The 72,089-nt window shown below is 39.7% G+C and overlaps 1 long non-coding RNA gene across 2 annotated transcripts; it reads left to right on the top strand.

Moving 5' to 3' along the window:
- The first annotated feature begins 23,226 nt into the window (after positions 1 to 23,226).
- On the top strand, positions 23,227 to 38,496 carry LOC144589347 (uncharacterized). Of its 2 annotated transcripts, XR_013545427.1 has the most exons (3): positions 23,227 to 23,315; positions 38,151 to 38,211; positions 38,413 to 38,496. It is a non-coding gene; the product is annotated as an uncharacterized LOC144589347 (long non-coding RNA). The 2 variants fall into 2 exon arrangements; XR_013545426.1 differs by lacking the exon at positions 23,227 to 23,315 and having other exon boundaries at positions 38,098 to 38,211.
- Positions 38,497 to 72,089: the final 33,593 nt, after the last annotated feature.

Here is a 72,089-nt window from a genome sequence, read left to right as displayed (position 1 = left end):
ACAGAAGGAAACTTGGCAATGTTTAATTACTGCTTCCAATTTGAAGGACTCAGCTTCCTTCTGGAAGATAGTAACAAAGGGTACACTTAACCATATTCCCAAACAAGATTTCTATATATTGCCTAGTATATGGGAAGAACATTTCTGAAGTATTTACACAGTCCATTCAGCTAGCACTTTAACTTCTCAGAATGATCTTGATCATATACCCGAATGGCCCCAGTTACTATAAGGGAAATCTTAATGTTAATTAAGCAACTTAAACCAGGCAAGGCTCCTGGAACTGATTATATTCCACCTGACCTTATAATGTCTAACTCTGATTGGTGGGCTCCAGTACTTGCCTCTTTATTCACCTGGATTGACAAAACAGCATGTTTTCCAGAGGACTGGGGCCTAGCCATTGTAGTCCCAATTTACAAAAGAGGAAATAGAGGGGACCCTGCTAACTATCGTCCAATAAGCTTACTAAACACTATTAGCAAACTATATGCAAGGCATTTATTGGGTAAATTACAAGATTGGCTACTTGATGAGAATATACTGGCAGAGGAGCAAGCTGGATTTAGGCTGGGAAGATCCACCATAGACCAGGGTCTTATTTTACACCACCTGGCATCTAAATACTCTGCCCTTAAAGGTGGTGCTCTATATGCAGCCTTCATAGACTTCAAATCTGCTTTTGATCTCATACCAAGGGAACGCCTTTGGACTAAATTTGAGATCACAAGTATTGATAAACGGCTTCTTCTGTTAATGTGGCGACTTCATGAAAATACACATTTGCGGGTTCTTTGTAACTCCGTGGGGATCTTATCCAACCAGGTCCCTGTACTTAATGGGGTGAGACAAGGATGCATACTAGCCCCCACATTGTTCAATTTCTATATCAATGGCTTGGTTGGAAATTTAAGTAACCCCAATTTTCACCAACCAAAACTTGCCTCTCGCCCAATTTCAACTCTACTTTATGTTGATGATGCCGTTCTATTGTCAACTACGTGCGTGGGATTTAGAAGACTTCTGAGATCCTTCTCCACCTACTGTAATGAAGAACAACTAATAATTAACTATGCTAAAACCAAGATTATGGTGGTGAGTAGAAGGAGAATAAAACACAAATGGTCTCTAAATGGTCACCCTGTAGAGCAAGTAGCATGCTATAAATACCTTGGCATAGTTTTTCATTCTTCAGGATCCTGGGTTACTCATGTAAACCACGCTGCAATGAATGCCCAGAAAAATACTGTGGCAATAACAAGATTTTTTCATACTGTTGGGGGTAAACATGTACCTTCGGTATTACAAGTTTTCAAGGCCAGGACTATATCACAAATGCTTTATGGTTCTCAACTGTTCGCCTATGCTAATTTACGACCTCTGGAGATTGTTCAGACCAAATTTGTGAGAGCCATCCTTGGAGTCCCACCTTGTACTTCCAATGTGGCTCTCCGCTTAGAGGTCGGGTTAAAATCCATTAAAGCACAGGCTAAAGTCCTTATGCTGATATACTGGATTAAACTGATTTTTTCATTAGAAGGCTTGGCCCCACTGATCCTACTAGATTCTTTTCAGTCGGAGTGGAAGAAGCACATAACAGAAGAGATATTGAAAATTGGCTTTCCCCCCAGTATACTTATAGCAATGGGTCTTACAGATGCCATTAAAGCGGTGAAGTTAAGGGTATGGGACATTGAATTACAGGACCATGTTGGCCAGTTAGGGAAATATAACTTCCTTAAGAAATCTGCCTTTATCACCTCCTCGTACTTAGCCAGCACTATGTCATCTAAAGCCATAAGGGCTTTTACGCTAGCTAGGCTTAATGTACTACCTTCTAAGCTTCTGGAGGGAAGATTTCGAGGTTTGCCTGCATCAGATTGTCTCTGCCCCTGTAATAGTGATAAAGTTGAAACAGTTGGTCATGTTCTTCTTTTTTGTACCTGTTATCGGGATCTTCGCATGGAGCTTTTATCATCTATTATCTGTAAATCTCCTGGGAGATCAGAGGAGGATTATGTGCAGTGGCTACTCTCTGACAGTACCCCTTATATTACTAGACAAGTGGCCAAATTCTGTGCTGCAGCTATGGTTATTCGTAAACAGATGTTTGGGTAGGTGATTTTAGATCGACAATATAATATTTTTAATACAACACTATCTGTGGTTTTAACTATATCAAGGATATATTATGTTATTAATTGGAAATAAGGGGTTGTTTTATCATGTTTTAATGGAATTTTATTACCCTGCTCAACTTTCCTAAACAATAATTGTATGTATCTATTTTATACTGTTCTGGTTTTACTAGTCTTTGACCGTAATAAAGTATACCTACCTTCTGACATCTGACATCTGAGCTTATATGTAAAATGAATTAATGTGTCTGCTGATGTAGTAATATTATTGATTTTTATTTTTTATTTTTTATTTTACCTTCTCACCAAAACCAACTTTCAAAGTGCTGTATGGGGATAGAAGTAATTACTAGCTAGAAAGTGGTTTTTAGGAATTACTACAGTGGGTTTGATGTAGGAAATCAAGGTCAGTGTAAATCTACTGAAATCAACGGGATTGAAGTTAGGTTAGATCAAAGAAAGACAACTTTGTCACATACGGGAGAGGACATATTTTAGCCCCCAATCCTTGCCATGTGTTGCACTAGGCTTGCGAATGGCCCAGAATAGCCATTTGATTTTTGGAAATGAAATAAACAGAACGTACCTAAATATTCAGATTTTGATTATGTCACAGTTTTAGAAGTAGATGTGGATTTTGGAGACCTCTCCCTACAAGAGTCCAGATAGATAGATAGATAGATAGATAGATAGATAGATAGATAGATAGATAGATAGATAGATAGATAGATAGATAGATAGATAGATAGATAGATAGATAGATAGATAGATAGATAGATAGATAGATAGATAGATAGATAGATAGATAGATAGATAGATAAAAATAAAAATGCCATTCTAGAGGCCTCCAGTAATAAAAATCAGTCTTCACCTTTTTCTTTTTGCCTCCTTTAATGGGCAGCCTGAAGTCTTGGGAGAACTGCAGAAATGATCTTGAGGGAAACACATATAACCTATAAACCTAGCTTTGGCCGCTCCTAGTTTAGACTTATGTTTCTCAATGTAATCAGTCTAATCATGATCAGTGAGCTCTCTCAAGATAGAACGTTTGATATCGGAGGCTCTGTTTTATCTAAAGCCTTGCTGGACTCCTGTTGGCAAAGCAGATCAAATGATAGAGCCTCTTGTCAGTATTCTCCCTCATGATAGTTCTTAAAACTTTAACACAAATTTTTCTCCTGTTACATTAGATGAGAGAAAACCCATTTACACCACCCACAGAATTAGTGTAAATTCCTGCCATGTTGTGGGAACAGTTATGGGTTGAGAGACCTTGTATATCTAGTGGATCCATGTCAAGGCCCTCTCTCCCTGCTTCCATTATTGGACAGCTCCTGTGGGTGCAGGAAAAATTTCTGCCCTCTCCAGACCTCAGAAGACCACATTTCCTCTGGCCTCATAACTACCATGAAAAAAATGTGTCTGTCAAGAAAAAAAAGGCAGCTAGTATCCCAGAAGCTTCAAGGTCTTGGTGCTTCATATCAGAAGCTTCAAGGTCTTGCTCTCCTCCCCTGAGGCCTATTTTAGGACAGAAAAAGCCTATGTGAGAAACAGAGGCAAGAAGGCTATATTGGGTCTGACTATAAATAAATACTATAAATAAATGAAATAAGTACTATAAATAAATGAAATAACAATTTTAGAAGAAACCACTGAAGAAGCTACAGTGGTGGCTGGGAGAAAACAAGACAAATCTGAGAGAAAATTTCATCCTATGAATTCAGAGCTTCATGTAAGATGGGGTGGGTGATGTCTAGGGAGCTGAGGGCCAATTCCCATTTTTTTTTTTTTTTGCCCTGCTAAAATGCCACAAAAATTTAGTAGCAAACTCTGTTAGTGACATTGCTTCTGAGCCACTTGCCTCAGTTTGTGGGTGCTGCTATTGTTTTGTGCTGTCATACTGACCCTAATAGGGTTTTCAAGTTAAGTGAGATATGCAAGTTTATGTTTATTTAAACTTACTTAACTTAGTGATTAAATATTATTGACTGCTTTTCTTTTCATCTAAAACTATTGTTCTGTACCTAACTTGATTTAACTGAATAATATCTTAAGACAGATGTCTTCAATTGATTTTCTTTGGTTTGGATTGGTAACTGTTCATTACTTCCTGTTGTAAGACTCAATGGTTAGAGTTTGTCTAGGCATCACAGAATAACAACTTTATGATTCTCTGGTGTCTAAACAATCTGCACCATAGAATCCTTTAATAAGAAGTAACAGGAAGTTTAAGTAAACAGAATGGGTGCTGCAAAGCCTGGAAAGTGGCTAGAAAGTTATGTCATGAATTGTTGGTAACTTTTAAAAAAATGTATCTAGGGGTCTTGGAGATCATGAAAATGGCTTGTGGGGGCTGCATATGGTCTGTTAGTTGCAAGTAGCCTATCTCAATAGACCTATAGGAAGTTGCATGACCAATTGATCCTTTGCCCCCAAATATGTGTTTCGAGTGCCATAGGACTGCAGTCTGAGTCTGGACCCAGCCCTATAGACACTTTATGAAAATTCGGGTGAAATTTAGGAGGAAATCTGTTATAATGCTGACATGTAGAAAGAAATATTAATATGCATATTTTGTACATACAAGGTACATTTCAAAGCTAAGACTGTCTAAACAATGATGCTTATTAGTCACCTTGAAAAGGTCATTTTTTTTCATCCTATAGAAGAAGATATTTTTCTAGTGATAAAATAATTTAAAAAGTGGGAAAAATGTAGCCTAAATAATCCAGATGTTTCTTGAAGTCTCCCCTAGCCTATATCATCTTTATTTGGTTTCCTTTCCCCTTACTTAGCTATTAATCTCAATTATTTTGATCCCTTTGGTGACATGGATATGATTCTTTTCTTGCTTAAACCATTTGTTACCTGCTTTGACACCAGCTGACATGATGGGCTGGTAATCTGAATAAGGAAAAATGAATGACGGAGCAAAGCTATGTTATAAAGCCAAGAGAATGATCCAGAGTTGTTTGGTGCAGTTATATTGCTGTAGCCAAGCTGGTCTGGCTGTATGAGTTGCTTTGAGGGAGGTGGCAGGTAATTTGGAAAAACCCATGTAAGCGTGCGTACATGCGCGCGGGCGCACACACACACACACAGTTCTTTTGAGAAATGATAGGCTATGTCTCTGAGGAGAGAAACTATTCCTTCCTGCATCTATCAAGCATTCACAGAACATGGGATATGTCCTTTGGAAAAAGAAAATACAATTGTTGTTAGCAACGTTTTCTTTCTTTTGTTCTACCATAAAAACCATCCTTTTTCCTCTCTGTAGAAGTAATTCACCTTGTTTCCAAATATAATACACATTCACTATATAGCAGCTCACATTCCAATGGTCTCCAATCCACTCTACAAATGAAACTAGTGGCCCTATAGAATTGACATGATTATAATACAAAGTAAACACATAGTAATTGATTCCAGTACTTGAAATGCTTATATAATTTATTTACATTTCTATTAATAAGAAATGTAAATGATTGCAAGATTTCAGTTTTAACATATATGTGAGCAAAATTGTGTTCCAATCTCTTAGCTATTGGTACCCATTCTAGTGGTGGAATACAGGAGTAATCCAGGTGAGATGCATGGTTTTCATAACATTGATGGAGAATTCACCTTCCCTCAGTCTCATTCTCCTCCAGTAAGTGCGGTGTATCATTTCCTATTGACCCAACCTGCCATGGATTATTCATCTGTTACCTTTCTGAAAATACTGTAGGAGAAACTCTGAACACTCAGTATTAGAGAAGGGCACAAAATGGCAGTTTGTGCCAGTTTGTTCCTTGGCTGAACAGGTTTTTGGTGTTTCACAGTCCCACCTCCTCTGATGGGCACCCCACTCAAAGGCAATTCCTAGAGGAGGAGGGTCAGGGAAGCCGAGGCACTGTCTCTAAGTGGGTGCCTAGTGGAGGAAGTGGGGCTGGGAGGCACCAAACATCTGTTTAGCTGAAGGACGACCTGGCAAGAACCACTGGTTCGCCAGTTTGTGCTCATTTCTACTCAGTATTTCTGCCCTTCCCATCAACTTACTGGAGCCAGTAAACATAAATAATGAAATACTTGTCAACACATGAAAGTTATTAATTGGAAAGTATTTTGTTGTTGTTGTTGTTTTGGTTTGGTTTTGGTCCTAACAAATTCTTTAATAGTGTGATTGCTGATACGTAAGATATAAAAAGTGGAAAGGCACTGTTATATGTAAGGTAGCTGGTGCAGAACAGGACAGCAAGGCTACTAAATTGGGATTGGCCATTCTGATTATACCATGTCAGTATCTCCTATTCACCCAGACTGCTCGACTATTTCGAGGCCTGGAAATAGTGCTGGTCTTGGACAAAGTTGTCGTCTTTACAGTGTATATGACTTTGGACAAGGAGATGCGAATGACTTTTGTTGTACCATATTTATTGACCCAAACTGTAAGATCCTTGTCATAGGCTGTTTTTAGTGAGGTGTCTGTTCAATGATGGACAGTCCTTCCTCCTGCTTTGACGACACATCCAGAGTTACAGCGAAAAACCCTTCTAACAAATATAACCCATAAGCAGCTCTGCACCTTTCTATGTAACATTGCTATGCCGGGGAGATTACAGAGCACAAGTGGTGCTCCTTCAAAGCCTGATTGCATTAAAATGGCTCCTGTATCAGAATGAATTAGGACAAGGCAAACCTTACACAATCAAACAAGAAAAGGAAGAAAGCAGTGAGGGATGGCTGGCGTGCTGCCCAAAGCTGAAAGATCCGTTTTGACTCCAACAAGTCAGGGAGCAACTGGAATTCTGTTTTTTTTTTTATCAAGAGAAGAGAACGTCCCCAAATCCCCTGACTCCCTTTGACACAGGCTGGGACATCAGGTTCCCTTGCTGCACAAAACCATAAATATCCTCCTGATTTCCTTTCACAAGCATGAGTTGGAGGTTAATGCTGTGGGGATGTTTGATTCCCTGCTGTTTTAAATAATTTCATGGGAAACCTAATGCAGGAGGACACTAGTTTGGAGAGGTTATTACCCTCATCAGATTACAGCACTTTTTCCCTATTATTTTCTTCCAATTTTCTGGCCTCATCGGTCCTCTCCCTTCATTTACCACAAATGATTCTTCAAAACGACATTCCGTGGTTGGGTGGAGACAGTATTGGAGAAAACTTAATCCCTAATCAGTGGCCTGTCAATGCTTGTAGGAGTGTGAATCTTTCTTCTACCTTCTGCTTGCTTGGATGTAGAAATTCATTGTCTTCTGTTGTCATTGGAAGCATATTTCCTGTCCTTTGGCAAGGATATTCAGAGGTGCAGTGCTTAGAACAGTGATGGACAACACCAAGTGGCTTGTGGGAGATACTTGGAGCCTTTCAAGGGCAATGGGCCCCAGAATAAAGCGAAAATAACTCCATGTTTCAAGAGCCAGTTATACAGAACAGAAAGCACATGCTTAGGCTTGTACTATGCCTTCCATTATGGAAGATGGTCCTGCTCTGAAGGGCTGCCAGAGGTCAGCCTCTTTTGGAAGGTATCCTAGATTAGAAAGTCTGTCTAGTCTAAGTCTGGTTTAAAAATAAAGAGCCATAAGGAGGGAGGTCAGGGACCACGAAGTTTCACATTCTGGACTACAGATCCAGCACATGGATCACTTTGTCGTAATCTTCTCCACTCAACTGAGATATACTATAATCTATTTCAAATTGTACAAATAATTGCATATTTTGTAATCTGTACACTTAAATAAGCATATGCAATTTTTTGCAAATTAGTATCTTCTCCTTCTTCTGTTCTCTTATTTTGCTGATATATTAGTGGCCACTCTACTGGCTACCCTCTTACATATGACAAATTCCATGCAGAGATGCTGGACTAACCCTATCATTTGACACAGTGAGGTGTTTGAATCAGTCTGAAGATGGTGCGGGGCAATGGAGACATTCCCTCAGCCGTTCCTTTTTCTGTTGGCCAAAACTAGGTATGTCACATAGCTTATTTGGGGCCCTGTAAACTAGCCTCAGGCACTATGGGTAGTCCAGTCAGGCTTTTTTTAACATCTGGATGCATGAAAAAGCAACGTTGTGAGTTTTGGTCTTTTCCTTGCTGGGGAAATAAACAGCCAGTGTTGTGATTCTCAAAGATGCATGTACATTGACCAAGCCAGTGCATGTGGATACATCTGTGAATTCTAGCAGGGGTTCTTTATTTCCTGGTGAGAAATGAACCAAAACTTATGACTTTGCTTATGCTATGCAACAAGATTTCTGCCAGTGAGTACAACAAACTATTCTGATGAATGAAATATTGTGATATTGTGATGAATAAAGTACTAGATCTGGAATGAGAACACCCAAGTCCAGATCTCTATCTAATCATTAACCCAACTAGGTGACTTTATGCCAGTTATCATCCTTAGGCCACATTTGGTAAGCTGGTTCTTAAGTTAATATGGGAAAATCCATCAGTGCTGTCCTGAGCTCTATGGAGGAAGGGGTAGGATACAGATGTGATCGATAATAATTTCTTTCTATGTTACTTCTGTGCCCCCCCCCCTGTGACTGCATGGAAGCAAATCTTTCCCAGAGTTTCATGGTGTGCAGATGGGGTAATGTATGGCCTTGTTTAGTTGAGCAAATGTGATGTTGGGTAACAGTTGAGTGCTGTATTTACTGTATTTAAAAATAAATTCAATCCCTCATTTGCTTTTTAAAATTATTTTTTTACAGTTTTGTGTAATTGCCCCTGCTTTAATGTGTGGCTATAACATGAGAAGGAAGATAACTAGGAAAAACACCAAAAATCTCTTCAATATAGAAGAAATCTGTGTGAATTCCACAAGGGGGTTGGGAAGCAAATGAAAAGTGGCAGGAGGAAACTCTCTGAAGTGTGATTGCAAAAGCTGGTTACAATTAAATGATGTGAAATTTTTATGAGGTTCTACTTTGAGGGGCAAAGAAGAGGTGGGCCAAGCTAAACAACCACTCCCAAGTGGTATTAGTCAGACAGAAAGTGGGTGAAGATCTCCCAGACTGTTTTGCCTAAAGGCACATTTAACTGGCCGTATTATATAAAAGGCATTCATCAGCAGTTCTTATTGCAATGTTTGGGGCTGATCTAGGGGCAAAAGACTACTTTGAAAAGTGAAGGTTTCTGCTTGTGGGAAGCTGCTGTGTTCCCTAGGATGAACCATATTTTACAATGCATTTTGAGATTTGAACTAATAATGTGAATGACATTCAGTGTGGTTGCCAAATGCTGGTAATTTACTCTCATCTTCACATTAACATCGGCCCACCTGTGATGAATTGGAAACTAAATAAGCACATCAGTTCTAATTAAATATTTTAGAGGCTGGATTTAGTTAAACAGCCCAGTTTGTTCTTACCAAATTCTCAGAGAGACCCATATTTGTCACAATACAATCTTCTTCCTCTTAATTCACTTTTAAACCTGTTTTTATTGTTGCTGTTTTTAAATCCATCATCCACTTTCATTAGGTTAATTTGGAGTGCATATTTGGGATATATGTTAATATGGATTTGTTATTCCTAATATGCTTTAATCATCCCATTCTATTCAAGTTTAGATTCTACTGGGTGTGCTTAGGATGAAGTGTTTGGCAGTGATTTTAGAGTACACATAGCATGAAAAAGTTACTTTTTAAAGCTGCAGCTCACAGAATCTTGTAATGAGCATGTCACTCAGCCAATTTAATTTCAGGCATGTTTTAATCCTACTAATTGGGCAAGTTACCTTTTGGACTACATCTCCCAGAATCCTGTAGTCATCATGACCAGTAGCAATGCTGGTTGGGGCACTTAGATTATTGTAGTTGAAAAAGAAATGTTTCTAAGTGTTGAATTTACCTTTCTAGATTAATTATCAGCCAAGCAGCCACTGATATCAATTGGAGGGGTATCCAGCTAAAAGGGATGATGTTTATGAAAAAAGAATGTAGCCTTCTCATATGTGCAAAATGTAGAATTAGGAAAAAAGGAGTTAAAAAGTTTATGTTGATACTGACACTACAATAACAAAAGCCACTAAAGCTGCTTAATGGTGTGTCTGATACTTCAGCAAGGGAGAGGATACTTAAATGTGGACTCAAAGCTGTCAGGCAACTGCTTTCTGTTCAGACAGAAGATATTCATGATGAAAATCTATCATTTGACCTTCGCAAAGTCATCATACTGAATGGATGTTTGTGCTATCTTTATGTATCTTGTGACCTAATATGGCAATCAAGGACAGGCAAAAGATTTGGAAATAATCCAGCCGAAAACAAAACCTCTAGCATTAACTCATTTCATTCAGCTATATCGGGAGTTCTGTTAAACAGAGAGTAGAAGTCAAATAGGTGCACCAAACTGGTGATAGTGCAGTAGGGGATATTTTAACAAGGGTATTTCCAAACAGTTGCTTTTTCACAGAAAATAGTGCCAAAACAAGAAGTAGAGGAGATGTACTAGTTAGAAGGGTGCTGTGGCACTGTGCAGTGTGGTTTCCCATCCAATTTGTAGTGCTGCTCAGAATGGAATCCCAATCCTGGTGTGAGTTGTGATCTTCAGACCATCTGGCATTCTGGTACAGCACTTAGATTTGTCTGGGATGTGAATCCTCTTCATGTGTAGAGAAACATTAGGTATGTATATGCTTCACGTGCACATGGCAGAGTGCGCAAGATCTTCCCTTAACGCTTGCTATATGTGTGTGGGAGAGAGCAAGAAAGAGAGAGAGAGAGAGAGAGAGAGAGAGAGAACTGTTCTGAAGCATTTTCCCTCCTCTGGCAGGCCCTCCTTCATACAACCAATCACAAACAGTGCAAAACCAGGCACACAAAGAGGAGCTTATAGGATTAAGAGGGATGCCTCTGCAGTTGCATTACCTGCATAGGAAACAGGCCAGAAAGACAGGGCTACACTTGTTTCCCCATTATTCAGCATCTATAGCACAGATAAGTATATGAAACTGTTCTATTGAACACTGATTCTTAGAAGCAGTCAGAAATTCCCTTCCACTCAGTTGCTGTGCACTTTGAACCCTCGTATATCATGCAGTATAAAAGATTACACTATTTCATCCACAAGCTGGAAAAAGCATGAGCTATTCCCTGCAACTTGGCAATCCTATTGAAAGTTTGGTTCCAACTTTGAGGAATATACAGATGATTACTCTTCTGCCCCCAACAGTAAGGTAAGGCCTTGCCTCTTGCTTCAGAGGAGAGTTGTCTTCCAGGTGCTTTGGTTCTCCATTTTGACACCTCATTTGGGGATGAGCCCCAGGAGAGTTTAAGGCAACTAAATGGATTGAGGCTGGGTGCAAATGGCCTAAACATCAATCCTATAAAATGCCAGACAATCTTACTGAATGTTTCTCTTGTACTGGTGGATTCCAGTGTTCAGCATTTCTCACAGAAAGTTATGTCGGGATTACTGGGCTGCTGGGTCAGACAAGGTTCTGTCTAGCGCTGGTTTCTTTTTTCTTTGCGGTTACTGTATGAGGAATATGGGAGTGTTGTTGTTGCCCTTGGCAATGATGGAGCTAATGTTGGTAATGATGATGTTGACAGTGGTGGTGATAGTGATGATGATGCCTGTGAGCCACTTAGGGAGCATTTTCATTGGGTGGCAGCACTATTCTGATGGCTTGCATTCAGGTGTACATGAACATTCATTTGTATGCTTGAGGACCATCTGTACAGAACACTAATGAATGGTTATCGTTGTCTTTATGGCAGCAAATGCTACACGCTTATTATACCTCATACTGTTATTCTCCTGTTCTAAGCCTACTGTCAATCAAAATGTTATTGGCCAACCCCGATTCTTAGATTGAAAATGCAAAGAAAGGCAGAAAGCATCTCCAGTACAGTGGACCCTCGACTTACGGAATTAATCCGTATTGGAACAGTGGCAGCAGGTCGAAAAGTCTGTAGGTTGAGGCTTAATTGACCTACAATGCATTGAAAACCAATTAATCCATAACCGGCTGTTTTTGTTCCTTTTTTTTCTGGTCTGTAGGTCGATTCTCCAGCTGCAAGTTGAACCTAAATTTTGCAGCCAGAGAAGTCTGTAACTCGAAAAGTCTGCAAGTGGATGGTCCACTGTATAACATCTTATAATACAGTATAGTCCTACCTATATTAACTCAGAAATCGCCCTGAACTTTTAGGAAACTTACTCCCAGATGAGTGTTATATATTCAGTCCAACTTGACTGCTTATTGCTGGATAAATTGCATATCTGTTTCAAAAATAGGTATTATTTAAATTGGCATGCTGAAATGCATTTTAGTTAGCCTAGATAACTACAGATTTTAGACACAACTTCAACAATTACTGTTTTTATGCAGTCTTGTTACTGATGTATCCTCCTCAAATATCAACAAAGGTCCATTCTCTGGCATTTGTCTGGCACTTCTCAGAAATGGGCTTTGCCTCCTTTTGGCAGGGGATAATTTTATCATACATTATGAAGCTCAAATGCATACCGAACCTAGTGATATATTTAAAATTTGACTGATAGTGTGCTTTCTGTTCTTCCAGCAGAATTTTATTTTAAATAATCGTATCGCTCAACTAATACCAGTTCTTTAAGCAGAAATACATCATAGTTGATTTAGTATCCAGCACTCTCAGCTTTTCAATTAGAACTTTGAATCACATTCCTTGATTAGGAACAAGCAATCAATCATAATTAATTAGTTAAAATGTTCAACCGTTAAAATCATTACCATTAATTAAAATAATTATCTCTATTTTGGCTGCACTTCATTACCATTTCAGCAAATGCCTTGCTTAACTGTACCTTTTGTGAAGTGAAGGATAGCATAGAAAGAAAGGCATACTGGAGGTGGTGTAGTTACACCCTTTTGAGGGGCTTCATTATCAAATGTCTACCTAGTTGTTATATTTTATTATCAGTTTCATTTTCAGCACAGGGGGAAAAATCAAAGCCCTCCAAAATAAAAGGTGGAAAGAAAATTAATATAAAATTTCCCTTAATTTAAATACGTCAGCATTGTACAGTAATGTTCTTTATAAACCATAAGTATAAACAGAACAGACTCAAGACTTCTAGCTGCCTGAAGCAAGAACAAGATGGTAGCTTCCTCCATTCCAAATACAGAAGAGAGTTGGACTGGCAGTTGAATTTTATTTCAACACGGTCTATGAGATGTTGTCCTCTCCTGCACCAGGAGGCTGTAGGCTACCTTAGCGGGGTGCAAGAAGACCACATAGGAAACCCACATTGCCCTCTGAGACCTTGCTGCTGCCGGCTAGCCTATAGCATTTGTTTCTTGGTGTAGTTGCCTCCTTGTGCCTAATGGTCTAATAAATGCTATAGTTTGCATATTTGTATTTTAACATGATAGAGGATGAGCTGATAAGATATCAAGAGCTGTGAGGATTTTTAAAACTCATTCAAGCTGTTTGGAAGTTGAGTCATGGCAACTGGACTTCTTTCTTGTTAGCTTGAAACGTTTCACTGCTCATCCAAGTAGCTTCAGTCTGAGGAGAGTTGGTAGGAGATCCCTGATATATCCTCCACATTGGTTTCACTTCCCCTTGGTCTGAATAGGCTCCTTAGATAGACAAAGGACTGAGGATGAGTGAAAATCCTACTTCTGCAGTCCTTCTCCACTCATTGTCATTGGTAGTTTACAGTTTTTAACAGTGGTCTTTCTGGTGTGTGTGGTCCTAAACTTTCTGAGGATGGATGAAAGGCAGCATGAGAAATAGGATTACATCTAAGGCCTCCACCCCTGTTGAGTGAGGGATTTTCTATATGCACCTGTATGGCCTCCCCGACCCCTCTCTCAAACCACTTGTCTTCTCAGTCCAAAATGAGTACATTTTGGTCATCAAATGAGTGTCCTTTATCCTTCAAATGAAGGAACACTGCTGATTGTAGTCCTGAGCCATTGCCCCTTCTGTGCTGGGCCATTTTCCTATTTAATGGCTGTTTGGTTTCTCCAATGTAGAGCTCCAAACACTCCTTTTTTGCATTGGACTGCATATACTATATTGCCCCGGTTGTGTTTTGGTATCCAGTCTTTTGGTTGGATGAGTCTCTGCCTTAGTGTGTTTGTGGGTTTGAAGTCAACAGATATGTGGTGTTTGACAAAAATCCTTTTGAGCTTTTCAGACACACCCACCATGCAAGGAATGACCAAGTTCTTCCATCGGCTCTGGGTCTCACATTGTTCCATTGTTAATTGACCCATGACAATGGGTGGAGAAGGACTGCAGGAGTGGGATTATCCCTCACCCCCAGTTCTTTGTCATTTTAAGGAGCCTATTCAGCCCAGGGGGACGTTAAACCATTGTGGAGGATATATCAAGGATCTCCTACCAACTCTCCTCAGAATGAAGAAGCTCCTTGGATGAGTAGCGAAATGTTTCAACCTAACAAGAAAGCAGTCCAGTTGCCATGATAACTCAACTTCCAGATAGCCACACCTGTATGACTGAGAATCTTCACAGATTTAAGTTGTTAGGTGCATCATTAGAGTTAACACCAGAAACCATACACACACAAAATAATATACTATTTCAGATAGTACTGTTGCTCATGAGTGGCATATGTTTTTTTACTGGCTTCTTCAAAACCTGTCTTTGGGAGTTCAAGTTACCTTTCTCAATGTGGCATTTTCCAGTTTCACACAAATCTCAGAAGCTGATTGTTGACAGTGGATGAGGGGATTTATAATCGCATCTGGAAAGTGCTCAATTAGGAAAAATGGTTCTGTAACATGGAGTTGTAGAACAAGGACACAAAAGTTTTACGTGATGTCCTCCTGCCTTTTCCCCATGCTGTTAGGCTATGTTTGGCCCTATATGCAAACAGAAAGTTAACAGTTAATTTACTATTTTGTTTTTATGCAGAAATGAATTACTAGAGCATGATGTGGTAGAAAATATTCTTATGCATGTACTGTTTCTCTGATATTACAGGAACATAGCTGAACTAATTAAATAACAAGCTACTACCTTCAGGTACACTTTGGTCTTTATTTGGACTGAAACAACCATCTGTATAAACTAGCCTCAGTTTTCTTGTACTCACAGTTTGGCTATGACCACAAAACACATCGTAGAGAGGGATTTCAAACTTCATTTCTAGTACAAATGAATTCTGATTGCCTTATCAGCATCAACGTGAATAAGGCTGCCAGACTTTGTGCAGTTCACTCTTCTTTTACAAGTGATCCTCACTCATTCTGACTTTACAAAACACCAAAGAAGAAAGATTATTCAGGACCTGACATATACTTATTGTGACCTCAGAGAAATCCCTGAGCCGCCAGACCCAGAACCTGTTTCAAATATGGGGTTCACTATTTTGAGTACAACTATGTGCAGTTCTTTAGAATGACATTCTATATTACATAGCCACAGAAGATATTTCAGAGTAATTCAGAAGCCATATGTGATTCTACTATGGTTGTATGGGCTACATGACTTGTCTTTCCCCCTTTATACTTAATCTTCAGATCAAAAGAAGCTGGTTTTTGCTTTTCCTCCATCAGTTTCTCATGGACAAGAAAAGATGCTCAGAAATGAACTAGTGATACATCTAGGCTAATCTTCTGTTCCCATAATAGCTGTTCAGAAAGCCTACATGCAGAAGACAAGCACAATGATATCCTCTATAACAAGTGTCAGAGAGGATAATCTTTTATTTCTGTCTCTGGGTGTTGTCTCATTTGCTAAGGGTGGCTACCATCATGGCAGATTTTCTTTTCTGCTGTGTGGGCTAGCTGTTCTCTATTAATAGCCAATCTCTGTTGTTACATGGGAGCTTTGTGTTCATATTATGGGGTGCCATGGAGGTCTGTTCCCTCCCCCAGAACCACCCAGTCCACCTGGAACCATCCCGCCTCCTCACTGCTGACCACTCCAGTGAGGAGACAGGATGACGAGTCACCTCACTCAGCTGCTGAGTGGTCAGCAGCGCAGGGAGGTGGGGGAGCACTAGCCAGGCTACTTCCATGATTGGTGCGATATTACTGATGATGGCCATGCACGCCATGCGAGGTCTGGTGAGTCAGCTAGCAGGTTCTGGGGGGAAGGTTGAAAAGGCCTGGCCATCTGGCAACTACAAATATCCCATCTCATCCAAGAAATCATTCTTCTACCTTCTCATGTTTATCCTAGATATGTTCTTTGATTATATATTACATTATATTATATTTCATTCTACAGAATAATATGTAGCTATCATTATTGGCAGTCCATTCATATAAACCCCTTCTGAGTTAATTCAGTATCTACGAGTGTACTACTAAATTCCATCATTTAACTGAGTGCTATGTGGAGAAATACTTCCTGTTCCCACTTTTTCACATTATCCATCATTCAGTCCCTCCTCATTCAGCTTCTTTGGGTGTAGAAATATATTGAAGAACCTGCTGAGCCCTTTCTCACTTCAAAAGTTTCACCAGATATTACCTGTTTGCTTTCTGTTCCAATCTTTCTTTCTAGCTGTGGTAAGTTATTAATAAAAGCAAACAACGCCCCTCCCCCCGAAACATTTTAAGGATGTTATAGTTGAAGAAGCATTTCTGTGTGTGACTTGAAAGATTTTGGTGGACTTTCTGGCTTTGCCTCAAATGTGCAGAAGGCCTATTTAGTTGAAAGTTAGGTCAAACATGTTTCATGTTTCTATGATGCTGCATTTAAACAACATTGCACTTCCTGTCACTGTCATCATCTCTTCTCTGTTCCTGTCATCATACTCTCTTTGTTCAAATGTTTTGTGAACTATTTCAGTAGACCCCCATATGTTATGGATGCTAACATGAGCCCTACAAATCTCATGATTATAGGCTTACATGTGACATGCTTTATAGTTCTGCTCATAAGGTTTGATTTGTGTCATCTAATGAAAATAGCTCCTTGAAGAATTAAAAGTACTTGCAAGTTAGTCTATTAATTACAGAAAAAGGTAAACTCTCAAGGTGGCAATAGAATAAAAGCTTCATCTGTTGAAGTCTGGATTACCATTGAAAAATCCAAGATCCCTGTGTAGCTTGTTCTTTTCCTGCTGCACCCAGTGACACAAGATTCATCAAAGACGTCCAGTGATGTGTTGGTAATTCTGTGCAACTTCAAGAAGTGATCCTTATATCATTACACAAACACTGTTTTCCAGCAACACGAGGTAACTCTACACTTGGACATCATCAGATGGGCAATACCGAAATCAGATTGATTATATTCTCTGCAGCCAAAGATGGAGATGCTCTATACAGTCAGCAAAAACAAGACCTGGAGCTGATTGTGGCTCTGATCATCAGTTTCTTATAGCAAAACTCAAGCTTAAACTGAAGAAAGTAGGAAAAAAACCACTGGGCTACTCAGGTATAATCTAAACCAAATCCCTTATGAATACACAGTGGAAGTGAAGAACAGATTTAAGGAACTAGATTTGGTGGACAAAGTGCCTGAAGAACTATGGATGGAAGCCCATAACACTGTACAGGAGGCAGCAACAAAAACCATCTCAAAGAAAAGGAAATGCAAGAAAGCAAAGTGGCTGTCCAATGAGGCCTTAGAAATAGCAGAAAAGGGGAGGGAAACAAAATGCAAGGGAGATAGGGAAAGTTACAGAAAATTGAATGCAGACTTCCAAAGAATAGCAAGGAGAGACAAGAGGGTCTTCTTAAATGAAAAGTGCAAAGAAATAGAGGAAAATAATATAAAGGGAAAAACCAGAGATCTGTTCAAGAAAATTGGAGATATTAAAGGAACATTTTGTGCAAAGATGGACATGATAAAGGACAAAAATGGCAGGGACCTGAGAGAAGCAGAAGACATCAAGAAGATGTGGCAAGAATACCCAGAGGAATTATACCAGAAAGATCTGGATGTCCTGGACAACCCAGATAGGGTGGTTGCTGACCTTGAGCCAGACATCCTGGAGAGTGAAGTCAAGTGGGCCTTAGAAAGCATGGCTAACAACAAGGCCAGTGGAGACAATGACATTCCAGTTGAACTATTTAAAATCTTAAAAGATGATGCTGTAAAGGTACTACACTCAGTATGCCAGCAAGTTTGGAAAACTCAGCAGTGGCCGGAGGATTAGAAAAGATCAATCTACATCCCAATCCCAAAGAAGGGAAGTACCAAAGAATGCTCCAAGTGCCATACAACTGCACTCATTTCACATGCTAGCAAGGTTATCCTCAAAATCCTACAAGGTAGGCTTTAGCAGGATGTGGACTGAGAACTGCCATAAGTATAACCTGGATTTCGAAGGGTCAGAGGAACTAGAGACTGAATTGCTAACATGCGCTGGATTATAGAGAAAGCCAGAGAGTTCCAGAGAAACATCTATTTCTGCTTCATTGACTACACAAAAGCCTTTGAGTGTGTGGACCACAAAAAGCTATGGCAAGTTCTTAAAGAAATGGGAGTGCCTGATCACCTTATCTATCTCCTGAGAAACCTATACGTGGGACAGGAAGCAACAGTTAGAACTGGATATGGAACAACTGATTGATTCAAAATTGGGAAAGGAAAACCAGGCTATATATTGTCTCCATGCTTATTTAATTTATATGCAGAATATATCATGCGGAAGGCTGGACTGGAGGAATCCCAAACCGAAATTAAGATTGCTGGAAGAAATATCAACAATCTCAGATATGCAGATGATACCACTCTGATGGCAGAAAGTGAGGAGGAATTAAAGAACCTCTTAATGAGGGTGAAAGAGGAGAGTGCAAAAAACGGTCTGAAGCTCAACATCAAAAAAACTAAGATCATGGCCACTGGTCCCATCACCTCCTGGCAAATAGATGGGGAAGATATGGAGGCAGTGACAGATTTTACTTTCTTGGGCTCCATGATCACTGAGAACGGGACAGCAGCCATGAAATTAAAAGACTCCTACTTCTTGGGAGGAAAGTGATGACAAACCTAGACAGCATCTTAAAAAGCAGAGACATCACCTTGCCAACAAAAGTCCGCATAGTCAAAGCTATGGTTTTTCCAGTTACGATGTATGGAAGTGAGAGCTGGACCATAAAGAAGGCTGACCACTGAAGAATTGATACTTTTGAATTGTGGTGCTGAAGGAGACTCTTGAGAGTCCCCTGGACTGCAAAGAGAACAAACCTATCCATTTTGAAAGGAATCAACCCTGAGTGTTCATTGGAAGGACAGATCCTGAAGCTGAGGCTCCAACATTTTGGCCATCTGATGAGAAGAGAAGCCTCCCTGGAAAAGACCCTGATGTTGGGAAGGTGTGAAGGCAAGTGGAGAAGGGGACGACAGAGGACGAGATGGTTGGACAGTGTCATCGAAGCTGCCAATATGAATTTGACCCAAGTCCGGGAGGCAGTGGAAGACAGGAGGGCCTGGCGTGTTCTGGTCCATGGGATCAGGAAGAGTCGGACACGACTTAATGACTAAACAACAACAGCAACATATAATTACTGATAAGGAAATATTTAAGCAAGAACTGGGTGCAGGGTTTTGATACAGATGAGGCTAAAGACAAAGACATAATGTAAGGGACATGGTTTGAACATATATTATAATGTTCTACAAACAAATGCCTTAGGATGTTTAATCTTCTCCTTGCTACTACTGCCTTCCACATAAGAGCTTTTATAAAAACATAACTTTGTGAAGGTAAAATCCTTCATAAAGTTATGAAGCCACAAATATATGTTGACATATAAAATCACGTCTAGTCAACCATGTCATATTGTGACAATGGCCTGTCTGTTTCACAGACTAAATATCCATTAATTTAAAGATTTTTTTAAAAAAATATTCTAACACAAAGTGACAAAGACCAGTGAGGTCCAAAAGAAGACTGCCAAGTTGCCCTTACCTTTCTGCCACTCCATTAGAAATGTTGCCCCTTTGGGGATGAAGATTGCTGGAGTCTGAAATCACTGTCCACTTGTGGAACTTTGGAGTGCATCAGTGACTACAACATAATGTTTGAAACCCAACAGTTTATATTTATAGGCAACAATAATGTATTAGAACTGTGCCTCAGCTTTGGCTGATTTCTGAATCCTGAATCTAAATGTCTCCATTTGACCAGATTTATACAAGGTCTGGATTGGAGGGAAACGTGAGAGTAAGTTTTGGGGTGAATATGATATTTCCAGGTAAAGAGAAGAATGTGTGTGTGCATATGTATGTGTGTGTGTAAAAGATGCCAAATGAGCAAGACTGAATATTTAGCAGACTTTTAAAGTACTGAATTTTAGGATAAAAGCAAACTTTTAAAGTGCCTAGTACATGGAACCCAGTAGGTAGCTGACAGAAATTTGGCAGGTTTATGTCTTTCTTTAGGGTCCGTGATGTTTTGGGATTTCACATACATTACTGGAAAAAGAAATGAGGCATAGCTGTTTTGGTTTTCCATTGCAAGCCAATGTGAGGCTGGTAATCCAGATGTACACATCAGGTGGAATATGAGGAAATTGAATAGGATGGGACCACAATAATTGTTTTCCTAATTATTTTGGATTGATCTTCTATCCATCTTGAGGCACTGAACTGGCGTCCAGACAAAATTCGGGGACATAGGTACCCATCCCAGTTGAATGTGTAATGATGACAAGGAAAACAGTGCCCAGAAAATAATTCTAATATAGTAACCATATAGCAGATCACTTATGCAATGAGTGAAAAAAGGAGGCTTGCTGAAAACTAGCCTTTCTGAGGATGAGAGCCGTATTGACGGTCACTATTTATTTCATGTGTTGTATCAGTGCTGGATACATTTGAGTATTTTCAGTATTCAGAGAACAACAACAAATGAGGAAGAATATTCAGCCTACTACTAGGCATCCTTCAGTCTCGAAAGACTATGGTAGCATGCTCTGTATGGAGGGCTTAGAACAGCGCCTAGTGTGGCTGAGAAGGGCAATTTGAGAGTGACAGTCCCTTCCACACTGAAGACAAATCCAGTCTGTCCCCTGTCCGGCTCCCTGGTTTTGCTGCTTTTGTGACTTCCTCTTTGCTTCGGCCTGCTGGGCAAGGGTCTCTTCAAATTGGGAGAGGCCGTGATGCACCGCCTGCCTCCAGGCTGAACGCTCAGATGTCAGGTTTTCCCATCTGTTGAGGTCTATTCCTAAGGTCTTCAGATCTCGCTTGCAGATGTCCTTGTATCGCAGTTGTGGTCTCCCTCTGGGGCGCTTTCCCTGCACTAATTCTCCATAGAGGAGATCCTTTGGAATCTGACCATCAGCCATTCTCACGATGTGCCCGAGCCAACGTAGACGTTGCTGTTTCAGTAATGTGTTCATGCTGAAAATTCCAGCTCGTTCTAGGACTGCTCTGTTTGGAACTTTGTCCTGCCAGGTGATGCCAAAAATCCGTCGGAGGCAACGCATATGGAAGGTGTTCAGCTTCCTCTCCTGCCGTGCACAAAGGGTCCATGACTCACTGCAGTACAGGAGTTTGCTTAGAACACAGGCTCTATAAACCTGGATCTTCGTATGTGTCGTCAGCTTCTTATTGAGCCATACTCAATGTATTGAGTTAGTATTCAGCCTACTAACTGAGTATATGAAGCAACTTGAAAAACGGATATTTAAATAATGAGTTAGGTGCTCGAATCCAGTTCTCATTGATGGCTCATCCTTTGCCACTGTTGATTGGTTAGCAGACATCGTTGCTTCCTTTATGGTAGTGACAAATGCTGGCTCATGCAGTTCTTCATACTGCTGTCCTGCATTCTGTTATGGATGTTGATGCAATGGTGAGGTGGATGGGAGAAAAATATGCTATGCCCCACAGGTCAGTCTTTAGCATTCCCATGTTAAAAAGAAAGAGCAGCTAAGTAACGCTTTTAACTAATTTTGAGACATGTGAAAGTAAAGCTTTCTACATGCTAAGTCACTGTAGTCCAAGCCTGGCCTTGATGACTTCCCTTTTCTTTGGGTATTCTGAAACCATAATGCAAATTAACTGTGGAGTGAGGGCTGGAAGTATGACAACAACCTATTAGTTTTATAAGTAAAACATGACTGTCATGGTGCAAGATGGATTGGCCCACGTCATCTATGTTTAGACATAGTATGGTGATTTTGTTTACCAGTTTCTGACACATGAATTTCTTCCTGGACTGCCAAGGAAGTGGTAAAGGGAACATAGATAGATCCTTATTTGTTTTTTTAATAGAAAGAAAACACACCAGGATAGCTCAGTAAGTTAGGTGTCGTGGACCCAGAGGCTGAGAGTTCAATTCTGCACTGTGCTTCCCAACAAAAGAGCCAGGCTGTGTAGCTTAAGACAAGCTGCATAGTCTCAGAGTGACTCAGAAGGAAATGATAAACTGCTTCTGTGTATTGTGTACCTAGAAAACCCTGTAAAGGGTTGTCATAAATCAGAACTGACTTAACAGCATATAATTATTATTACCGCTTCCTAAGATGGACCCGTATTTCCTAATATGGTTGCCTATTTTATTGCACTCAAAATAATGCACTTATATTATGAAACACTGTGAACACAAATTACACATTCTCATAGAATGTTGAAATAAATTTGGCAAAAATTATATATACAGCCAGCTTTCGCAGAAGTAGAACCATATTATTAATGACTTTTAAGGCTACTTGGAAATGTAATAAAAATGTACTGTGACAGACAAGTGGTTTGTAATATTCAAGCAGGAAAAGAGATAAGTGGGTGGGGACATATTGGAGTGAGCAGAACATTTTGTGCTGCAATGTGTTCCTCCTTGCTGAATTCACAATTCGTGAACAAATACCATAATTAACATATTGCCATTATCAATCAGTGTAACTGAACGCAGGATTAGAATAACTGGCAGAGTCACTGCTTACTTGTATAGAGTCCAGCCCCAGCAAGTACAATATGGCAGGGTTGCCAAATGACCGCTTCAGAGGGCAGAACTTGGTATTCTGCATGTGAGCCTTCTTTCTCCTCATAAGCCCATTGGTTTCTATTGATTCTATTGGCCTCCATTCAAGTTAAGTTGGCATGTGCTGTTGCTTAGCAACAGCATGCAGTCTACTTTTGTACTATCCCATGGAAATGCTGCCTGTCTGGAACGTGACATTCAACAGTATGGCTCTATTAAAGACAATCTTTGAAGAGTATTTCCCATTTCCACCACATGAGTGGCAGAACAAGCTCCAGGTAGAGGTTGTTCTGTCACAGTGTCCTGAAATGACCCAGATATACAAAACAGGTAAGGCAGCATCTCTTCTTGAAACCTGCTGATGACTGGAATATAGTGGGTTACAGCTTAATCTTTATACCTCTAGATCACTGGTTCTTAACCTTTGTTACTCAGATGTTTTTGAACTGCAACTCCCAGAAGCCTTCACCATGAGCTCTGCTGGATGAGGTTTCTGGGAGTTGCAGTTCAAAAATACCTGAGTAACAAAGGTTAAGAACCACTGCTCTAGATGAATTCCCTGAGATGTGTTGGTCTATAAATTCAGCATCTCAGTTGGCCATGCTAGCTGGGAGAGATGGGAGTTGCACTCTAACACAGCAGGAAGGTGTTTGCTTTGTCCAGAAGGCATTGAAGAGTAACTTTAAATTGAAGGCTGGATCAGGATTTATACTTGAGAAAAATATGATAGAACCCACTTATGGGCATACCATAACATGTGAAGGATAGTTGCAGCCATCCAATCCCAGGCATAAGAAGCAAGACACTTTGCCCTCATTTCCTTTGGTATAGCAATACCTAAGTAATAATCTTTTCCACCATCAACATCTCACCTTGCCTCAAAAGCATGATGGCAGAAGCACTCACTTGACAAAATGCAATGAAATACTGATAGTGATGTCACTCTAAGGAAAGAGTGGATTCTCACAACAAATACTGGGTCATGGCTGCACCTTTGTTATCCAGAATAGCCTTTAATCAGGCTAGCCTCAAAGGCTAGGTTGGCATAAGTTGGCTGGGTTCCAGTGGGGCTAATGCTCTTCCATTACTCTTGTTAGAAATATTCCATATTCATTAGATGGTAGGCCAGGCATGCCGAAGATTATAAGTACATATTAATTCAGATTTTCAAATATATTTTTTCTGTTTCTTCTTTAAGCAACAACATATTCCTTATTTCCCTGTAAGCTTGTTTTGCATGAGGGTATTGGAAACAATCCATTTTATTTTTATAGTTAGGTTGCTGCTGTGACTTAAATGAATTGAAAAGGCAAAACTGAATACAGTATTCATCTATTTATTTATGAATATATTAGGAAAAACTGTCTCTCTCATCACTGTTCTGCTTTAGCATATTGCAGATATGGTTGTAAAGTTTGTAGGCATCCTTCACTCTTGAAAGACTATGGTAATGTGCTCTGAATAGAGGTCTTGGAGCAATGTCTAGTGTGGCTGAGGAGGCCAATGTGAGAGTGACAATCCATTCCACACTGAAGACAAATACAATCTGTCCCCTGTCCAGCTCCCTGATTTTGCTGGTTCCAGGACTGCCTCTTTGCCTCAGCCTGCTGAACAAGTGCCTCTTAAAATTGGGAGAGGCCATGATGCACTCTCTGCCTCCAGGCTGAATGCACAGATGACAAGGTTTCCCATCTGTTGAGATCATTCCTAAGGCCTTCAGATCCCGCTTGCAGATATCCTTGTATCACAGCTGTGGTCTCCCTCTGGGGCACTTTACCCGCACTAATTCTCCAGACAGGAAATCTTTTGGAATCTGACCATCAGCCATTCTCATGACATGCCTGAGCATGTCATGTCGCTGTTTCAGTGATCTATACATGCTGAAAATTCCAGCTCGTTCTAGCACTACTCTGTTTGGAACTTTGTCCTGCTGGGTGATATCAAAAATGCATCGGAGACAATGCATATGGAATGTGTTCAACTTCCTCTCCTGCCATGCACAAAGTGTCCAGGACTCACTGCAGTACAGGAGTGTACTCAGGACACAGGCTCTATAGACCTGGATCTTGTTTTATGTTGTCAGCTTCTTATTAAGCCATACTCTCTTTGTGAGTCTAGAGAACATGGTAGCTGCTTTGTCAACGCGTTTATCCAGCTCAACATCTAGGGAGAGAGTGTCAGAGATCATTGACCCAAAGTACACAAAGTCATGAACAACCTCCAATTCTTGTGTAGAGATGGTAACAGAGGGAGGTGAGACCACGCCCTGGCCCATGACTTGTGTTTTCTTCAGGCTGATTGTTTGTCCAAAGTCTTGGCAGGCCTTGCTAAAACCATTCATAAGTTGTTGGAGGTCTTCAGCAGAATGGGTGACAACAGCTGCATCATCAGTGAAGAGGAAGTCCCGCATGAATTTCAGCTGGACTTTGGTCCTCGCTCTCAATCTAGAGAGATTAAAGAGCTTTCCATCTGATCTAGTCCAGAGATAGACACCTTCTATTGCAGTTCTAAAGGTGTGCTTCAGCATGACAGTAACGGAAGAGACCGTTAGAAACAGTTGGAATGAGATAGGGATAGAGAGAATTAGGGACAAGAAGATGGGGAGAGAGTGCTAGGGTTTAGGAATAGCTAAAAAGGGGTTAAGAAAGGAAATTGAAAGAGTAAAATATATTGAACAAGCAGGAATGAACACATAAGCATAACATGAGAAATACCGGTGATTGAATAGATGATCTAATATATGCACACCTGACACTGTTATATATTTGATTCTCCTTATGATTTTGTTCATTAATAAAAGAATGTTTGATTAAACCCTTGATTCCCAAGTTATATGAGCAGCTCCTGTGTGTGGGAATTGTAGTGGTATTAGGAGAAATACCTGGTGGCAGCGAAAAGAAGGAAAAAGGCATGTTTACCTTTGTGGAGCCCAAAGGAAATAAAGGGGCAACAAGGGGGATCGCCACCCTTCCATTCTCAGTGCTTGGAGGTAGAACTGTGAAATACAGAGTAGGACAGACCTTTGTTCAGAGGCCTCTGCAAGCTGTTTCTTTCAAGAGCAGGATTGTTAGAAATAAAGGTGTGCTCTAACCCGCTGCCGCTGTCTATGCCCAGAAAAGAGCATATAGATTGGCATCTGCCACATCCTTTACCCTGTTGATGAGATCCTCATCTAATCTTTATCTGCGTCCATAGTTATATTTGCATATTTCCAGATCTTAAAGAAATGCCTCTGCCAATGCATAGAGAAACACAAAAGGCTATGACTTTGCTGAATGTGGAACTATACAGCCCATCCATTTTAGAGATGTGGTAGACCTTAAATACTCAGAAGGAGACACATGGAGGGGGATTTTACTTTTCCCCAAAGAGACCCTTCTAGCAATGCTCCAAAGGCCAGCAGGTAGTGTCATGTAAAGCATAAGATCAACAAGTGAAAAGAAGAAGAAAAAAGTTATGGAGGGAGTGGAAGCCAGACCCTAGCACGTTGTTTCTGATCTAGACCCTCAAAGCCCATACAGAGAGCATGCAGTCCGTCTCTGTCACACACATTCAGTCCTAGTGATATAAAGTTAGATTAACAAAAGAAATAGAGAAAAAAAAACATTCTAGAACAGGAATGTTAGCTGGCAATGCCAATGCAGGTCTTTCATCTCATCCTGTAACTATGGCGAGTTGAACATCTGCAAGGGATCTATAGCACCTGGTGATCTCCTTCTAAATCTCCCTAGTGCCTCAATGGTTAGAGTGTCTGGGAAAGGTCTTTGGCTTTAGTGGGGAGTTCAGCTATCACTCTCCTTTTCCTTTGCCACTATCTGAGTCTTGCTGCTTTTTTTGTTTTACGGTTGATTTGCATTTTCTTACTTGGAATCTCAGCATATTGTTTTTTAAATTCACCCCACAATTGGTGGAATTCACATGAAGCATTTTGAGGGGAGGGTTTCCACCCCATGAGCAAGCTGTGGCTACTTGTTCCACCTTATCTCCACCACAAAATTATTCAATATTCACACATTAGTTTGAAGACAATACATATTCTAGTTATGTAACACTGTGCTTTGTGGAGTTTCAGTGACCTGGGAGGGTACAACATTAGGTGTTTGCTTGGAAAACGCTGGGTGTTCAACTCCTTCTGCCTGGGACATGATATCTTCTACCACCCTGTGTCACTGAAACTCTGGATGGAACTGAACTGAAAATAAAACAGAAAAGTCTCAAACAATGTTCAGTAATCATTACTCCTTAGCTTTTGCACCTAGCATTCTGAAGTATTCATGTTTCTCATGCATGGAGTCTTCTGTGACCACATGTGTCATTCATGTCTGTAGAGATACTGTACAGTTTTGTATATAAGGGTGTATGAGAGAGAGAGATGGTCAGTGAGAGCTGCACGTTAGTTAGGGTTCATTGTGTAATGTTTTCAGTTACAACTGTGACTCAGAGTCAGGGAATAAAAATTAATATGGTCTGTTTGTGAAGATGCTGTCCGTAATAGTGGGTTTTGTTGCTACTTGTGTCAAAGCAAGTATTTCAACTATTTACACAAGAAACTGAAAGTGCTTAAAATTATAAAGAAAACTAAAACTTACGGCTTTAGATGGAGAAAACTGGCAGACTGAAACATTGTTCTTCTATTTTGTGTTGTTTAACTTAACCTTTTTATTCCTTTGTATTCTTTAAACAATAAAATTCGTTTTGGCTTCCATAGGAGTCACTGGATATTATACTTACACATCCAGCTATGACACATGGTTTATGCAAAAGTAAAACAAAGCTGTGTTTCACAAAAAAATGATCATAGTTTTGAAATGGCAATGCAAAATCATCTTTTCAGTGGGGCAAAGTTAAAGCAGCAATGTAAAAGGGAGCACTGGTTCTTCACTTGGGACAGTCCATGGGAAGAGGTCCCTGCTCACTGGTTTAAATGGCTGTCATTTGGGCAGTGGTGCACATAGGTAGAGGCCAGTGAGTTATGGCCCTTTAAATGTAAGGGCTCCATTTAAAGAACCCCCTCCACATTTTCTTCTGAAAGTGAACAAGCTCAATTCCCTCAAAAACGGTAACTATGCCTTCAATTTTCACCCAATACTGCCAAGCAGTTATTTCCTTCTCCTCCCTTCCATTCTCTCTTCATTTTTTTTTAAAAAAAGCACCTTTAAAGGCAAGTTGCACCCCACCACCACATACACACTATTTGTCTGAAATTCAGCAGAATTAATTCCCATCCATAGGGCTGGTATCCATTTATGACATACCTATGAGAGACACAAACAATCTGGATTTCTGAACTGAGGTTTTGGATTTGGACATGAGCCAAATGGGCTAGCCAGTCCAGATTGAATCAAATTCTTTTCTGATCACTGAATTATGGTGATTCTTCTGATGGGTATATACCCTCTAATTCAAATGTGCCGATCTTCTGATTATATGGATATATGGTGTGCTGCCTACATATAGCTTCACTTATTTTCAACATGTTCTGATTTCTATTTACAGATTTTGGGCGTTATCTACAGTATAAGAACAAAGGGCAATGTGCTGTGTTGGCCAGTATTGTATAGGTTGTCAGACTAGGACTAGGAAGAGCTTCGTTCAAATCCCTAGTCCGTAAAAGATCAGTAGGTGATCTTGAGCCAATCACAGTTTCTAAGACCCAACCTACCTCATGGGGTTGTCGTGACAATACAATGAGTGAACGTTATCAATGCTTCATTTTTTTAAAATTAGCAATAGGACAGAATACTGTGTTGTCGTATCAATTCTATGTTCTGAAAACAATTGACTGCATTTTCCCCAGCTGTAGTTTTTCAATAATACTTTCACTTTTAACACACCTCTCTGTGGCACCTTTTAGAAGAACTTTTCAATTCTAGGGCAACACCTTTGCACCCCATAAAATCATTTTTTTTAACTCTAACACTCCCCCCCCCTTGGCAGTTTCATGTAAAAATAATCTTATCTATGTCTATTGATAAAAAGTTCATCAGCTGATCTCAGGTGTGGAAGTTGAACTGGTTCGCTGACACCTGTCTATGAAGACTTACAGCTTTCTTGCTTATGTTGTGCTGCACAGTCATCTGTGTGGATCTGCTTTGCTTTGAAGATCTATCTTCTTTTTGAAGCTCTGGATCTCTTGCTTGTAGTTCTATCCTGAAAAGGAACAGAGAGAGAGAGAGAGAAAACAAAGATCAAGAACAAAAAACAAACACACCCTGCTCCTCTTTTTGTCAGTAGACAAGAGGAACGTGCCATGCTTAGGCTTATTTAAAATAAAATAAATAAATACTGGCATTCTGGGCAGTCTCACCCCCCCCCTTCACAGGCGAGGTTTAAAATTGTATACTAAATACGTAACTACATGCACACTCAAAGCAGACATGTGCATTGTTCATGTGTGAGCACACAGCAGTAGTCTAGAGAGCTTTAGTTCACTTGGGACAATATTTCTATTTAAATGTGTGGGATATTTCCATCACATTCTGTATTACACATTTGTCAGCTTTCTTTCTAGCAGTCATTTATATGATTTTTCCCTTCAACATAAAAGGTTTTGTTTCCCCAATAAAACTCAATTGCTAGACTCTTTAGTTCAAGACCAATTTGTCAGGAGAAGGACTTTTGTATTACACCTGAGACCATTTGGTAACCCTCATTCTGGCAACTAGCTGTTGGCAGTGGAAAACACCTGATGCTGCAGAGGAAAGCAAAACATTTTCCCAATTCACTTTGTATGATTTTTTTCAAAAAATCCTCACTGTCCCTGCCAGATATTTAGTTCATCTAATGAAAATAGCAGTTGAAAAAAACATTGTTTTCTATGATACTGTAGAACATTAGGCCACCTCTGTTTATTTCTATTTTTTTTAAAAAAATCATTTCAAGGCCCCACACCTCACCATGGTCAACTGCAAGATATAACCAGGAGTTTTTATTTTTGAAACCTGCAGCCAGTTTCGCAACATCGAACAAGGTAAAGGAACTGGCAATTGCTCTGAACAGAGTTGCAGTTAGTTTCTTTTCTTTTTTTAAAAGGAGGTAGTAGAAAAAGTATTTTCAAAAATGATGAACATACTATCCACCCCACTGTTCCCCACCCAGAGCTGGGGCAGTGGAATTAGTTTCAGATGTGGCAACCTCCAAAAGCTCAGGACTCCAGGTATAGCACAAAGAGGTTTTTATTGTCAAACCAGACCCTTCCAACATGGGGTTCACATTATCCTCCCTTAGTTTATCCCCAGGCTCAGTTAAAGTCACTAGCCCAGAGTCTTACCCATTTTCCTGGTAGTTCCTGGCTAACTCCACTGGAGCTGGCCCAGTCCAAAGTCCCACAGTCCAAGAGGAATAACTCAGCTCTCAGGGAAGGTTTGCACCTTCAGGTGGCCCTTGCACTAAGGGTTCCCCTAACCTTTCTTGGAGGTCTTTCTTTCTGTTTGCCCCAGCACCAGTTGTTTTTAATTCGATATCTTGAAAACTAGCTTTTGTGTTTAGTCTCTGGGAGGTAATCACAGGATGATCCGCAAATCTGATTGGTCAGCCACAGAGCTTTGAAGAAATCTCATCACTGGGAGACAAATGAGCTATCAGTTTCCATGTTCAAGCTGGAACTCTCATCTGTTTTGAGCCTTTGACTGTTGTAGTGGTATCAGCCACGAAACTGACCAGCTAACAGGGTTTCGCATTCCTCTTAACAAGGGCTTGTAAAAAGAGCCTCTGTTACAGGGTTGCCTGTAAACTAGTGAAAAAGTGTGAGGTGGAGTCTTGAACTTGGATTGTGCTCAAGAAGAGTCATCACTCAATTCACTGAGTTCTACAGCTAAGTGGGGATGTAAAGAATGGAAAAGAATGAGAGAACTGGCCCTTGAGATTTAGGACAATGTCTTAAATCTGCTTCCTTTATTTTGCATTATTGGCATACATGGAGAAAGGTTTTGTGGGCCTCCTGAATCCAGAACACCCTGTGTTGCCTCCTGCTGTGAATCAAATTTGTGATTTCATTGGTGGATCATCTAAATATGCTAAGCAATGAAGAATGTTGAACATACCCATGTGTTTAGACTAGCAGTGAGGAAAACATTGTTAATTCATAAACCCCTAAGTGACTCAGAAAGGTTTTCTTTACAGAAAGGCTAAAGCTAACAGCTGCTCTAGCACATTCCATTTGCTCAAGTCAACAGACCTGTGCTAATAGTTTGTTGATTGTTGTACATTTGGCAAATATTTTGATGCTATTACTATGTTTGCATTTTATTACTCAGAATGAGAGTTTTCTGTCTGAAAATTATGCAATGCTGAACTGAGTATTTACTGCCTAAGGATTTCTTGTATCCATGTTGTTTTTGAGGCATTCATTCGTAGACAATTCCAGCAAGTAGCATTTGATGTCACATGCATCTTCTTGGATACTTTCTTTCCACTGCCTCCATCTGTTCAATTTTCCTGAACTTGGTGGCTTGTTTGTTGACCAGTGAATTAGCCTAGTTTCAAAGATAGACATTCCTTAGGTCAGTGGTTCCCAACCTTGGGTAACCCAGGTGTTCTCAGACTGCAACTCCCAGAAACTCCAGCCAGCACATCTAGTGGACAAGGCTTCTGGGAGTTGCAATGAGTTGGAGGGCTTTTTCCCCAGTGAGAAGCTAGTGTGCAATAGTGGTGTGAGTGTTACTCTAGGGCTTGGGAAATCACAATTAAAATGCATATTCACCTATGAACTTCACTGCTACTGTGAACCACTCACCATTGTGTAACAGAACCTATCTCACAACATTGTTGTTGCTATAAAAATGCAAGGAAGACCATGTACATTGCCTTGAGCAAGATGATGATGATACTCAGAGGGCACTCTCCAAAATTTCTATTCTTGAAATTCTTTGCTGATTCCAAGGGTTCACTTCCTGCAAGGACAGGAAGGAAAAGGAAAAATGTTGCAACACATGAGAAAAATGAAAATTTGAAACAGAATCCATTGGCAAAGTCTACTTCCACCCAATGTTTGCCTGCTTCACTTCCAAATGTGATCAAATAGCAAAGGTGGGGTAAAAATATTTAACTAAAGAAAATAAATAGTGAACATTATAGGAACTTAGGAATAAAGAAATTCAAGTAACACATCTGTGAGGGAGAGGTAATGAAGACATAACAATGTTACATTTTAGGGCAGTGTTAGACAGCACTTTATTGTTGTAATAGTAAACATTTTAAACCCTGCTTTTAAATGTTACCTCTAAAGAACATTTTTGGCATACTTCAGGTATCATGCCTTTTTCTAATTAATGAGGTTTTAAAAAATAACACAAAAGCAATTAGTATGGTACCAAATGTTGCAACATATACATTTAATATTACAACAATAACTACTTTTCAATACTGCAACAAGTTAAGATAAGTAATTTTTTTAAAAAAATAACTTTCCAAGTTCTGGAGAGTTGGAAAGTTACTTTAAAGGCTCCTAGAGAGTCTGATATGAAAGGATGCAAGACCCACCCAACACAACACTTTGGCCTGATAGTTCAGCTCCTGATACTATCTTTTTCACCAGTACTGCCTTGTGATAGAATGTCTGATTCCACAGAAACTCATAATTCTGCAGTACTAGCATCTACTCTCTTTCTCCGTGTATGTGAGTGTGCACATGTGTGAACATATATATGTGTGTGTGTGAGAGAAAGAGAGAGAGAGAGAGAGAGAGAGAGAGAGAGAGAGAGAAAATAAGTTCCCAGTGGATCATAGGTCTAATAGAGATACTTAAGATTGCACTCTCATGAACTGCTGTAAAAATGTCCCTGTGACTATCTGGGCATTTTTGTGATAAAATAAGTTGTACTTGAGCAATGGCAGATGGTAGTACTGTAATTCAGAGAATGGGACAGATACAGTGGTACCTCAATTTACGAACTTAATCCGTATTGGAACGGTGTTCATACATCGAAAAGTTCGTAAGTCGAGGCAATAATTTCCCATAGGAATGCAGTGAAAAGCATTTATTCCATTCAGGCTGTTTTTCATTCGAATGTCGAGGCGCTGTTCATAGGTAGAGGCATTAGTTCCCATAGGAACTAATGCAGAACCGGTTAATCTGTACTCATCACTAGGGGGAGAATTTTTTATTTTGTTTCTTCTTTTGACCTAAGATGAACTTAGGTTAAAAAAAAGGCAGAAAAGGGTTTTTTCAGGTTTTTTTGTTCGTAAGTCGAGGCTCCATTCGCAAGTCGAAGCAACATTTTGCGAACGGAGCCATTCGTAACTCGAAACGTTCGCAAGTGGAGACATTCATAAGTTGAGGTACCACTGTACCTAAAATGAACCATAAGCTTAGTGTTCATATTAGAACACATTTTTAGCAGCATAGAAAAGAACTCAGAAGTGCTGTCATTTTCTTCCCAAGAAAAAACCACACACCTAAAGTATTTTAATGGGAACTAGGCCGTGAATCGTCTTGGACAGAATCCCCCTTTCCCATGTTGTGATAGGTTATTTGAGAAAAGCACATCTTATCATATCGGTCAGTCCTGTCAACACCTATATTTTTGTCTCTAAAAATGGTCTGGGTGAATTCGTGATCCATAGGCTTATTTGGGGCTACTAGATATAATATTTAAATGGACCTTCAGAGGCAATTGACACCTCTAGTTTCTCAGGGTTTCAGATGAGCAGGGAAGGAGAAGTATTGTCCTCATGCCCTTCCTGTGGGCTTCCCAAAGCTACCTGGTTGTGGTGTGTTAGAAATAAGATCCTGGGTAGGATAAAGCCTTGGTTTCTTCCATCAAGGTTATGTTCTTATTTTTTATCTTGCTGTATTTCCAATATGGTTCCACCTCCAGGAAACACAGAGGACCTCAGACAATGCCCATTCATTTCTGGTGTTCCATATTGTATCTTGGCACTCTAAGTCCTTAGACAGTTCAACTTCTGACCTTGCTTGCGATGTGACAGCTGCTTGTTCATTCCAGACTGAAATTTAGCTGGACATTTTCATTGAGGCCATACCCCTTGCATTGGACTGGAGCTCATTCCAGTGGTTGCTGCTCTAATTGGATATAAACAATACTGAAGCAGGATATTCCCAGCTGAGTTTAATAAATGAAACGAAAACAGAGGACAAAAACAAAATTGAGAAGGCAGCTGATTGAGGGACAGACCCAACTGGCATCATCTCTAGTGTGCATGATAGGAAGGGTTTTAAAGAGAACATTTATAGAATAAAAACTGTAAGGCAATATGCAAGGAACAGCATTCCCAATGTGGTATCTTCTTGATTTGTTGGTCTATGACTCCCGTTATCCCTAGACAGTTTGGCTAGTGTCCTGGTAAATGCTGTTGCATGTATAGAATGTGAAATTGTGTTTTTCACTTCTTACTTTCTTGCATATCTTGCATTCTTTTTTTAAAGCAAGCAAATAGAGAAATATAATTAAATGAAATATAATTAAATAGAATATAATTAAATGAAATATAATTAATTAGAATATAATTAAATGAAAAACACAAGTTATACAAATTTTATAGCTATAGCAGAAAAATAAAATATAAACACACAAAGCAAATATATATAACAGAGTCTAGGACTTAAGGCAAGACATATGAGCTTGTCTAAATTGATCAGCTTTCCCAGAACATTTGGCCATATTAACCATTACAGATCTGCTTATGCGATTGTTATTATGTGCTGTTAAGTTACCTCTGACTTATGGTGACCCTATCAATGAATGATCAGCAGAATGCCCTGTCCTTGAATTCCCTGTTCAGCTCTTGCAAACTCATGCCTGTGGCTTCCCTTAGGGAGTCAATGGATCTCATATTCATCTTTACTGAATGGGCCACAGCAATAATAAATGGGTCTTTCCTTGAGGGCAGATTCCCATCTGCCCTCAAGGAGACACTCATTAGGCCCATACGAAAGAAATCTAGTTTGGCGGCGGACGAAATTGGCAATTACAGGCCCATCGCCAATATTTCTTTCATGAGCAAAGTGGTGGAGAGGGTGGTGGCAGACCAGCTTCAGGCACTCCTGGATGAAACAGATGCCCTGGATCCATTCCAGTCGGGCTTCAGGCCGCGCCACGGGACAGACGGCATTGGTCGCCCTGTATGATGACCTGCTGAGGGAGGCCGACAGGGGCAAAACGTCTCTGCTGGTCCTCCTCGATATTTCGGCGGCCTTTGATACTGTCGACCACGGTATCCTCCTGGGGAGGCTCTCCGAGTTGGGAATTGGTGGCCTGGCGTTAGCCTGGCTCCGTTCCTTCTTGGAGGACCGCCCCCAGAGAGTTCAGCTTGGGGAGAGTGTCTCGGCCCCGTGGAACTCCAACTGTGGGGTTCCACAGGGGTCGATTATCTCCCCAATGCTATTTAACATCTATATGAGGCCGCTAGCGGGGGTCATCAGGGGGTGTGGAGCGCTGTGTCATCAGTATGCTGATGACACCCAGCTCTACATCTCCTTTTTACCAACTGCAGGTGATGCCGTCCTGTCCCTTCAGCGCTGCCTGGGGACTGTACTGGAATGGATGCAGGAAAATGGCCTGCGGCTGAACCCGGACAAGACGGAAGTCCTGAGGGTGGGCCCCCCCGTGGTTGGTGGCTTGGTTGGCTCTCTCTCGTTTGGGGGGGCCACCCTGGCTCCGGTGAGTGGGGTCCGCAGCTTGGGCATACATTTGGACCCGACGCTCACCATGGAAACACAGGTGGCGTCGGTTGTCCACTCCGCCTTTTTCCACCTTTGGCGGATTGCCCGGCTGCGGCCCTATCTTGACTCGGGGGCGCTCACCACCTTAGTACACGCGCTCGTAATCTCAAGATTAGATCACTGCAACGCGCTCTACGTGGGGCTACCTTTGAGGCTGATACGGAAACTCCAGATGGTGCAGAATGCAGCAGCCAGACTCCTTACCGGAGGGAGAAAATTCCATCACATTTCTCCTATCCTGGCTAGACTGCATTGGCTGCCCATTCGTTTCCGTATTGACTTCAAAGTTTTAATGCTCACTTATAAGGCCCTAAACGGTTTGGGACCTCGATACTTGGCGGAACGCCTTCACCCACCAAGTTCTACCCGGACCACCCGCGCGACCCAGGAGGTGAGGCTGAGGAGCCTGACGCCGAGGGAGGCCCGGAGGGAGAAGACACGAAACCGGGCCTTCTCGGCGGTGGCTCCTCGCCTTTGGAACAATCTCCCTCCTGAGATTCGCGCGGCCCCTACGCTGGGTACATTCAAAACTCAACTAAAAACATGGCTCTATGTCAAGGCCTTCCCTCCTGCCAGCAGCTAATCTAACTTAATTTATTTTTCTCTTCTTTATCTATTTATTATTTGCAATTATTTATGATTTTTGTCATTTTCTGTTAATTGATTTTTAATTTATTTTATTATAATTGTATATATGTTACTGTTAGCCGCTCAGAGTGGTATAGATTTACCAGATGAGCGGGATATAAATCAAATAAATAAATAAATAAATAAATAAATAAATCTTCCTCTTTTCCTGCTGCCTTTCAGCATTATTGTCTTTTCTAGAGAATCCTGCCTTCTTGTGATGTATCCAAAGTAGGAGATCCTCAGAATCAACATTTTTCCTCCACATAAAGTCAGGAATTAATTTGATCTAGGAGTAATTTATTTGTCTTTCTGCCAGTCCAGGGTATCTGCAAAGCTTTCTTGTAGCAACACATTTCAAACAAATCAGGTTTTTTTTCCTGTCAGCTTTCTTAACTATCCAGGTTTCACACACATGATGATCAGAAATGCAAGAATGTGGGTGATCTTAGTCTTAGTCTCCAATGATACATCTTTACACTTTATAATTGTGGTGTTCACTCTAAGTTATATGCATACATTATATGCTAATATGGTTGGGAGGCAGGGTCAAAGGGGCTGCTGAAGAGGCAGAGCCTGGGAGAGAGGAGTTCAGTCAGAGTCAGAGAGAGCTAGAGAAGAGAATAGTTTGGGGTTTTGAGGCAGAGAGTGTTTAAGGAGTGATTAGGCAGTGATTAGTCAGAGTGTGACCATTGTTAATTAATATAGAAGAGATTAAAGTAAAATGTTGAAGCTTTGAGGAACTTTAAGAATACACTTAAGAATTTTACCTGAAACCACGTGTAATGAATAAACCTGTTTCTGTTAAAAAGTCAGTACTGGATGAACCTTAGTCTTTCATAAGAAATAAGTTGATAAAGAGATGTTGGCAGCATGTCAAGAGGCATGTTGGGATACCTCCATGAGATCTGGGGTTTGGTGAAACAAGCAGGGGCCACAGGGTAAACGTCACAACGATCTTTCCTAATTCCTTCATTGCTGCCCTTCCTACTCTCAGTCTTCTGATTTCTTGGCTGCAGTTTCCATTGTGATTGATGACTGAAACAAGGTAAACACAACCAGTTTCTTCATTGTCAACGTTGAAATTGTGTAGTTCCTCTGTAGTTATGATTTTGGTCTTCTCAATATTCAGATGCAGTTCTACTTTGGCACTTCCTTCATTCACTTTCCCTGTCATTTCAAATTTCTGCTGCTTTCTACCAGTAAGATGATGCATCTGTGTCTTTTAAATTATTGATGTTTCTTCCTATCATTTCCACTCTTCCTCATCTGAACCTAGTCTGGCTTTCTGTATTATATTTTCTGTATACGAATTGAACAGATAAATGAATAAAAGTCACCCTTGTTTGACACCTATGCCTATGGGAAACCATTCTGTCTCTCCATACTCTCTCCTAACATAAGCTTCCTGTCAACAATACTTATCAGGACAATAAAGTGCTGAAGCATACCCATTTCCTTCAGAACAAACCATAATTTCTCATAATCCATACAGTCAAAGGCTTTGCTGTAATCTATAAAGCATAGACTGATCTTTTCCTGAAATTCTACTTAATTTGTACTAGATGGCAAATATTTCACTTTATATGTAACATTTAAGGGATGTAAAACCAATGATAGCTTATCAACATGCTTTTTCCTGGGCATTTCAAATGCTCACAAATGTTGATCTCTGAAGATTTTCTTAAATCTAGGTAATGGTTAATATTAATTGCTGTCAAGGTTGTTCAGCTCTGGCAAGCCTCATAAGAGGGACATCTCTCAGATCATTTGATGAGCTTCTTCCATTGGTGCAAAGACCTCATTGAATCCTTATTTCCTTCTGTTTTTATGGACTGGACACACTTGTGAGGCAGGGAAGAAAGGTTTGATGGAAGTCACTCTTGTGTATAAACAACTGAAACAATGTAACAAAATGTAAGTACCAAAAAAGTACAAACTTCATTTGCTGTGAGTTTCTAACACCTTACACAGCATCATTAGATTTATGTCCCTTCTTTACATTTTCATGCTTGTAAGAATAAGAGATGTAATGATTTAATGTAATTAAATCTCTCTCTACTTCTTTTATCATGACACATTTTAACTATGCATTTTCTCTTTTCCACTGTCTGCAAGATGATGGAGATGACAGAGATGAAAGATATTGCAAGAGTTACACAAATGCCTGAAAGCATATTAATCACAAATTAATCTGAAAAACATTAAAACTAATCTCAACATCTAATGAAGCACTCATGTCTTCAGAAAGTAACACTGTAGGTAAGTTTATTTTTTAACATTAAATAATAACCCCTCCAAAAGATAACTTCTGCTGGAAAAAAGAGGCATATTTGTGAGTTTCACTCCATTTTTTAAAAATGGGAGCTAATGGGACAAGTACACAAAGGAATTTGGTCATGAGATGGGAGGTGCAGAAGAAATAAAATTCCAAATGTTCAAATAGATGGAAGGCTGAAGGGTATAGAATCCAGTGAAAATGAAGAAAGAAGGGGAGGTTTTGGGAGAAGAGGGAACAAAGTAAACCAATTAAAAGGACCCACAGGACAACTGTGGTTTAAGAAAATCAAATTATAGATGGGACAGAATAAAAATGGGACTGTTTTGAGTTTGGGAGGCATGGAGATGTTTTACTGTTAGTCAGAGCCAACTAATATGAATGGAAAATCAAGTGACAAACAGAACTGTGGAACTCACAAGAAGGGTGTTGGTTAGCAAGGATGGGTTGAAAGTTCCTGTGATAACAAAGGAAAGCTGTACAATACCTGTTCTCATATATAAGCATACCTGTCATTAGGAGGTACCTAGGGAGGGAGGAGCTGAAGAAATCACATGGGACAAAGAATGCATCAGTGGTGCAAAAACAAAAACAAAAAAAAAGTAAATGGATTGACCAAAAGAATGTGGAGTTTCCGCAGTAAAACCACATTGATTTATGGTAAAGCGCCAGGTGGGATATCCATATTGCTATCCATGGTCCTGAAAATCCCATTAATCCTCTTCCACAGTTCTGATCCCATTGTATTTGAGAGATATGTTAGCTAGTGCCTTACTTGAAACACCTCTGTCTAAGCTGTTGTGTAGCATGGATGATAGAATCCCCACTCTAACAAAACAGCTGTGCCCAATTTTATCTCACCCCCTTTCTCCCTTTTAGCATTTTCTCCAGTCTCATAACAACAATTCAGCTTTCTAGCTCCAGCCATAGGTAACTGGATTCATGTAATACTTGCATTCATATTCTTATTCATTCAAATGCCTAAGAGTGATGAGTGATCTTGGCTGTCCTTCTCTTTTGCCAATGTCTTGGCTTAACTACACAAATACACCCTAAATCACACCTTTAGGAATGCTTAGTGTTTCTTGTGGATTTTGGATATCTTTTTGTGGCCTGCTCCCTCACTCATCCTTCTCCTTTCTCTACTCAGAATTTTACTCCTCCCTTCTGTGGTAATACTGAAATTATCTCTCCTTCTAACCTCAACAATGCCATTTCTTGTATTAATTAATACTTCTAATACATACACATATGTAGGATCATTAAAGACTTCTAAGGATTTTTTTGGTTGTCATATCTTTAGTTTTTATCTGACTTCGGGAATTTTGTGGTTGAATTTGTTTTTATTTGTCATTTGCTTTGGGTTTTTTTATATTTTATGATTATTGTGAATTGCCACTACTTAATGATGGGATGTCAAGAAGAAATGTAGTCAATAATAATGATGATAAATTATGTATGTATGTATGTATGTATGTATGTATGTATGTATGTATGTATGTATGTATGTATGTATGTATGTATGTATGTATGTATGTATGTATGTATGTATGTATGTATGTATGTATGTATGTATGTATGTATGTATGTATGTATGTATGTATGTATGTATGTATGTATGTCCTGTCTTTCTCCTTAAAAGCATCCAAGGTGGCTTGCATCATTTTTAAAAATCAGTATTTAAAAGCTAAAACCAATAAGTATACAAATATTAAATTTGAATTAAACAAGTATTATATCAAAATGATAAATATAAATGATATCAAACACATTTAAAACAACAGAGCACAGCAATCTATTAAAAAGCCCTCTCAGATCACTAGTTTTTAAGGAAAAGCCTGCTTGAAGAGAAGGATCTTTGCCTGCCTGTGGAAAGACAGAAAAGATGAGGCCAGGCTAGCTTCCCATGAGAGGGAGTTTCAGAGTCTGGGAGCACCGATAGAGAAGGTGCTCTCCTGTGTCGCCACCAAGCACACCTGTGAGGATGACAAGACTGAGAGGCCTCCCCTAATGATCTTAAAGATGACAACACTGAGGATGACAAGACTGAGAAGCCTCCCCTAATGATCATAGAGGGAGATGTGGTCTTTTAGATAGCTTGGATCCAAGCCGTTTAGGTCTTTATAGGTTTAAACCAGCACTTTGAATTGTGCCCAGAAGGATCAGCAGCCAGTGGAGCTAATGTAACAGGCGAGTTAGATGTTGCCTGTTGTGACGTTCCACCCAGTGTTCCCTGTTTGTTTTCCCCAAACCAAGGTTCACTCTGGTGATGTTTTCTCTTTCATCTGCTGCCACCAGTGGATATCCCTTATACACACTTGCACAATACTTGAATCAGACACTTGCTGCCAACATAACTTGTTTATTTAGACTGAATTTGAATCACAGATGTTCTTTTTAATCATTGTATAGAATCACTCATTAAAATGTCTTATATTTGGTTACACGTTCAATTCTTCATTTGATTTATTCACTTTAACCAACTTATTAATAATATCAGTTCTCTCTAGTTCTCTATCTATCTACCTTGACTATTCAGTTTCTCTCCTCCACACTCTCATTCTCTCTTTTCCTTCTCTCTTCTTAACTCCCTCTCCAACTAACTGCCTAACTGACTCCGCCCCTCCTGTCCTCTCATAGGCTCCTGCACTTGAGCTTCAGCTATGATTGACAGGAGTGACATGGGCATTCCGTCACACCTGTAACCAGTCCCAGTTAACAATCTGGTTGTGGCATTTAGAGTTTTCAAACACTTTCCAAAGGCAGTGTTATAGTGTTATAGTAATCCAGCAGAAGTGTAACTAGGGTATGTGTCACTGTGGCCAGATCAGACCTCTTAAAAAAAAGTGAGTGCAGCTGGCACACTAGTTTTAGCTGTGCAGTCCTTTGAGACATGATAACAGTAACAGCAGCAAACAACATTGTATCTAAGAATGAATGGTGATGGAATTACTGAATGGCAGTAATTCATTCATTTATTTCATTTGTATCCTGGCTTTTCTCCAGTGAGCTTAAGACAGCACATATTTTCTGCCGATCAACCCTGCAAAATAGGCCAGTTTGAGAGACCATAATTAACTCAAGGATGCCCCTGAGTTTTATGGGCAAGTGAGAATTTGAAGCTGGGTCTCCCCAGTCCTCGTTAAACAATCTTAACTTGTCTTGTAATGCTACAAACTGGACTTGTCTCCGTATTGGCACAAACTGTAATAAGGTCTGCTCTGACCAATCACATGGAAAGGCATTGTCAAAGTATTGCCAAATTATTTCTTTGGTTAAGGTGTGTGTCCTTCTGCCTTCCACCCTGACAGAAATAAAAGACATCACATATAAACAAGTTTTAGATAATTAGTAAACTGCTCATAACAATCTCAGGGATCATGCATTGCCAAGGGAATGGTAATTATAATGATTCAGGTGACATAAGGTACTGAATATGATAAACATTCTGGTGTCCAAATTCATCAGCCCAGAAAAAGTTCAACCCTTTTTATTGCCACATTTCTAATTGAGGCTAGTCACTATATCAAAGTGCAACCAAGTAGCAATTGTGGTAAGTCATTTTGTAAGTACAACTTCTTGGAATATCTTGATGCATTTCTGTGTTCCCTCAAGTCAGTCACATGTTTTTATTTCCAGTGGGAATTGAAAAGGCAAATCAACGGATTTCTACACATTCTAGCACTGCTCATAGAATAGGGGGATCCCATTTAAGAGAGAAAATTGGTTCTTTTATGAATGTTTCAGAAAACGACATTTGAGTAGTACTGTAGTAACTTTTCTTACTTCTACCTGGCAAGATGCATCTGGCAAAATTCTCTCTTCTACTCTTATGCAGTACCACCTGTACCTTCTGATTGCATTGGAAGCTGTTGCTGCTACTCTGTGATGGGGGGTTTGCAATGGCAAACCATAATGAAAGACAAAGAGATGAGTTGTGTAAATTGCTGATGAGACACAAAGGGAAGGATTAGAGAAAGAAAGAAAGAAAGAAAGAAAGAAAGAAAGAAAGAAAGAAAGAAAGAAAGAAAGAAAGAAAGAAAGAAAGAAAGAAAGAAAGAAAGAAAGAAAGAAAGAAGCACAGTCGTTTCTTAACAATCTTCGCTTTCTACATCCAGGCAACAAAGACCAAACCATTCTCAATATAAAGAATGTTCAGCAGTGAAAAAGTAAAACCAAGATCTCCATTTCTGCACATTCCCATTGAAAACCAAAGCATTATATACTTCCTTGTCTTCCAGTGGCAAATTGCATTGTTTGTGTGCTTGAAAGGCTGACAGTATAGCCAGCAGTGCAAGCGTGAATGCACATACTTTCTGTGGTGGCTGAGATATAACCTGAGCCATAACAAGTATCTTTCCTTGAACTGTTCTGTGATGTCTGTTAGAGCAAATTGTTTTCTGTTGTTGTGCTGAAAAGTTCTCCCCTCCCCAACCTCCACAGATACCTTTTCTTTCTCCCTCATCATGACAGACTAAAGAACTCGTTGGTGCTATAATGAAAGTCAGACCACACTCCCTGTCATGTCAAGAACGGTGCAGTCAGGAAAGTCGACATGATTTCATGGCTAATGATTCACTCGCTAATATCAATGTGGGCTGCAGTGAGGATAACCAAGTTGAGCTGTCTTAGATCAAATGATTCAATTAGGCCAGCTGTCCCTATTTGTCATGGCTCAACTCGCTTTCAAATTACCTTTCCAAAGTGCATACGTGCCTCAGCATAGAACTTAACGGCTCAACATTTCTCCTCCCCTTTAAAGTGGATATTTAGGTGAGAACTAACAGGAAACAGATTTTGGCCAAAAATGTGTGGAAATGACTCAGTAAGTCAAGGAGAAAAGATTTAGGGAAACATCACTCCCTAGGTTCAGCAATTTCATTTTGTTGATCAGCAAGACAGTTCCTTGGGATAAAGGAATCCAAGTAGATTACTTTTGAGTAAACATGTCTAGGATTGCACTGTTGATCTCTGATTGCATCCTCAAAGTGCGTGGGATTTTTATCGCTTTTAAAAAAATTGGGGTCTGCTTTCAAATGAAGCATCTTTCAGAATATGCAGAAAGTGGTCCCAAATCCTATTAGTTACATTAATTGGTGCAATGCAACTTGCTACAAGTTAAGAAGTTACTGTAGGTATTTGATGTTGCTCACCAAGTCACACAACAGCAAATGCCTATGTAACATCATAACCTGTGGCAATTTGCCACCAAGATTTACACCAACTGTGTTATGCTGATGTAACTACTCACTATAACTTTGGCTATTTTTCTCTCAGTTTTGCAGAAAAGTTGGTTAAGTGAAACAACCAATTTGCACTTGAGAAAAATAGCTTCAAAATGATAACTGTAATTTCCACACGGTCCTAGGCAAAATTGATGGCATGTTGCCTTTTATGTTGGACAAAGTGTCTTCTCCCTGCAGCTCATAATCATAATGAATAATTAGGGATTTGACTTTCAAATCAAGAAAGGTGTATGCTGACAAATTGGAACAAGTTCAGGAGAGGGCAACAAGGATGATTAAGGGGCTATAAACCAAGCCCTGTGAGAAAAGACTGAAAGCACTGGGCATGCTTAGCTTTGAGAAAAGAAAACTGAGTGGAGATAGAATAGCACTTTTCAAATACTTGACAGGCTGTCATTCAGAGGAGGGGGGCAGGATATGTTCTTGACCAACCCAGAGTGCAGGACATAAAAATGGGCTCAAGTTACAGGAAGCTAGATTTTGGTTGAATATAAGGAAAAACTTCCTAACTGTTAGAGCAGTATGGCAATGGAGCCAATTACCTTGAAAGGTGGTGAATGTTCCAGCACTGGAGGCACTCAAGAGAAGTTTAGACAACCACCTGACAGATATCCTTTGATTTGTATTCCTTTATTGGTCAGGAGGTGGACTCAATGGTCTTATAGGCCATGATAACATGGTTCTAATCCAAAACAAGGTAGTGGCCAGGTTATAAAATCCCAAAATATAGTGGGCAGTTGCCAGAAAGGGCAACTATGCCAAGTTGACTCCATTTCTGTGGACATCTTGGTTGAAGGTACTAATTAATGATGCCTTAAGAGGGAAAACTAGAAGGCATTACTAAATCAAGAGGACTAGGGGCAGGTCAAAAGATCATTTAAGTTTCATTTTGACTAGAATTTAACACAATTCTGAAAAGCCAAAATTCAAATATGGTTGGAGAAAAAGAAGCCAATAATAGACGGCAAACTGATTGAGTTCTGAAAAATGTCTCTGGCAGAGAAAAACTGAGGATAAATTAAATATTCTTGTTCCCTGCTGTTCGGAGTGATGGTTACTGAAAAAGGCTCACCCTCACCGTAGAGCTCCGCTGTTTCCTGATCTTCATCTGCTTCACCTAAAACAGGAGAAATTCATCAGGGCTGAACATTCAGGACAGGACTAATTTAGATATGAATCCGTTTGTTGGGAAATCAGTCTTTTGCCTGTCTTTCTTCTTGTACTACGTATTTAGCATATCAGTATCCCAAGATCTGATAGTACCAAATTTAAACCCATCAGTCCTGGTGAATTTAAATTTGGGATAATTAACTCAATTTATTGTTGAGCAAATTTTGTAGTATTGAGTCAGACTGAAATATTATCTATGGAAACCTTCACCTCCTTCATAGTTCTTGCAGGGATCTGAGGAATTTTTCTTACAATATACGTTCTGAGTTTCACAATGTTTTAAGCAGCTCACCTAACTCACTATTATACTTGATTCTTACATATAGCTAGTCATTTCAGAAAGAATGCCTAATTCGTATCAAAATTCTTCTATTGTGAGAAATCACACACACTCCCTAGAGGTTAAGCCCATTTACTTCAAGTTGTTTGACCTGTAGAGAAGTCAATAACATTTTTATTTTTGTTTGATGTCCTCAGTATTCTTGGTATTTTTATCATTGGTTTGCTTGTTTGAAAGACCTATGTACTTATTATCTACGGAACTAGTATTCTGTACTTGTTATTCTGCAGAACAATTGTCAGCTAATGGCATTAGGTGATTCTAAAGTGGAGAGTGTCCTCTTTTCCTGTCAGCATTATAATGTTTTCCTTCTCATTGATGCAAGTGCAAAGAAACAGGGCTTAGAAGTAGTTTTTTTGTTATTTTATCTTAAATAATTAGAAATAAAGGTTTTTTAAAAAGATTTATCTAGTTACAAATCATACAGTTACATGTATCTAGTTGTTTTTCAGGTAATAAGGGCATGATCAAGTTACATTTCAAAATTAACACAAGAGTTAAAAGGTACATTTTTGGTCTGCAAAAGTTATTTTAGGAGGAATTTTAGGGTATTTTAGAGCATTTTACCGGAATTTTTTGAGTACTGTGCACTCCCTTTTTTATCTTAAGTGGCAAGGGAAGCAAATGTTTTATCATTCATATTTTTGTATTTTGATGGAGCAATATCAGAACAAACCATTAGAGGGAACAATCATAACATTAAGAATTATCTAGCTCGCTTGAAGTAATGCAGTCAATTCTTTAAAAAAAAGAATATTTCAAGATCTAGGAAGAAAAATAAGTGTGTACCCTAATTTCAAGTTTGTTATATTAATTTGCCTTTTTTTGGCTGCTGCTATTGTGGAAATGAAAGAGCTTTAAGTTCTGTAGATCCAAGCCTTGAAGTCCCATGTTAGGTCCTGACTTCAAGAAGTGTAGATCCCTGAGCAGATGTAATGTTGAAAAATCCCACTACCCCTGGTAAGAACGCATATAGATGAGGGGCTCTTGTGAAGAAGAGGGTAGACGTAGTCTAGATGGGCGGGATATAAAATGAATGAATGAATGAGGGCAGTGAGGAACAGAGCCAATTAGGAACTGATAAGGAGAGTCCATATTTTTATGGGTACAGGGCAAATTGTATCAGTTGGATCCCACATTGAACAATCCTGCATGTAGTATGTCAATAGTGATTGTGCTGTCCACCAAAGTCAGACCCCTAATTAAGGTGCTTGACTTCCCCAGAAATCCTATAGAGATTTATAGACCTCCTAGGCAAAGAACAGAAGCCTATGGCTCATCATAGATGACATTATTTTAGCAATGCGTTAATCCCAGGATGAATTTCGTTGTATGTGTATATACTTACAATGACAATAAATTATTATTATTATTATTAAATCAGAGAATCTTTGACAAGCAATTCAGAATTAATCTGGGTATCTAAGTATAAGTATTTTCTTTCCTGCAATAATTCCAGGCAATTCCAAAGCTTGTTTATTCTTGAAGTCTTTTATTTCTATATGCTTCTACGTTCCATGTTTCAAAGATAGCAAGTTCAAAATATATTGGAGACAGTCATACTTGGAAGCAGTGCCCTGGATTTCCTGCCCCACCTCCAGCAGGTGCTGCCTCTGAGTGGGCACCTGTTTGAGGGAGTGGGGCAACGAACCATAGAACACTTGTTTGACTGTTAGCTGAACTGGCACGAACCGCTGAACCAGCAGCTCATGCCCATCTCTAGTTGCCACCTCTGGAAATACAAAACCTCTCTCTAGGCAGGTCTGCTGGTATGTTGGGAGACAAATCCAGCCATAGAGGAACAGAGACTATGATGGCATGTGACATTCCCAAGGCTCTTTTTTCAAGTAAGAACAGAATAAGGTGGCTATCTTAGGCAGCAGATGTTAGTAGACATGGGGATGAATTAAAAAAAGGGTCGCGATATTCGTGAAAAATCGCTGATTCATTAAATATTCATTCCTTCATATTTGTCAGTTCCAGAGACCCCGGCAAATACAAAGTGACAAATATTTCCCCATTTTTATTCTTCCCCCATATGAAGAGAGGGAAGGCTAGCCTTCCCTCTCTTCCTATGGCTTTCCCATTCTGCCTATGGGCCCACTGATCAGCTGATCGGCCGGCCGATTGACAGCCCGCCCCATACCCACCCACCCCCACAGCTTATCTCCCACCCCTTCCCATCCCTACCTTAGCCGCTGCTGCCATCCACCACTGCCCGCTGCCACTACCATCTAGTGCTGCCTGCTGCCGCCACCATTCATCACCACCCACCGCAGTGGCTACCACAGCCACGGCCTGCTGTAAGGGACACTGGCTGCCCTTTGAAAAGATGGCAGCTACAGCTTTTTTTTAGGGCAGGGAAGTTGCAGCTGCCATATTTGCAAAGGGCAGCCCAGAGTCCCTTAGCCTGCCTTAAGGAAATCCAGGCTGCCCTTTGCAAAGATGGGGACTGCAGCTTCACTTAGGCAGGGAAACTGCAGCCACCATCTTTGCAAAGGGCAGCCTAGATTCTCTTAAGGCAGGCCATACTGGAGGAGGCTATCACAGCAAGCAGTGCTGAATGGTGACTGTGGAGGCCGCTGTGGCACAGGCCTCCATGGATGGCGGCAGCAGCAGCGGCAGCGCAGACTGCAGCAGCCGAGGTAGGGAGGCAACAGGGGTAGTAGGAAGGGGGCAGGGAGGCAGGCTGTGGGGGTGGAGGGGTCAACTTTTTTTTAGCCCCCCCATGAATCGACAAATATATTCATACTTTGTCAGTTCATGGGCAGGATACCTATGTTTCGTGTTTCATCAAGTTTGATGGATCACGAAGCACAACGACTCGCCAAAATGGTGATTCGTCCCCATCTCTAGTTAGGAGGTAGACACATGTCCGGTACCCCAAAGCTAGCATATCACTCACCTCTTGTTGCCTCCAGGTGTGGTGATGTACATGTTCCATTACTAGTTATGAACAAAAATTCAGCTGCCAGCTCACTTTGGGGTGTTTTTTTTTTACATCGAGCAGAAAGACACAGTAAGGCAGCAAAATGTCTTGGTTTGTAGCAAAATGTCCACTATGATTACATTACATAATACATCCTGACATGGTCTCACTGACTACACCCCTCCCCCAAAAAAAGAGCAGTCTTCAATTGTGTCATCATTGGGCCTATCAGTATCTGCAGCACAAATAATCAAAACCAGGCAGCTCAAAGAAAGGACAACATATCAAGGAGGGAGCAATGCTGGGAGAAGCTCCTGCTAGAATTCTCAAGCCCAAGGTGGCAGAGGAATGCTGGGAGATGTTTTCCACAATAGCAAGTAGCCGTTCTAAACTCAGAAGGACAGAGGCCCCAACCTTCATCTGAACCTATTCCTTCCTGGGTAGTTGTCACCTGTACTCTGACTTTTGCATCACACATCTGTCTCTGTGTTAATATTGCCATAGATGCTCCATTGACAAACACTGTGGAGAACCTTTTGCTCTTTGGATGTTTTTGGCTTTAATTTCATCAACCCTACCAACATGCTGGGGGGAAAAAAGACAATGGAAACTGAAACCCTAAAACTCTGAAGGGCCAAAGTTTTCTATTTTTGTTCTATAAAATGAGGATAATAAGGCTAACCTACTATATTGAACTGTTGCAGAAATTACTGAGATTATATTCGTGAGATACTTAGAAAATGTAGGAGAAAAGGCTAAACTACTGAAGTGTTACATTGCCATATTCTAGAAAACAGCTTTGCAGTATATGACCACAGCCTGCTTGTAAAGCTATTATCTCTCAGTTGGTAAACTGTTAGCTTTGGAGGTTTTGTGATATTACATTGATGAAATACTTGTGCTGTTCCCTATAAAATGCTAGGTGGTTAGTATTATCATATATACAGTTTCTGTTTGGCAACATAATTTTGTGATTACAATACCAAGCAAATCTTACTATTGTTCTTTGACAGAGTGGCAGGTAGAGGAATTATTTTCTCATTGCACTGCAGAGGAGTCGAGGCTGGTTAATTTTACTTTCATGTAATGAATGTTGATCTGTGGAATGCTTAGAATTGGATAGCAATAGGCTAACAGAAAATGCTGGAAATCAAGGGACATATATGACTCAAGAATCAAAGATTTGTATGTCAAATATATCTGTCCATTTAGATGTGTGTTTAGTATCACTAGGATTCATCTCAGCCAAGAGTTAAATCATTCAGCTCTGTATTTTCCAAGACTTGTAGCTATGCTGAAAGCTACACAGCCATTTTCAAAGGACCATATCTTGACTCAGTAGAAGAGTCCAATACACTCTCTAGTTATAGGCCAGCAAGAGAACCAAATCTGAGTCTATTCATAAAAAGTGGTTCAACTGAAATTTAGTATTTTGTGGGAGACCATAATTTCAGCCCTGCCCCATGTATAGATATGTTTGATAGGGATAGAACACTTCCACTGCTATTTAAATGTTCTTATTAGTGATGCTGAATGCTCTTTGGGAAAAAGAGAGGTATACACATTTAGTAAATATAATGCCTTGTTTCTTGACTGTAACATCTAGCAGACATCATACTATATTCTGTATTTGCTTATTCACCATTAGTGATAGCCAATCATATGGATAGAATCTGGGGATATTCAGAACACCATGATATTAGTACAAAGGCAATGGTGCTTACTGCAAGAGTGGCAGAGTATTGCACATTTACAGGCAACATACAGTCTGGGCTCTCATTTTGCCAGCATTCAAGCATGTGATTTCAATGGTGGGAAAACATTGTTGTCTTTTTCAGTTACAGAAGGTCTAACCAAAATATCTGACAGGAATGTGTGTATCATATGTGTCTGTGCATGGAGTATGTTTATACAGTGTGTGTTGTGTGAGAGAATTACATCGCCCTGTTTTCTTTATGGGGACTGGCCATGTTTACTAATATAATTCCTGGAAGTTTTCCTGGATAACAATCTAGTATTCAGGGATGACCCCTTCATGGATTGCTGCCTTGTCATGGTGAAGGGGCTTGAGTAATTCAGAGAAGCTATGGGCTATGACCTGTGGGGACACCCAAGACGGACAGGTCATAGTGGAGAGTTCTGATGAAACACGATCCACTTGGAGCAGGAACTGGCAAGCCACTCCAGTATCTTTGCCAAGAAAAGTACATGGACAGAAATAAAAGGCTAAAAGATATGATGCTGGAAGATGAGTCCCTCAGGTCGGAAGGCATCCAACATGCTGCTGAAGAAGAGCAGAGGACAAGTACAAGTAGCTCCAGAGCTAATGAAGTGATTGGGCCAAAGCCGAAAGGACGCTCAGCTGCGGATGCGCCTGGAAGTGAAAGGAAAGTCTGATGCTGCAAAGAAAAATACTGCATAGGAACCTGGAATGTAAGATCTATGAACCTTGGTAAGCTGGTTGTGATCAAACAGGAGATGGAAAGAATCGACATTGACATCCTGGGCGTCAGTGAACTAAAATGGACGGGAATGGGCAAATTCAATTCAGAGGATTATCATATCTACTATTGTGGGCAAGAATCCCGTAGAAGAAATGGAGTAGCCCTGATAGTCAAGAAAAGAGTGGGAAAAGCTGTAATGGGATACAATCTCAAAAATGATAGAATGATTTCAATACGAATCCCATACCTTTCAACATCACAGTAATCCAAGTTTATGTACCAACCATTGATGCGGAAGAGGCTGAAACTGACCAGTTCTATGAAGACTTACAACACCTTCTAGAACTGACACCAAAGAAAGATGTTCTTCTCATTATCGGGGACTGTAATGCTAGAGTAGGGAGTCAAGAGATAAAAGTAACAACAGGTAGGTTTGGCCTTGGAGTTCAAAATGAAGCAGGGCAAAGGCTAATAGAATTTTGTCAAGAGAACAAGCTGGTCATCACAAACACTCTTTTCCAACAACACAAGAGGTGACTCTGCACATGGGCATCACCAGATGGGCAATACCGAAATCAGATTGATTATGTTCTCTGCAGCCAAAGATAGAGAAGCTATATAATCAGCAAAAACCTGGAGCTGATGGTGGCTCTGATCATCAACTTCTTACAGAAAAACTCAAGCTTAAACTGAAGAGAGTAGGAAAAATCACTGGGCTAGTCAAGTATAATCTAAACCAAATCCCTTATGAATACACAGTGGAAGTGTTTTTTGTTTGCCCTTGGTGCATAAAATTGTGGCCTTAGAGACAATTTATGACAGAGACTATTTTGACCCATCAAATTATCTCTGAATGGCTTCTGTCTTCATCCCATCAAATGTTCGGTTTCTGGTGTTTTAAAACAAAACCGGCTTTAAATGACAGAATCTGTAAAGCTACCAATGAACTTGGCTTACTCAGTGCGTTGACTCCTCATCACCGCCTTTGGACAGCAAACTTCCATGCTGTTTCACAACCCCCCTCATAGACTAAGACTGAAGATGTTTGCCATGTGTCAAGAAGAGATGGAAGCTTAAGCAACACTAACACATCCTTAGGCACAAGGGACCAGTGGCACTGTTTTTAAAAAAATCTAGACTAAACCTGCATTTTGTGCCTTTTGTGATCTTAGTGGGTCTAAAGTTGCTGCTCTTTTTATCTTCACTGAATGTAGACCTTTACAACAATTTATCCAGCACTCTGTCCTTTGGGAAGCTTCATCGCCTTGCCTCTGAATTGAAATTTGAAAGCCTTGTGCAATAGTTTGGCATCTGCACCACAACAAGGGCTTGTAAAGTGCTAATGGTGTGTGTTATGTTGCATAAATCTGTGCTTGCAAATGCTGTACAAAGCTGAAGTGAAAAGTGTAAAAACAGCAAAAATATGAAAACTGTAAAGACATTTAATGTGCAAAAAAGACCAACGAATGTGTGCCAGCTCAGTCGGTTGCCTGAGGGCAAATCTCTTGATGGGATGGTGATTCAGCTGTCAAGGTGCCTGAGTGGACTTGTGGTCATCATAATGATTGGCTAAGGAATAAACGTGTGTGTGTGTGTGTGTGTGTGTGTGTGTGTGTTTCCCTTCTCCTCCTCCTCCTTCTCTGTAGAAGGCAGCAATAAGCAGGAAAAGGTCAAATTTATTCAAATGAATTGACCGCACATTTGGGTAAGAATGCGGGCAGGCTCGTTAACTCAATTCACATCTTTTGTGTCAGGTCCCTAACATACCATACATCTGGAAAAAAGCAGTGATTTGTAAAAGACATTATGGGCTGCCTCTCCCAAGATTTTGTTTACAGTTTGTAATGAAATATGATGTAGTTTTTCATGGAGACAGACACTTACAATTTGTTTAGTTCTATTATGAAAGTATCAGTCTGTGGAGAAATAAGAACAACAGTAGCAGGATAAGCCAGGCTGTGGTCAGGAATAAGTCATGTGGGCTTCTAAACAAAATGAAAGTGGCATCAAAATGGTTTTCTAGATTTACCTGCTGATATTTTAATACTGGTTACAATGCCAGAAAAAGAACACTCAACCTTGAATGAGATTTATCTCAAAGACCCTAAAGGTCAAGAGATGTTGACATGAGGAAACATAGGTTTCCTGCTAGGAATGTACACCCAATTTCTGTTGTAACCTAAATAGTCCCACTATTAAAGGCACTGAAAAAGCAGATGAAAATGATGTTGTTATGGTCCTTTCAGAGATGCTGTCAGCCACTGTCTGCCACCTTTTGCAGTCTCGTACTATTGCTTCTAAAACTGTCTATGGAAGATGAAGCTTTGAGTAAAGAGCAATAGGATGCTGTAGCTTAAATATCAGGTAAAAGATGGGACTTCTTCTCCCCTATATAGATAGTCACCTATCTATATTACCTATCTATATCTGAAATTTCAAACCTACATCTCAGTCCTGTTCTCCAGTCCAACATTCCATTATCTTGGTTTGCATTTTGCAACATCTGAGCTGGGTAGCTCAGTGAGCTGGCATACCTGGCTGCAGAGCCAGGGGTTGGGAGTTTAATGCCCCACTGTGCTTCCTGGGAGAAGATGCAGCTACAAACTGGAGGAAATGCAAATTAATTCATATTTTCTTGCTGTGAAGTTGCAGCAGAGCATTTGGTTCTCTTCAGTATACGTGGCCACAGAAGCAGAGGAGGGAAAAAAAGCCTTCTAATTTGCAATTCCCTTGGGAGTAACTGTAGATGGCGAAGTTCTAAGGGATTGCTTTAAGAAGGCTTTCCTTCCTCAGTCAAACATTTCTCTTATCTAACTGGCAGGTAGAGTTCATGAAGCTGTTGAAAAATAAACAATTAAATACACAGGACTGTCCACCCAGAAGAAGCTGTTAAAAAAGAAGAAAAGATATGAAGGGTCTTGCAAGAGGAAAGGCTTTGTGGAGAGAGGTGAGTGCTGGCACTGCTTGTGCATGTGTCTTTGTGTGTAGATGTGCATGAGCATCTTGTCCTCCCCTTGAGAGGCAAGAGATGAGAGGGAAGGTGCTGTGTCTGTTTGTGTGTTGCTTGATTTTTCCTTTCTGCATTAGTTCAAAGCAATTGCAAAACTAAAGGATTCGATTTTTAAAAAGTAGAGGCGTCTCTAGAGGGGAGAAAAACTATGGATTGGGGCTGTGGGACTCTGGACTGATTCACATTTCCCATTGCATCATTTGATCAATGGAAAAAATGTGAATGAGTCCACCCCAAACCTGTAGTTTTCCCCACATTTCATTGCTCTGTAGTCAGGCTCTCAGCCTTTGTAACCATGGCCAAGTTATACAGTCCCAGGGTACAACATAGTATCAGAAGAAGAGAATGGCAAACACTTCTGAGTACTTTATTCTTAGGAGACCCTGGAAAGTCTTGCCATAAGTCAGAATTCACTTTATGATGCATGATGATAACGATGTCTGAATTGTACGTAACTGAAGTACAAATGCCCATGCTTGTGATACAGGCCAAGGCAGATGCAAAGGAGTTGATACATTAAATATGGTAAGGTATTAACATGTTCAAAACTTAGTAGGGATCTGATTATCTATAAGACTACTTGTTGCTCCATTGTGATTGCCACCGTACTCTGGAATAACAGCTTTTGGGAGAATTTTTTGGAGGAATTACAGTATACTGTAGTATGTATATATAGATTGCCATCTCTGTATATCATTAGTCCTTAAGAAGGTCCTAGTGCTAGGAATGTTATGTGCCATCAAGTCAGAAGTGACCCATTGTCACCTTAATAGGGTTTTCAAGATAAGTAAGACATTTAAGGAGTTGGTTTACCACACCCCCAGTGAGCGTCCATAGTTGGATGGGTATTCAAACCCGGGCCTCCTGAGTCCTAGTCCTTCATTCTGTCCACTACCTATACACATGGGGGTATCCAGTGCTAGAATAAGAATAGAAAATAGGTAGTTTAGGTGTCAGAGGGACTCAGGTGAGTTCCACTTATTGGCACATTTCAGTTTCCTTCTCCAAACAATAAAGTGCTGTCTTAGAATTACAATTAATAATTGCAATTCCGACATATTAGAATTATAATTAATAATTGTACTTCCAACCTTTTCAACGTTCTGTAGATATTAGAATACTCAGTTACAAGGTGTAAAACAGCCAGAGCTGGAAATGTTTTGGTTTGTTTTCTGGGGTATAGGATCTGGGAATTCTTGTTCCCAGAATTAACTTTGGCAAGGTCTATAAACAGTCCAATGTATATTCAGACTGGAGAATATTGTGGATTATCTCTTGCTTATCTACTGAGCACAAGCCAAATAATTCCCCCCCACATTGATCAGACTATAAAGGATGCTCTATAAATGAAGGATTCAGCTGAAAATAAAGCTATACTTAAGATGCTTGCAATTCTGACCCACATCCTGCCCTTTTAACCAGTGAATGTAGCCCTTCTTTTTGAAACTACTTGCATTACTATCCGCTTTTGTAATCGCCAGCACACAAATGAGAAGGATTAAAAAACATCTCTGTCCCTCCCCCTCTTTTCCTTATTTTGTACTCATGTACACATAAGGTGGAGGCAAGTGTATTTAGCGGGTGGTCTTCAGCAAACTGTGAATATCATTCTTTAGGAACTTAATGACACTTGCAGACAGCATCCTAGACTGGCACATTTGTGCTTCAGTATGCTTTCATCTTCTTTCAAGGGAGACAGTTATGTCTTATATGTGTGCATATATATACCAACAGTGAAGAGGTAGGGGGTATAGCAAAGGAACCATCCCTTGTGGTAATCTGAATGTTTTGGACATACTCAGTGTTGAAGGCCTCTAATCATTCATTTAATTCTCCAACTGAATTAACTCTGAGATGTCAGCATTCAGGATTCAGAAAATTCTACGCTTCCCAGGCAATGGATGTCACCACACTAAGGAGTTAATAGGCAAATTATGTAAAGTATTAGTATTCAACAAAATGCAATGCGCATGTGAAACAGAGTGGGGGAGAGAAAAGATTATATTTGTCAGCTGTGCTGCCATATGTTGCTCTGGCGGAAGCACAAGATAATGGTGACAATTTCTGTTTTATTGAATGAAGATCTACTTTGCTTCCCATTTTTTTGGAATGGCTACTCTTTCTGTTGTCTCCATCAACATGCACCTCTAAATGGATGCTCACATCTGCAGACACATCTAAAATCTCTCAATCTGCTGCTCCAACATTTGAACACCCTACAACATAATAATGTCTGAACTCTTGGAATTATCCTTCGGCTGCAGCAGTTAGAACTGTACTACCTATAAAGCCTTTTTTAGAATTGGGGTGTTTAGCAATACTTTGGGTTCAAACAGGAAACCTACCTGTCTGTCTGTCTGTCTGTTTGTCCGCCTCACTGATTCCCCACTTTATAGTTTGATAGGCTTTCACACTTATATATTAAGAAAGAGAAGGACAACACAGTCCCTGTCCTCAGATATACAAGGTATATAAAAAAACACATCACAAAACGAAAAGGGGATGAGGATGGTGAAAGAAAAACAAGAAAAGGTAGGAACACATTCTTAATGCAATTTGCATCTGAGGGCATAGGTTAAAGTTCATGAAAGCTTATATGGGGATGGATGGAGTGATTTTCTGACAGGCGGACAGTGACCCTTTCCAGCACAATTGGACACATGCTTTTCCCGCTGCCTGATTGCACCCTGACATAGAACCTGTTCCTTTTTTAGATGTCACAAAGCCCTTTTGTTATTTGGGCTGGAATAAAGTAACATGACAGACACCTCAGGCCCATGTTCTTAAATTTATGATGTGCCTCAGCTTATTGGAATGGCTACGGGGTGACAGTTGGGGAGAGGGCAAGACAGGCAGTGCTGGGTTCCCAGGAGAACTGATAGTGGATTTGAATAAAGAATAAACATTGTGAGTCATCAAGTCAATTCTGACTTGTGGCAACCCTTTTCAGGGTTTTCTAGGTAGAAGGTTCTCAAAAACAGTTTACCATTCCCTTCTTCTGGGGAGAACGTGGGACTACACAGCTTGCCTTAAGCTACATAGGCTGGCTCTTCTGGGATGCACAGTGGAGAATCAAACTCCCAGCCTCTGGCTCCACAGTTAGATACCTAACTCACTGAGCTATCCAGCCTTATCTTGCCATTAATTTCAGAAAAGTGTTCCAAATGGGAGGAAGATAACAGTGAGAAAAATCAAGTGCTTTAGTCTAGAGCAGTGATGGCAAACCTTTTTGACCCTGAGTGCCCAAACTGCATAGATCAAGTCCAGCTCCTGTCCAGGAGGCCCGTGGGGGAATCAACCCTCCAACGTTTGGATCCACAGCCAGATGCCTCAACCCCCGAGCTATCCAATCAGCGGGCACCCTCCAGGCCAGCATGTTCCCCAGGGGGCAGCCAGGGGCACCTTTTCCCCCCAATATAGACAGGGGGCACCTTTCCCTCCAAATGTAGGCATACCCAATGCTGTTCTCACCTGGGCTTCCTGCACTGTGCTCTGCTCTGCTGTGCTTGCTCTCTCTCTTACAGCTCCAGAGCTACAGTCAGTGGGCAGCCACAATGCGCACTGAGGAGCGGCCAGGCGTGGCTCCTCCTCCTCCTCCTGCCCAATAGTGCCACTCATGGGCTCCTTTTGGGTGGGGAGTGAGGCAGTGGCATGACCTGAATTTGAGCTCTGGCAGTGCGCGGCATGGCATCCTACACCAGGGCAGCATGGCGGTGGCATGGCTCGTGTGCCCATAGAGAGGACTCTGCATGCCAGCTGTGGCATGTGTGCCATAGGTTCACAATTGCTGGTCTAGAGTGAGGGGAATAATTAGGGAACATGAACATGTGCTAGGTGTCTATGAGACTGACTACATGGGTGTTTAAATTGGTCTGCTGCAGGTATTCGCTGGTTTGTTCCTAAAGATGGAGTGGTCAAATAGACCAGATGGGTGGGATATAAATAAATAAATAAATAAATAAATAAATAAATAAATAAATAAATAAATAAATAAATAAATAAATAAATAAATAAATAAATAAATAAATAAATAAATGGTGATCAGACAACATCGAGTACACATGGTCTAGAGGGGTGGAGTAAAAATCAAATAAATAAATAAATAAATAAATAAATAAATAAATAAATAAATAAATAAATAAATAAATAAATAAATAAATAAATCCTTGCTGGAGCAAACCAGTCCAGCCCTAGAGAGGTCCTACCTGCAGCTTTCTAGCTCCTGTCAGGGTCTTCTACATTTTTAATGTGAGTAGGATCACTCTGTTTTGGTCTGTTTCCAGTGCATGTATTAGGTAGGCTTAACTATTACACATATCTAATTTCTACTACACATACCCAATGCTGTTCTAATACACATTTAATTTTTTTTAATTCTTGCTTTTCCAGCCCCTTCATGGAGCTGAAGAACTGTTTGCTTTGCCAATATCATGAAGTGGCTTTCTTCCCTGTTCCATCATTTCTATCATATAGAAAGCCAAACTAGATTCAGATGGGGGAGAAGGAAAATTGGTTGAAGAAACATCAATAATGTAAAATATGCAGATTATACTTTTCGTGAAAGTGAAAGAAGAAAGTACCAAAGGAGGACTGCAACTAAATGTTGATAAGACCAAAATTATGACTGCAGAAGAACTACACAACTTCAGTGTTGGCAATGAAGAAATTGAAATAGAGATTTTGTAAACTTTGGTTCAATCATCAATCCAAATGGAGACTGTAGCCAAGAAATCAGAAAAAAAAAACCCTGAGACTTGGAAGGGCAACAATGAAGGAATAGAAAAGAGAATCAAGTGTAAGAATGTGTTATTGAAAACAAAGATCAAGATCACCCACACTCTTGTATTTACAGGTGTGAGACTTGGACAGTTAAGAAAGCTGGCAGGAAAAAAAAATAGATTTGTTTAAAATGTTGTGCTGGAGGAGAGTTCTGCAAATACCCTAAACTTCCAGAAATATGAACAAATGATTCCTAGAACAAATCAAGCCTGAACTATTTCTGGAGGCAAACATGTTGAAACTGAAGCTGCCCTACTTTGGGCACATCACATGACGGCAAGATTCTTTGGAAAAAAATAGTAATGCTGGGAAAGGTAGAAGGCAGCAGGAAAAGAGGAAGATCAAATATGACTTACTCCTTAAAGTAATCCAAAGGCTTTTGTTTAGAAGAGCTGAGCCGGGCTGTTAAGGACAGGGCATTTTGAAGATCACTCATTTATAGGGTCATCATGAATCAGGGAAAACTTCATGGCACATAACAACAAACTTTAGCTTGGACTAAAATTGGATTTAGTCCTGTGATATTATTTCTTTATATCCTTTTTCTGTGAAAAAGCAAAGGCAGTTCAATATTCCCTCAGTGACATTCATTTTATTTGCTGCTCTTACTATGTATCTGTAGATCAATTAAAAGAGATCATGTCATTGTGGCAGAGAGCATAATACTAATTGAACTGCATAATTCCAGGATTTCCTGTCACATTCGTTTTCAGTTCTAAAATTTACTTATTTTACTGCCACTGCACACTGAAAAGAGACTTTAATTGGAATCTCCATAATGAGCTCCGTTCTTTGACTAATTACTTTTTCCTGAATCTGAGCCATCTAATTTGGGATAAAAATTCCTGCTAAATAGTTGGGGACATTATTAATAGCTATATCTCAGGTAGTTTCATTGGTGCCTTACTGAGCTAATTAAATTCATTACTAAATGGAAATCATCTTTTAAAATTAAATGTGTAGAAAACCAGCCAGTAAAAGTTAGTCACAACTAAATTCTTTTGGCATCAGTGAAACAAAAGCACACAGTGAAAGCCCATTCATTTCAATGGAATATGGGACACAATCCTATTCTTGCTTATCTGAGAATATGTTCCACTGCACTCAGTGGGACAGACCTCTCTTTATAGGTATAGGTTGTAGTGATAGCCATGGCTTATTCTGCTGGACTGAACTGATTGAAAGTCAGTATCCCTATTTGACGTGGGACGTGGCAGCACTGCGGGTTAAACCGCAGAAGACTCTGTGCTGCAAAGTCAGAAGTCCAGCAGTCATAAGATCAAATCCACGTGACGGAGTGAGCTCCCGTCACTTGTCCCAGCTCCTGCCAACCTAGCAGTTCAAAAGCATGTAAAAATGCAGTAAATAGGTACCACCACAGTGAGAAGGTAACTGTAGCATTCCCCTTTATTATGTCAATGGTTCATGTTTGTTATGTTAATTGTTCATGCATATTCATGTTGCTGAGAGGCGGAGCCAAGAGAGATATGATAAGAGGCGGAGCCTGAGAGGGGTCAGTCAGAGAGAGTATGAGTAGCTGCATAGAGTGGTCGTTTCGACCAGATAGGCGGGGTATAAATAGAATAAATAAATAAAATAAATAAATAGCGTGAGAGAGTGGAGAAGGAGATAAAGTGTGGAATTTGGGGGAATCTGAGAGGTGATTAGAGTTAGGAGTGTATTATCAAATAGAAGATTGTTGTTAATAATAAATTTACCTATAGGAGATATTCATGAATCACTATCAATTTCTGTAATCAATAAACAAAAATTATATTTAAAAGACTTTGAAGTGTGTAACTGAATCTTCATCTTCCTGAAGTAATGGTGATTTAGTGATCACCTGGTGGCAGCAGTGTAAAAGAGGGGATTGTTTGCCTTTGAGTGCTCTGAGTCTTGACAGTCAAGCAAGGGGGCACAAGGGGTGAACGCCACAGTAACGGTGTTCTGTGTCTAGTCACGCTGGCCACGTGTCCATGAAAACTGTCTACAGACAAACACTGGCACTACGGCTTGGAAACGGGGATCAGCACCGCCCTCTAGAGTCAGTCACGACTGGACTAAATGTCAAGGGGAACCTTTACCTTTACCTATCCCTATTTGAGCATTAAAGCCTAAATCCAATTAGGGCTTGAAGCATTATGGAGTTAATAAGCCCCATATCCCATAACCTCTCTCCACTTGGAAAACAGGCAAACCGTTGTCTGCAGCAGTGATTGGAAGCACATTCTGTTGAATGTAGCTCATTGTTTCCATGACCATGAACTCTGATAAGTCAAGGCTGCCACTCACTGAAATGTTGTAATGTAGAAGTGCTACTGCAGTCCTTCCTGCCGGCCATTGGGGATTTGTAAACCTGCCTGTCTTTGGGGATGTGACAGCAGAACTTAATTGCATTCAGATGCAACTACTGCACTTGAAGACATGCTCAGATTCATGATATAATGACTGAATAGGGTTAATCTGATATCTGGATTATCATGGCATTTAAAGTAATGTGAGATGCAACCCTTAGTGATCAAAGATTCCACCCTATGTTGCTGAATACTGCATGTGTCCTGTTTTCCAATTCACTTGGGGAGATGATTTCATATTCAGTCTGGTTTCTTTGGGTTCATTTTTTAAATAAGGACTTTCTGAAATTTACATATTTTGATGGAAATAATTGGAGGTTAAAAAATCTAAATGTGGGAGGGAGCAACACAGACAGATTCCTTTAAGTCCTTACTTCTTAAAAGTACACATTTGAATTTCTGTGTGTTCAACCACATGTATGGTGCTGAATTAGGATCACCATTTCTCACAGGCTACTCATCTTTAATAGCAACACAGCAGGTAAGTGTAATATACTCCTTTCTGTGCCAGGAAGGAGTTGTACCTTTCAAATATGGTCAGTATAGGTGGTAGTTTTACTGATTTGTTGCTGATAAAATTTTAAAGTTACAAAACTCTTTCTGAATTCAATGGAAAACACTTGAGATTAAACAAATAAGAAGAATATGAGTGATTTGTACATTTTTATTTTGCGTATTTCCCTTCATATGGTCATGAGCACTTGAAGAGGAAACAGGATTGCACCTGTCAGCCATATACTAGCACAAGCAGGCCACATGTCTGTTCAGGTAGTGCCAATAAAAAAGGGCCATATGGATAAACACAGAATTTAGTTGTATATCTGTGAAGATTCCCAGTCATCCAGGTGAGGTTGTCTGGAAGTTGAGTCATGGCAACTGGACTTCTTTCCCATTAAGTTGAAACATTTTGCTACCCATCCATGTAGCTTCTTCAGTCTGAGGACAGTCATTAGGAGATCCCTGATATATCCTCCAAGTTGGTTTCACTTTCCCCTGGTCTGAATAGGCTTGTTAGAAGGACAAAGGACTGGGGGTGAGGGATAATCCCACTTCTACAGTCCTTCTCCACCCATTGTCATGGGTCATTAACAGTTTTTAACAGTGGTCTTTCTGGTGTGTGTGTGGTCCTAATCTTTCTGGAGATGGACAAAAGGGCAATATGATAAACAGGAGACAGATTGTATCTAAGGCCTCCACCCCTGTTGAATGAGGGATTTTCTATATGCACAGTTAGTTGTGACTAACTTTTAGAGGCTGGTTTTCTACACATTTAATTTTAAAAGATGATTTCCTGTTCACCAAGGACCTACTGCATATGCACATCCATATGTGTATACGGCTGGCTGGACAGCCCAGTGAGTTAGTTATCTGGTTGTGGAGCCAGAGGCTAGGAGTTCAATTCCCCACTGTGCATCCTAGCTGCACAGTTTCAGAATGCCCCTAGAAGAAGGTAATTGTGGACCACTTCTGAGAACACTCTACACACACAGAAAGCCCTGAAAAGGATTGCCGTAAGTCAGACTTAACATGACAGCACAAAATTATTTTATGTGACACTTTTCACTAACAGTGAACATGTGGCTGACAGAAAGGCGAACTCCCCCTATAGGGAAAAAATTGGTGTTCTGGACATTGCTATGGCAATTTTGATAAAAACATTCTGCTTGAGCTTTTATCACAAAGGAGGAGATACAACGTTTTATTTACTATGTTTGTTTCCTCCCCATGCTATTTCATAAACTCAGAGTGGATATCAGCAGTTTTTCTAAATGTCAATAGCTCTGTTCCCAATAGGATCCCAACCTAAGGTTATCAAATTGTCTGAGGGATGGTGATGATGACAGTGATGATGATACCCAAATAAAATAGAAAGTGACATTGTAAAACAAAACAAAACCACATAACCAGTCCAAAGGCCATTGAGTTAGCAATAAATTTTTTAGGCATCCATCTGTTGCCTGGTTATAGAGATGCTGCAAAGTAGGTTGGACTGGGTTGGGCTATGTGGAGCTGAGTCCAGAGGCAAGTGAAGTAGGGATGGCTTCTCTGAATCTTTGCACAGGAAGAAGATGGTGTTTTGTTCCCAGCTTCTGGAAAATACACTTCATTTCTAGCAGTGGCACCAATGGCCAGTTGTGGGCACTGGAAAAAGTGCTGTGAAGAAGGCTAAGCTGGGTTGGTTGGAGGATGATTTGTCATTGACTAGACCAGCTTTTCCCAGTGTGGTGTCTTGCAGTTGCTTTGGCATGCATCTACCATTAGCTCCAGCGGACATGGCCAGTGTGGAAGCATCCACAATTCAAAATGGCAGGAAACAGAAGCAAAATATCCCACTTCCATAAACTGGAGCTCTTTTTTTCCCCTTAAGAATTGTATTTAAACATTTATAACTAAGAATTCTTTTGAGCCTTATTAAAACAGTCAATAAAAGGGTTGATCTGAGCACATGAGCCCAGGAATCAGGATGGTTTGTGCAAAGTTTGTGATCATACGGAGAGACCCCACAGGTGGGGACAGCTCTCATTTTCAGATTTAAATCTCCAGAACAGCACAAATCTTCTCCGTGTAATCTTTTCTCATCCACAAGTCTTTTCTTGTCCACATTGGGAAGAGGTTTGTCATGTTGAGAAATCCTGCTTTAAAAATGGATAACCACTGTGAGAGCTTTTGCACTTACCCAAGGGGGTGAGGAAGACTAGCTTCTTTCTCCCCTCAGCAGCAGTATTAGGAACAAAAATTACATTTTGTGCAGAGAGCCTTGTATTCTACCCCAGAATTGTTTTCTGTCCCCAAACAAAAATTTTGAGGAAAGAAACACATTTGTGTGTGTGGGTGAAGAAAACACTTTTATGAGATTGTAATAATAATACCCTAAATCTTTTTTAAAATGCCCATATTATCATTATACTGGTCTGCAAGGAGAATGCTTTTGAAATATATATATAACTTACAGGGGAGAATGAAGTAACTTGAGAGAGAGAGAGAGAGAGAGAGAGAGAGAGAGAGAGAGAGAGAGAGAGAGAGAGAGAGAGAACAAGCAAAAACCAAGGGTGATTTTTTCTTACTACTTAGTCATTATTTTTCCTTTATATAAGCAAATCCAAACTATTGTTTCTAATTCATACTGGCCAACAAAGTCTCCACTGTTAAATATCATCATTAAAAGGAAAGCTCCCACAGTGTGAAACAATAATCATATTCATATTGATGAGTGAGACATGTTGAAACAAACAAATTCTCCAATACGTTGTCTTATTTGGAGATCTGAAATCATTTGGAAGAAGAACAAAAGAGCTTGGAGAGGAACTTTGACCATCTACTGAATAACCAGTCAACATGTAACTTTACATTTGAGATTGAAAATAGAACAGCCAACATTATAATGCCATTGTACAAAATGCTGCTAAGTCACACCTGGATTATTGCGTACAATTCTGGTCACCACATCTCAAAAAAGACATAGTGGAACACAGTGGAACTGGAAAAGGTAGAGAACAGAATGACTAAAATGATTACAGGGCTGGGACACTTCCCTTATGAGAAAAAGCTAAAGCGTTTGGGGCTCTTTAGTCTAGAGAAAAGGCATGTGAGAGGGGGACATGATTGAGACGTATAAAATTATGGATCAAGGGGATGGATCAAGTAGATAGAGGGAAGCTCTTTTCCATCTCATGCAGTACCAGAACCAGGGGACATGGGAGAGTGAGAACAGACAAAAGAAAATATTTTTTTTAATCCAGTGTGTTGTTAATCTGTGGAACTCCTTGCCACAGGATGTGGTGATGGCATCTGGCCTAGATACCTTTAAAAGGGGATTGGAAAGATTTCTGGAGGAAAAGTCCATCGCAGGTTACAAGCCATGATTGGGATGTATAATCTGCAGACTTGAAATGAAGTTACTTCAAAATGCCAGATGCAGGGAAGTGGTATCAGAAGACAGGCATCTAGTTGTCTCATGTGCTCCCAGAGACATCTGGTGGGGCTACTGTGAGATACAGGAAGCTGGACTAGATGGGACCTTAGCCTGATCCAGGAGGGTTCTTCTTATGTTCTTATTATATGGGGAGGTTTTGTGGACTTACACTGAAATCCAGGAATAAGTTGCAGCTAAAGTAAGCCAATTGAATCAGTGGGGCTGTGGTGGGCCAACATCTTTCTCAGTTCCATTGAGTCAGTGGGTCTACTCTAGTTGTGACAATATTGGATTTTAGCCTTTTGTTGTTTTAAAATAAGATTTTAAAATATCTGTATGTCCCTAGGGGCACTAAGCTGCAGATTTTCCAAGATTTAAGCAGTGATTCTTTGAATTGAAGAAAATCTATGAAGCCTGTTACAGCAATATGGATCAAAAATAATTTCAATACCAATGGGATCATCCTGTTTTTTTTTTTTTTAAATTTGGAAAGACCAGGTTCTCTTTAAAATCTACTCATGTGAAGAAGCTAAAGACCTGTTGAAGGCATGGAAACTCTGGCAGGAGGAAGAGAGAGATCAGGAGTTAACCCCGACTTCAAGCAAGCAAGCAAGCAAGCAAGCAAGCAAGCAAGCAAGCAAGCAAGCAAGCAAGCAAGCAAGCAAGCAAGCAAGCAAGCAAGCAAGCAAGCAAGCAAGCAAGCAAGCAAGCAAGCAAGCAAACAAATAAACAGAAGGTTGAAGCAGAAATGACCAGATTCCTGAAGGGCTAGAAGATGGACCAATTGTTGTCTCCCCCCCTTCGAAGTTTTTAAAATTTTCTTTACTTTTACTTTTCTTCTCTCTTTCCTTCATTCATTTATATCTATTTTTTTCTCTTTATTTTTTTCTAGTTTTTAGTAATAACTATATTAAGTATATTAATATTAGATAGCAACATTAATAATAAAACAAAAAATGCTAATAATTCTGGATTTTAATTGTTTCTTTAATTATAATTACAGGGGAGAGAGGGGTGGACAAGGGGGCTTCAGTGTTACCAAATATTAAGAAGAAATGGGAAAATTTAATAAAAAGTGCAGAGGCGAGGTTCTGGTTGCAGTTCTGCTGGACGGTGCTGGCGTGTTCCACCACTTTGTGCCCTCACTAGTAGTTATGGCGGGGGAATATAGTGGGGTGGGGGAAAAGTAAATGTTCAGAGGGTTGTTATGGGTAAAGCATTGTATGTTTGGGTAATGTTGAGTTTAATTTTTAGTGTATTTTTGTTAGTTTGTTGGGGGGGGAGGGGTTGCACACGGGGCCTGTTAGGAGGAGAGATCTTGGGTAAGAGAATAAGACTAGCCACTTTAAACATGAAAGGCCTGGGATCAATAGTGAAAAGAAGAAGAATAGAAGCATTATTGAAGAAAAATAAGGTGGGCATTTTAGCAAATAGATTAAATAGTTTTATAGCAAATTATATTAATGAGGATCAACACGGTTTTATAAAGGGAAGACAAATGGATAATTTAAATAGGTGAGTTTTTAATATTATATATGAGGTAGAAAAGGAAAAAACAAAGGCAACTGTTTTCATCACTAGACATATTTAAGGCCTTTGATTGTGTGGAATGGCCAACATTAAAGCTGTTTATAAAGGGTTGGGGATTTGGTGGAAGATTTATTGGGATTATAGATCAATTATATTCAGATAATACTTCAGAAGTAATGGTTAATGATGGTTTAACAGAGCAGATTTTTCTAGGCCAAGGTGCAAGACAAACATCAATACTGTTTTGTATGGTTATAGAACTCTTAGCTAATGCAATAAGAAATGATGAATTAATTAAAGGATTAGGTAAAAATGATACAATTAAGATTAATTTATTTGCTGATGATTCATTATTGACCATTAAAAACCCATTAGAAAGTATGGATAAAATTAAAAACCATTTAGAAAAAATTTGGGATTGACTATTAACTGGCAAAAACACAAATAATTATGTTTAATTATAATAAATATGAACAAGAAACGTTTGTAAATAAATATGGTTTTAAAATGTGTAATGATATTAAATATTTAGGTGTAAATATAGTTAAAGTGACTCAAAAATTAAAAGAGCTAAATTTTAATCAATTACAAAGTGAAATTAAGGATAAATTGCAGGAATATTCTAAATTGAAACTATCGTGGTTTGGGAGAATCGCTATGATCAAAATGAAAATATTACCAAAAATTACTTTTTTATTCAGGATGCTCCCAATACAATTAGAAGAAAATTTTAAGTATTGGCAGGGATTAAGTAATGGATTTTGTAATCAAGATAAAAATCAAGAATAAATAAAAGATATTGGTATAAGCCTCAAAAAAATGGAGGTTTGGGTATTCCTAATATAAAAAATTATTATATAGTGAATTGGTTAAGATTTATTGGAGATATTATATACAACAAAGGAAAATTAATTTGGTGGGATATGGAATTCTCAGAAATAAATGGGAATATTGAAAAATATTTTTTTAATGTAGTAAAAAGAAATATACAATTAAATCAGGTGAACAACCCCCTTTTAAGAAACATGTTAAATATCTGGAACAGAAATAAAAAGAAGTTATGTCGCTTTACTTCACCACTAAAATTAGTGACCAAAATAGAAAATTTCCCAGAAAACTTGAAGGGTTTAGTTGATTTGTTTAAGGACAAAAAAGTTATCAGATTGAAGAATTGGATGATTAAAATGAGATTGAAGGATTAGATCGGATTATAGTTAAACTTCAAACTAATAAACGATCATGGTATAATTATATCCAATAAGATAGTTGGACAAATGAATGGTTGAAAATTAATGACATGTAGAGAATGTACTAAATATGAACAATTTCTATCATCTCATGAAGACATGCAGAAAGATGCTTTGAGGAAGGGAGTAGTAAGTAGAATTTATAACCTAATTTTGGAACAACAGGAAAAAGAGACAGAAACAGAAGGTTTGAAATCAATTTGGGAAAATGATTTAAATACAGAAATTAAAACAGAGAATTGGACAAAAATTTGGAAGATGAGAGTTTTAAGATTAATGTTGGTAAGAATAAAGGGAATTTTTTAAAAAATAGTTTAACTGTGAAGTTGAATATAACAAATTCAGACTATTCTAAATCCTGTTGGAAATGTGATGAAGAAATTAGCATGCATTATCATATGTGATGGGAGTGTAAATGGATTCAGAAATTTTAGAAACTGATTTTTAAGGAAATATGTGACATATTTGGAAAAGATATTGAATTCATTTCTAAAATTGCTTTGTTGTTGATTTTTGATAAGATAGAACTTGATTATTGCTCAAAGGAATTGATTTCCAATTTTATGATAAGTGCTAGAATATTAATAGCTAGATTCTGGAAAGATAAAAATTATATTAAATTAGAAGATTGGTATAATGAAGTATGGGACATTGCATTAAATGATAAATTGACTACTGAACTTAAGATGAAAAGAGGGGAAATAAGTTCAAATATTTTTATGCTATTTGGGGTAGATTTGTTGAATTTGTATTAGTGAAAGGAAAGGGGAAAGTCTCTAAACAACAGTCAATACAATTTTGGAAAAGAGGTTCGTATTAAAAATATTGTTCCAAAGGGTCTCATGGGTATGGGGTGCACTGTGGTTTAGATTTTATTAGTAGGTATTTTGTATTTTTGTATTTGTTTTTGTTTTGGAAATTTAATTAAAAAAAATAAAATATCTGTATGTCACAAATTTTAATATTTGAATTAGCATGTTTCTAATTATTTGTGATTTTTAAATAAAAATTGTAAGCCGCCTTGGATCCCTAGTAGGCACCCCTTCCACCCTACAAAATACATTTTAAAAATCGGGGGCATGGGGACAATTTTGATGCTCCTATGTCTTCTCATCCTATTTGATGTTTTAATTTTTTTTAAATTTGGTCATTAGAGAGTGGAACAGAGAATTTTTTTCAATAGAAACTCCCACCCCATTTTTTGTGAGAATATGTTTGGAGGTGAGGATTGTCTGTGAAAGAGAGGGGAGGAGGGAGCTTAATCGGAAAACACATATTGTTGCATTCTTTAATTATCCTGATAAAAAGACACACCTACACTACCTCCACAGAGTGAAATCTTCACTTTTCCCCCAGAGGTTTCTTCCCAGGTAAATATAGGGTTACAATGTACACCAACTCACCCCCCAAACTGTGAAAGCAATCTAGATAAATCTGGTTCCACTGAACAGAATAGAACAGTAGTCCCTCCCCCCAATATCCATGATGTAGTTATCCAGTTTCAGTTCTCCACTTCACTGCTGCTGCTGCTGCAACCCAGCCTGCAGTGTGCATGCTTACTTACCACCTCCTCTTGTGCTTCCCCCTCTTCTTGCTCCCATCCATTTTCTTTATTAGGTTCCCTCATAATCAGTCTCCAGGGTTGCTCACCCGTGGACACAGGGGTACTACTGAAGCTTTTTTTCCAGCAGGATGTGTCACCACCTTCTATAGATGAGAGCCTCTGCTGCACTTTTTGGATCTCCAATGGCTGCGTCACACCTGCGTAGCCATGCTTTGCTCTTGTAATGATTGGCTGGGGAACGTGCATGGGTGAACACACTGTTTGTTATATGCTACTCAATGAGTATGATCATTTGGATTATTTGGTGTTTAATATCAGCACTCAGAACATTTCTCATTGCCAAACAATCTTCACCCAACAGCACTTCATAGATGAGTTCTGCACATTCATATAACACAACTCCTACCCCAAAACCAAATGTGGCAAGTGATTCACTGACCAATAACACCGGTGTACTCTCATGGGATATAATGACTCTACACTAGTAAATGACCAGTGAATCACCTGCATAATGTTCCCTTTGTTGGCATGATTAAGAATCTATTTTCTACTCTGGTATTAATCATTGTCGTTTCAGAACTGCACATCATTAACTTCAACTTTGGATTATTACCTACCTTCTAATGAGGCAACATTTTTGTTATGTTTTAGTGTAGTGGTTTGCACAGCTAAGGTCCTGATCCTTCTATTGATTATTCAACATATCATCAAAATAAATACAGATAAAATTATGAAAATAACCTTTTTTCTACTGAACACCTCCAAAACAACAATATAAAATTTCCATTTATGATGAAAATGTCAAATCTCATAATTTTTCTCTTGTCTCTCAAAGCTTAATCTTTTCCAAACCGAAATATATTTTTTAAACCTACTGGCTTTATTCTCTTTTTTGTATACATGTTGTGACGAAATACTGGGTTCAATGAGTACCACTACAGTCACTCAGCCACCTTGCCCCATTTATCCTGGAGTGGGTGAGCCCAAAAGAATCAAATGTGCTGATGATTAGGGAAGCCTGGTGCCTCCCAACATACCTGTCTACCCCAACTAAGCAGTGTTTCGAGGGAATTAAAAAATCCACTAGGCTAGGAATGTAGAACGACTATACCCACCTTGCAAGAAAGAACTGCCGCCACATTGACAAAAATGCCAAAGCTCCTGGTAGCTAGTTGAGGCATGATCTAGTTTTAACATTAAAAACTGTCTGTGCCAAAAACACAGACAAAAACGTTTATACTTTATAAAAGATAGTAAAAAAGCAGTAGTTCCACAAAGTTTAAAAAATGATTTCACAAAGCACTTGCAGCAAAAAGAACAATTTGTGATAAAAGCTGCAGCAATTACAAGGATATAACAGAAAACAATAAAGCTAATCTAATTTACTTAATACTTACATATTAGCATAGCATCTACATAGTTCTGCAGTATTCACGGAGTACATTCTCCCAGACAGGGCATAACAGGACAGTAAATGAGCGTAACATCTCCTGAGTGGTTAGCTAAGCCAATTCAAGTACTGTATTTTTCCATGTACAAAATGAGACTTTTTCCTAAAATAATTAGAGGAAAAATTGAGGGTTGTTTTATACACAGAAGTAAGGAGGGGGAGGGATCAAAGCGCTTTGATCCCTGCTTTCCCCCTTCACTTTCTTTGCAAAAAGCTTCTTTCCCCTCCATGTTTTGCAACAAAAGTGTAGGGGGAAAGTGATTCCAGCTTTCCCCCTCCACTTTCATTGCAAAAAGCTGCTTTCCTCCCTACACATTCATTGTAGGCGTAAATCAGCTTTTTGCTAAGAAAGTAGAGGGGGAAACACGTTCCCCACAAGAAAGTGGAGGGTGAAAGCAGGAATCAAAATACTTTGATCCCTGCCTCCCCCCTCCACTTTCTTACAGTGAAAGAAATTTGGGGTTAGAAAAGTGGGGGGGGTGTCTTATACATGGGGGCGTCTTATACACAGAAAAAATACTTCTGAGCCCTTTTTGCTACATTAGCGGTCACATGTTGGACCCTTCCAGACAGTCTGCCAATTAAGCTTCAAGTTACCTTGAATGTTGACAAATGTTCACTTTCTGCCCCTGCCTTCCTTCACACAGTTGAAGTCATTTTCCAGTTAAAGCAATACTAGCAGACAAGCCAACCTGGCTTTGAAGGCTTCACTCACAAAAAATAAACCACAGGTGTTACTCCCTTCTTGTTACTGGTGAGACACTGCCCTCTACATTCCTGTCCAGCTGTTCCCAGGCACTGACAGAGAAGCCTGAATTTTTTTTACATAGATTCTATGTTCCATGTTTCCCCAATTTCTCAGTTTCTTCACACAGTGCTCATTGATCATAACGAGAAAGAATGAGATAACAACCATCAACCCTATTTCCAAACTTATCAGTTGAGCAGGAGGTAAAAGATGGACCATACATACATAAATTGTAGACATGAATGATAAGATTGGGATCCCTGATTCTTGTCTGCTGCTGATCGCTGGCTCTCACCATTAGCTAGTAGATATTCCACCAGGTTGCAGAAGAGGGAAAGGGATAAGAGGAAGATATTGTATACATGCCCACAAAAGCAATAAACCACCTTAATAATAAACAGCCAAGACTTAAATCTGATTTCCCCTACACAAATAAAATTTAACAGTAGGATTCTGCCCAGTATTCTAGTAGTGTAATTGTTTCCCATTGTTTGTTGTAGCCTTCAGCCTTCAAATTTCTAAAAGGGTTGACCTTCGGTTGCACTACTGCATTTCACTTTTAAGTTCTTCAAGTCTCTCTCTCTCGCATCATGCACACACAGAGAGACTATTTTGTAACCTGTTGCTGAAGGCTTGGTCCCATACAATGTCACAAAGGCAAGCCCTTAGGAATCAAGTTTTAGCCACGAAATCTGCAAGAATCAGATACTGCAGTATGGAATGAACCCTTCTAGATTCCCAGCATGGGGTGTATTACTGAACCACAGTATTTCTTTCTCTGTTTAATTGTTTC

Source organism: Pogona vitticeps, chromosome 4, assembly GCF_051106095.1.
Source record: "Pogona vitticeps strain Pit_001003342236 chromosome 4, PviZW2.1, whole genome shotgun sequence".
NCBI classification, from domain to species: Eukaryota; Metazoa; Chordata; class Lepidosauria; order Squamata; family Agamidae; genus Pogona; species Pogona vitticeps.
The sequence above is the reverse complement of the archived record's forward strand: the minus strand, read 5'-3'. Positions and strand labels throughout refer to the sequence as shown.